This window comes from Citrus sinensis, chromosome 8 (assembly GCF_022201045.2).
Source record: "Citrus sinensis cultivar Valencia sweet orange chromosome 8, DVS_A1.0, whole genome shotgun sequence".
Classification (NCBI taxonomy): domain Eukaryota; kingdom Viridiplantae; phylum Streptophyta; class Magnoliopsida; order Sapindales; family Rutaceae; genus Citrus; species Citrus sinensis.
Window position 1 is genome coordinate 3,677,076 of NC_068563.1, and position 55,981 is coordinate 3,733,056.

The 55,981-nt window shown below is 31.8% G+C and overlaps 5 protein-coding genes and 2 non-coding genes across 11 annotated transcripts; 3 read left to right on the forward strand and 4 right to left on the reverse strand.

Annotated features, from left to right (window-relative positions):
- Window positions 1–3,655: 3,655 nt before the first annotated feature.
- Window positions 3,656–8,832, reverse strand: LOC102611580 (protein TRI1). 5 transcript variants are annotated; one of them, XM_025098613.2, is made up of 9 exons: window positions 8,370–8,832; window positions 7,983–8,100; window positions 7,727–7,901; window positions 6,888–7,023; window positions 5,811–5,925; window positions 5,487–5,661; window positions 5,109–5,153; window positions 4,644–4,698; window positions 3,656–4,292 (listed from the first exon to the last, which is right to left on the reverse strand). In XM_025098613.2, exons 1-8 carry the CDS (start codon window positions 8,657–8,659, stop codon window positions 4,655–4,657), a joined length of 1,098 nt encoding a protein of 365 aa, XP_024954381.2. In that variant the 5' UTR covers window positions 8,660–8,832; the 3' UTR covers window positions 3,656–4,292; window positions 4,644–4,654. The 5 variants fall into 5 exon arrangements, with proteins under 5 accessions (XP_024954381.2, XP_006480142.2, XP_052288859.1 ...); XM_006480079.4 differs by having other exon boundaries at window positions 4,644–4,704; XM_052432899.1 differs by having other exon boundaries at window positions 3,656–4,349; window positions 4,644–4,704.
- Window positions 8,833–13,111: 4,279 nt separating this feature from the next.
- LOC102612069 (pentatricopeptide repeat-containing protein At2g15820, chloroplastic) lies at window positions 13,112–16,522 on the reverse strand. Its single transcript, XM_006480080.3, has 2 exons — window positions 15,883–16,522; window positions 13,112–15,136 (listed from the first exon to the last, which is right to left on the reverse strand). Exons 1-2 carry the CDS (start codon window positions 16,375–16,377, stop codon window positions 13,268–13,270), a joined length of 2,364 nt encoding a protein of 787 aa, XP_006480143.2. The 5' UTR covers window positions 16,378–16,522; the 3' UTR covers window positions 13,112–13,267.
- Window positions 16,523–19,156: 2,634 nt separating this feature from the next.
- On the reverse strand, window positions 19,157–20,831 carry LOC102612369 (probable carboxylesterase 13). The gene is made up of 2 exons (XM_052431744.1): window positions 19,526–20,831; window positions 19,157–19,195 (listed from the first exon to the last, which is right to left on the reverse strand). Exon 1 carries the CDS (start codon window positions 20,602–20,604, stop codon window positions 19,609–19,611), a length of 996 nt encoding a protein of 331 aa, XP_052287704.1. The 5' UTR covers window positions 20,605–20,831; the 3' UTR covers window positions 19,157–19,195; window positions 19,526–19,608.
- An 11,262-nt stretch (window positions 20,832–32,093) lies between these two features.
- Window positions 32,094–35,928, forward strand: LOC102612674 (serine/threonine-protein kinase SRK2E). The gene is made up of 9 exons (XM_006480082.4): window positions 32,094–32,481; window positions 32,568–32,750; window positions 33,253–33,429; window positions 33,506–33,559; window positions 33,669–33,761; window positions 33,990–34,082; window positions 34,561–34,665; window positions 34,769–34,867; window positions 35,408–35,928. Exons 2-9 carry the CDS (start codon window positions 32,574–32,576, stop codon window positions 35,699–35,701), a joined length of 1,092 nt encoding a protein of 363 aa, XP_006480145.2. The 5' UTR covers window positions 32,094–32,481; window positions 32,568–32,573; the 3' UTR covers window positions 35,702–35,928.
- Window positions 35,929–36,092: 164 nt separating this feature from the next.
- Window positions 36,093–36,166, forward strand: TRNAV-CAC (transfer RNA valine (anticodon CAC)). Its single transcript has one exon. It is a non-coding gene; the product is annotated as a tRNA-Val (tRNA).
- A 65-nt stretch (window positions 36,167–36,231) lies between these two features.
- On the reverse strand, window positions 36,232–36,303 carry TRNAW-CCA (transfer RNA tryptophan (anticodon CCA)). Its single transcript has one exon. It is a non-coding gene; the product is annotated as a tRNA-Trp (tRNA).
- Window positions 36,304–36,485: 182 nt separating this feature from the next.
- LOC102613283 (methyl jasmonate esterase 1-like) lies at window positions 36,486–38,510 on the forward strand. Its single transcript, XM_006480084.4, has 3 exons — window positions 36,486–37,044; window positions 37,430–37,561; window positions 38,126–38,510. Exons 1-3 carry the CDS (start codon window positions 36,592–36,594, stop codon window positions 38,408–38,410), a joined length of 870 nt encoding a protein of 289 aa, XP_006480147.2. The 5' UTR covers window positions 36,486–36,591; the 3' UTR covers window positions 38,411–38,510.
- The last annotated feature ends 17,471 nt before the right edge of the window (window positions 38,511–55,981 follow it).

Sequence of the window (55,981 nt, forward strand, 5' to 3'; positions counted from 1 at the left end):
TATTTTATGTGGATTGTGAAGGATCCGTATGTGGATTTGAAATCATAGGAATTTTACACTTAATGGGATCTCAATCTTTTGATCATTTCATCTCAATTTAGGTTCTTAATAAATATGAAGCTAATAAAAATATGTATTTTGATTGTTTTTCTCCTTGTCATTGGAAGATACAAGAGTAATTAAAGCTAACCCTTTTAACAATTTTTTTTTTAAAAAAAGTGAGAAGGAATTATAAAAAAATGAGGGAAGTAAATCAGTAATGGATGTTTACTCAATTTTACTAAACCTTCTTGAAAATGGAAAGAACCCATAAAAGAATCTTAGCTGCTTCTATTTGGTCCTCTTTTCTACTGCAACTATAAGATGCAACCGAAAATAGACATTTTTGTTCGCCCTTTTTAGCATAAGACACCGAAGGTTAGTTTAAAAAAATGAAAGAAAGAAAAAAAAAAAAAGCAGCAGCCAAAAAAATCTTTGGCAATAGTGGACATATACTTATGCCCACCAGTAATAAAGAAAGCAACTTTTTCTCAATTGCAGCACATGACAGTCTGCTTCAAATTTCCACAAGATTCATTGATTCATTCATCCGCCCATACGCATTGCGCCACGCCCTTTCACTTTCAAGAAAGGTACAAACCAACTACACATTGAATCCAAAGAGAAAAGAAAACGAACACACATAAATTAAAAGATACCTTATATTCAAGGTCTTTGAAGAGGACAAGAAGAAGAAGAAGAAGAAGACGTGTAAATTAAACAAATAAAAATTGTACAAAATTCCAACACAATTCTTATTCTTATCTCCTCAAAAGAGCATCTTTCACGTGATGACAAGCTCATGTTCATGGCATTTATGTGAGCCCCTAGTCTTTTCATGAAGGTATCTTTTTGTCCCATTAATAATTTTGTATTTCCGTTTTCTGATTTCTTCTTGGGGCAAAAATTGCTTGTGACCATGGAATCTTGTTAAATGATGGGCTTGATAAGTTTTTGATCTCTTGTGAGGATGTTTTTGTCATTTAGGGTTTTGGGGGTGTCTTTGTCTGCTTTTTATGAGTTGTTGTGTGGCATTATTGTTAGTGCTAAGCTTGTGCCCTTAACAAGAATCCCACTTACCCTTCCCTCTTTTCCTATCCCAAACATCATCATTTTTTTTTTTCCCCAAATCTTCTTTTTCACATTTTACTCCTTTTTCTTTTCATTTTTATTTTTTAAATTTCTGTTTTGAATTTCAATTTAGAGAAGAAAGATGTAACAGAAGGTACCTTAGTTGATTAGGGTCTTTTGTAAGTTTATATAATATGTTTTCAAATTGAATCTTATTCAAGCATCAAGATTGAAAACGATTTACTTTACACCTAACCTATGTTAGGATTTTTTTTTTTTTTAAAAAAAAAAAGAGAGACGAGAGAAAACATAAAAATTAATTAAATGAAAAAAAGTATAAATTTTAATACCTCCGATAAAATAATAATAACCAATAATAAACATAATGATCAATAAGATGAAAATATATGTGCAATGGGTCTACCATGCATCTTCAATTCGGGCTGTTGGGTGTACATTTACTTACGTATTTTACACGTACGTAGTATTCTGTGAGCGTATAATGACCTGGCATGCTTATCTTTCTCGGTAGAGACTTTTTCATCGGTAAACGAAAATGAGACTGAATTATAAATGTTGACTTCAATGCAAGATTCGTGCATCATTTATGATTATCTGTATTTATTAAAACAAATTAAAAAAAAAACGAATTGACAACTTGATATGGCTTATTTAATGTGTATAATAATCCCTTATTTTATTTATTTATTTATTTATTTATTATATTCTATCCAAAGAGTGTTCAAACTCGTTATTGAAATTCGAATCTTGAGGGAGGAAAAAGAAATTAATTTTAAATTATTAGTAATTTAATCCCAAAATGGTGGGCTACAGCGTGAAGCGGTAAAACGTCAAAATGGATTAAAAAAAAAAAAGTAAATAAAATAAAGCTATTATTTTATTAATTAAAGGGGAGAGAGAGCAAAAAAAAAAAAAAAAAAGAAGACAAAAGGTGTACGTGCGGTGTGGGCAGTCCCGAGAGCAACCACGTGGCAGTTGGCAAATGATGGTTCAGAGGAATACGGTTCGCCGCATATGAAGGGGAACGGCGGTGCTTTTACACAATTCCATTTTTTTCGGGTTTTATATTTTTGGGCGCGTGGGTCCCACATTATTCTCTTAATATTTTCTTGTCTTGGACAATTTTTCACGGGTACGATTTTTTCATTTTTATTTTTTATTATTTTTTTAATTGGGGGTAGCTTCGTATTTTTCATTCAACCCACACCACTTTTATTCCAATCACATTTCCACACTTGCCCACCAAATACTCCAATAAAATAAGAAAAGAGGTAAAGCTTTCTCCTTTGACAACTATTGTTCTCACCCTTCCACTCATCCCCCATTAATATTATGCTCTCTTTCACACCATTTCCACCCCTTCCAACTTCTCAAAATTTTATAATTCTCATTTCCCATATCTTCAAATTTACAATTTTATTTATTATTATTATTTTTTTGCATTTACCTTCACAAATCTACTTATAATATGGGTCGAATCTACTTTCAAATGTTTTACCATATAACTATTGAATAATTTGATAGCGGAATAATAGTTTCTCTCCCTCGAATAGAATTAGATCTCATCCAAATTAATTTTAGATATACGAGCTCTGTCATATGAAAGCCGAGGCTCTAATAAATATATGAATGAAACGTCATTTAAATAGAATATGCAAATTTTAGAGGAGATGATATTCTTGAACCAAAAAGAGAAGGCTTTCCTTGTATGCAAGATAATTGAATTAGATTCCAAGTTAGAGCACGTTTGATGAAACTTTATACGGACAGGAATTGGGGGTGTGTGTGCGCGCCCTCACAGAGTCACAGTCCCATGAAGTTGTGCACAAGCATTGCAAAGTTTCTTAAAGCCATAAAAATGGTGGATGGTCCACTCTTTTTCCGACCCTCCATTATGACGATAAGGCCTAGACAATATTGCCCACGAGCTTGCTTACTGGTGTGCTTGACATACCTAGCTACTGCTATTGCCAGCACCACCATTGCTACTCGCACTTGTCTCTCTTCTATTTTCGATATGTCCACATTCTCTCTCTCACACGAAACTCAAATTAATGTCAAATAAATAACACAACTTCGAAGATCGCATATAATGTGTAAAAGGATGCTTTGTATTTTCGTGGGTTCAAACCATGAGTTGAATGGATACACCATACATGCTTGGATTTCCATATTGCAGCAGGTCAAAGGGGATTAGAACATCCAATAAGGGTTCCCTATTTCAAACATATCATCTTAAGGTCTACGGAGTTGAAAACGGAAATGGAAGAAAAAGAAAAGCTCAACTCAGATACAAAGTCATTCGACTCAGTCCAAAGAGCTCCACCCCCAATGGCAGTTGTTTCAGAGAAATTGATTGGTTCTCACATGTCAAGCATTAGAATCTCCAGCTTAGAAAATTTCATATTCTTTCGATTTCCAATAGTAAGACATAGTAGTTCATGACTTCATGCATTGATTACTAAAGTAGATTTCACGCATTGATTAGCAATAAAGTTAAATAAAGTAAATGGCACAAGAAGGATAATGAATTACACAAATCTTTATATCATGGAAACATTTTGTCAATTATACACAAGCATTTTCGGCATAGTAGGGAGAATATTGTTGGACCACTTTGATGTTGCGGGTTATCCCAAGTTCAGTCGAATAGTTAAAGCCCACCAATTGGAGTGCACAAATTGCATCATAAATTCCCCACAATTGTTGTTGCATGTCATACAAAGGATGAAAGATGAAAGCATTATCAACCTTGTGATCTCTGCAAAACCGCATGGGATGGCAATTGGCAGAACAAGCTTCCCAGATTGGCACAGCTTATCATTCCACTTTTAAATGCCTCGTGTCTCCATATACAAATCATGCAAACAAGGACAAGAAAGAAATATGTGGCAGTGGCCAAGTTCGTGGCTAGAACTAAACTAACTCTACGATTGTTTGTTTCCAATTGTTCTGTTCCAAGCATACAAAAAGAGGAACTAAAAAGAGATAACTAACTTTAGCAAAACTGCCCATTTCTAATGGGCTCACGATATACGCTTATAAACAACTTACTCTTCCATCTCGATGCAATGAGCAGAAGCTTTGAGACTGAGAAGCCATTGAAGGAGTCAACCTTGAAAATCCTTTTAGCTTATCATCACTCTCGGATCAGACAGATACTTCAATATCAAGAAGAAAACACCAAGAAAGATGAAAAGGATATTGAAGTGCCAGAACTGAAAAAGAATCTAAAATGATGATCAACTGAAGAAACCATAAAGCTTAACAGAGAAATTATGTCACAAAACTTGAAAAATTGCAAATTTATGCAGTGAACCCAAAGTAAAATGCAATAGATAAATTGGACATTCTTGAGGCAAAGTTGAATGATTAGCAGTAGCACAGCAATATAAATATTTGATATTCAGTTTAATGAAGCAATTAAGGAAAGACCAAATCTTTTGCAGCTTAAGGTTTTCTTGCTGAACTAAAATAAAAATCAACTCAATTGAGCATGTTTATAGCCTAACCTGTCATCAAATCAAACTTCTTTCTTCTGTCGTTTAGCTTTATGTTTCGGCTCATCTGTACCTGAACAATGAGGAGTTTATTGCATATCCTAAACTGAGATAGAACCTCTCATAAAATTGCATTGGTACTAGAAATACTTGATAAAAATGAAATCTGGTCTTTAAATTAGCTACAAGTCAAGTATGAAAGCATGCTCATGAAATTAACCTCTTTTGGCTAACTAGAGAAACCTTCCTGAAGCATTTCCCATACAATCAGCTTTTCCCCAATTTTTAATCTAAGTAACTCCTATGTTTGAAGCAAGATGTTGCATCATCAGACTACAAATCACAAAGGTCTGTAAACAAAATCATCATCATAGAAGCACCCTACTTTATTCTCCACTGTCTCGGGTAGGTAGATTGCTAAAGTACCAGTCATGAAAAACAATGTGCAGCTGGCAGGATATAAGTAACCAATCTCACCTTCTTCCACCTGCTCGCACTGCTTTTCCTTTTCTTTAGATTTGGCTGGAAGTGAAAAATATGGATTAGGCCTTAATTTGAAACAGAAGACAACTTAAATGGTAAGTTTATGATCTATTTTTATGAAAACTTTCTAGCACAAGAAAAATTCCACACACTACCTTGGTGCAACTAAACAAAGCCATATTTATTAAAAATTACACAAGCACAATAAGACCAATGTAAGCAAATTTGTGCATGTGCAGACACTTGATTAAAAAGCCAAAGATGAATGAAAAATATGAATATTAAGATATTTGGATGGAGATGACCAAGTTAAATATCTAGAATTAATACTCATAACCTTTAAAGAGAGAAGAAGGTTGATTAAGAAAATACCATCTGCCTCATCCAATGGCCATATGTGTCTGGTCAGGGCTTTATTCATTTGAAACATGTTGATAGAATTAACACGGAAAAGAACCTGTAAGGCCTCATCACATATTATATTTTGCCTATTCTTTGGATCTTGCAAATTCTTCTCTCGGATATAGGCCCAGAGTTTCTTGACAACCTACCACCAAAAGAACAAAAAGACAACAGAGAATAAAAGAATACGCTTTGAAATTATGGTTCAAAGATATTCATCATCAAAAAGTAGACCCAAAAAAAGGGGAGATTTTATTTATTTATTTATTTTTTGGTTGAAATCCTATTACAGACCTCTGTTCTGGCCAATTCAGATACGCCGACAAATGTCTGAAGATCCGGAGAAAGACTACACAGTTTGGTAAAGCCACCTCTCCTTTTCTTGACATCTTTATCCGCCTTAGTTGATCTAGTCGAAAAGTTGGTTTAGTTTAGTTTATAGACAAATGAGTCATGGACTGTAGTAACATCCGATACGGGAGATTCTCCATTATATATATAAATTTGATTTCCAATGCTAATATACGAATGCATTCCAATATCCTCTGATATAACTAACAGACTGTGATAAATCAAAAAGAATTGCAAAAATCAGCAACTCCAACAATAAAAAGCAAGGAAACTGAGATGTGATTCTGCAGAACTTAACCCATATCCATATGAGAAACAAAATAACCAACAAAAAGGAGTAACCAAATAAGTACTTCAAACAGAAATCTTTGTTATTCTAAAAGTTGAATAGGTGAAAAATAGGTGCATTTGTACGCGATATCCCAAAATGCTATCAATTTCAGATTGGAAGCCAAAAAATACATATAAATGAAGTTTGCAACATATTCCTTCCCCTCGCAGGGCTTATGCTCAGATGTACTCAACCCCATTCCACCTTTTAACCTTTGAATTTTGTCATGGCATCAAAGAAAACTTAATTTCCACAGGTATCCTTGAGCATTATTTAATTTAAGAGCTGAAATCTAATTAGTGAAAACCAATCCAACAGAAAATGCCTCATAAACACCATTATCAACATAAGAGGATAAAAAAGCCAATATAATTTTTAGAGACAGCTAACAATGAGTAGTTATCATAAATTTATTGAAATCCTCTCAAATTCAGACGATAAATTGTCATTACAGTAGTGATTCCTGAAGGGAAAAAAAGAATGCAGATGTTAGACCAAAAATTTGAGTTAATATAAATTTGCAAGCATAATACTACTATAATTAAAAGTTCCGGATATAAGGCCTTGAATGTTCTTCAAGTATATGTTCTATCAGATGTGAAATTATTGGAGAAAAAAAGAAGAAAGACAGAACTAAGAAAAAAATATAAAAGAATCAACACAAACACAAGGCGGCAAGAAGAACTCACCTATTTTCCTTGCTTTGCTGTTCAATACTCGTTTCCTCTTCTTCCTCTTCCTCTTCATGTTCCTGTTCCTGTTCCTTTTCTTCTTCTTCCTCCGAATTCTTGAAATCTTCAACTCCTATCTTCTGCTTTACATTTTCTGATTTTTCATCCATAAGTCGGCACTATTATTTCAACCAAATAACTGAACCATACAAATTTACGATGATACTCTAAAGGTAAATACCGCTAATGAAATAAAGCCGAAGTACAACGTGATCCAGTTTGTTTTGAGGAAGTCGAAGTAGCCGTGATTGCAGAAAAATCTAAACATGCTACGGTAATCAAAATACTGGAAAATTTGATAAGATCATACCAAAAATGAGTATTATACTGCATCTCTAAAAATTTGAGAAACAACCCAACAAGGAAAATCATACTAAGAACCACATGCTAAATAATAACAAACTAATTCTTTGATTACTTGAGAAAAGCAATAGTGTAGTCTAGTCACTGACATGCAACCACTTTTCTTCTGCCAAGTGCAAATAGTTGCCAACAGAATCTCAACACCAATTGCATTTCATTTTGTAAAATAAAAATGTTTAACTAAACAAAGTTCTATCTTTTGGCAAGGCTAAATCATATTTAATCTTTATTACGCGATATTTTTATTCTTGCTAAAAGATGTTTTATATGAACAAATCTTTAATCTGTTACGCCAAATTAAAAAAAGAAAAATTAAAAAATACAAATGAATTTATTATGAAAAGAACATTGGTATCCATTTCTTTCCAATTATTCCCTCTACACTCCATATGTAACATTAACCACAAATGTCAAGTCAAGTTCAAAGAAAGTACCATCTTCTGCACCGAGAGGCCAAATGTGCTTTGACAGGGCCCTATTCATTTTGAACATATCAATAGAGTTGACACCAAAGAGAGCTTGCAATGACTCGTCACATAATATTTTTCGCTTATTAGTTGGATCCTGCAATTTATTTTCTTTGATATATACCCACAATTTCTTCACAACCTGGAGCCAAACAGAAGTTAAATTTTCCAATTCGAACTTTTATCTGTAATCAGCACAAAATAACAAATATATTGGATGTACCTCGGTTCTTGCCAATTCAGGGGCTCCAACAACTTTTTGAAGTTGTGTAGAAAGACTACATATTTTGTTAAAGCCACCACCTCCTCTCCTCTTGACTTCTCTACCAACTTTGATTGACCTAATGGACAAATTAAATAGAGTAACGCCCACATGTACAAATTGGCTCACCCATCTCTTTTATAACTAATTTTATTTATTTTTATTTTCGACTATCAGCTGCTTTATTTTTCATTTGTCAGTAATAAAGTAATAAAAGCTTCCATCATATCTAACAAAGACGCAGAAAAGATAAAAAGATCTTCTTCTTTTTTTTTTGTTTTTCATAAACAAAGTAAAAATAACAAACAGAAAGAAAAAAAAGAAAAAAAAAAGCTAAAAAAAACTTACTTTTCTCTTTTTCTTTCACTTTCTTCCTCTTCTTCTTCTTCTTCTTCCTCCTTATCATCTGCATTTGCTTCAACGGCGTCGTTTCCATCATCCTCAATTTCTTCTCGTTCTTTCTCTAGGGTTTGTAAAAATATGTCAATTTGTTCACTGACAAAAGCCTTTCGGTCCGATAAGTCCACCTTAAAATCTTCCTCTAGTAGCCTCCGTACACTGCCGGCGGTGGCCGTGTCCAGGTCCGAGTTCCGGAGGAGGTCTCGAAGCCGGGTCACAAGGTCCGAGTCCGACACCATTTTCGTGTTTCCGCTTTCTGGATATTTCCCGGGCTACAGGGAAAAGCCTCAGTTGAGGTGGCCGCGAAATTTGGGGGGGGATATTGTGTGAGGGTATTTATGGAATTAGGACAGTGGCAGGTGGTTACAATCGTTTTTAGCTCAAGGACTCTCAACTCTTTTCATGTGAATATTACATTATCAATAACAAACTATTTAATCTTATAATTAATTTTAAAAAAAAATCGGTAATATTCATCTCTTCTGTGGTGCCTCTTTATTTTTAATTAAAATCAACTAAATTTCAACGTCACATCAATAAATTTTATCAAATATTTTAGTACTGTTAATTTAATTGACCTTTTTTTTTTCAAAATCAAAATGCTGCTCGTCGATTTCTAATTATCCTCCCAATACTCGTCGATTAATTAATGTACGGAATTAGACTAGCCTCTTCATTTTAGCACCATAAAAGTCCTATAAACTATAGATTCAAGTACCAAAAATAATCACAATTTTTATATTCATATAATTATACTCTCTAATTACACTTTCAGCCAACTTAGAGAGATAGTAATGGTTAAAGAAGAGTGGTGGTAAAGCTCAAAAATTTCATAAGCAAGTTGAGTTAATATTATTGTGGTTTGTTTCTCAATTAATCATTCTTTTATTTCAAATAATGAAGTTTTGAAGAAATTTTAATGGCGTTTTTTCACAAGTTATTGTAACATAGGTTGAATTAATCCACTAAGTAGCGGATATATATATATATATATATATGGATCAGGCTACGGTGCAACTGTGGTACCATGTAACAGTTGCATCAAACCGTTGGATGCACTTGGATTGGTAGGGTCCACTGACATCCAACGGCTGGATGCAACTGTGGCACGGTACCACAGTTGTACCACAAGTTTCTCTATATATATATATATATATATTTGGCTTCATACTGAGTAATGATAATGTGGATGTGTGTAAAAGGGTATTTTTATATTATTATTATTATGGGATGGTAATTGTGTTTGTTGATATTGAAGTTTTCCTATAAAATTAAACTAATTGCAATGATCGGAAATGTATGATTTAGACAACAAACATTCACTTTTATATATATATATATATATTGAGTTGTGCTTATGTTTACTATGGCAGAAAGGATGCACGATGCAGCTGTTGTTGGATATGAGTTTTTGTGATGTGAAAATAAATTGCCGGTACGGATTATATAACAACAATCTACCCGTCGTAGATTACTTTTTTGTGTACTGACTAGTGTCCAAGTGTGCTAGCCATGTGGCATAGGAGGTGTATTCGGTACTCAAAATCTCAAATCTCATGAAAGGGTTTGAGTTGAGATGAAAATTAAGAAGATATTCAGCACAATTCAAGCACATAAAATTTGATTGTATTTTTGAGTTTTTTTTCTAATGATTTAAAGATATTGTGTTAATTATAGGTTATTACTTATGGCAATTATTCAGTAACTATTACAAACTATATCATCGTTGACTTCATTAAAAATAATTAATAGCATATATTGTAGTGCTATTTAATTGTGTAAAAAATTTATTTTAAAACAGTTTGTATCATTTTAATTGAAAATCTTATTTTGTCCTCAATAAATTATTAGCAAACAACATTAAACTAATGGTGAATTAATCGAAGGATGATTTGAGTTATTGTTTAAAAAGTAGGAATGAAATAGACTGATGCATGAAACCTTAGGGGTTTTGCCCTTATTTATATTATAGGAGACTGCCAATTTTCCTCTTACTGTAATCAATAAATATCATCTGCCCCCTACTGTTTTTATAATGGCCAATAATCTCCCTGACAACATAAGTTTACAGTATTATTCTTATTTTCAAATACCCTTTTATTTATATTTATTATAAATTAAATAAATCACATGAATGGAAATTAAAATAAAAAAATTAAGTATTAAAAATAAAAAACTATGTTTTGATGTGAAAAAATTAATAATAAAAGTATTTTCTTGTACTTTTTTATTTTATAAACATTTTCTTATAATAAATATATAAGAAAATTATTATAAAATGATTAAAAAAATATTATAAGAAAACTTGAATGATAAATAAATAACTATTATAAAATAAATAAAAAAATATTTTTCTTGTACTTTTTACATTTGATTTTAAAATCGTATAAAATATTTATTAAAAGAAAATGTTTGCAAAATAAAAAAGTATAAGAAAAAATTTTATCATTAATTTTATTTGTTCACATCAAAATCGTTCTAACAATAAAAATATACAATAAGTATCCATATTAATACCTAAATCGTTTTAAGTTTCAATAAAAGTTAATTTCTTCCGTAATAGTTTATTTTAATATAATATGATGAACTCATCAAATTCACGTAAACACAAGAGAGAAAGAGAGATTAAAATGTAATGGAAATTGTCATAGAAACTAGAGTTTCTTCAATTTGGGGGCAACCAAAATGCAGATGATTCGAATGAATTAATGGTGATTTCTAAGAGAATGTTTTTCTTATAGTCTCAGTTTGGATATGAATGATGCAGCCTTAGCGGTTTATAGATGTTGAGAAATGAACATTGATGTTGTGAATTTGCATCTCTTAACGAGTATTTAAAATTGAAAAATAAAATATATTTGAACTAATTAAAACGAAGGAGAAGACGAGGATACTTTTGGTACTTAGGGAGGTTTGAAGAGTAAAATCTTAATTTTTAAATTTTAGTGATGTGTTTATTAACAAAGTGGCTGTGAGAAAGAATTTTTTTGGTTTAAAGCCCCGGCCCTTACACTCCATTCCACCCAACCCTTGAAAACATAATATTTTGTAAACAGACCACACTGGATGACATTATTACCCTTGCAGGCAATTGGATTTCCCATTTTCCACACTTCCTTCCCCAGGATACATGCCAAACTTTTTTAATTTTTCTTGAGGTAGCAATAAAACCTTATATCTGATCATCTGCATTGTATAGGTTACAGTTGAAGGGTGAGTCAGAAGCACAATGAACTTACACAATGCCTACGACTACAATGGTGCATCTCTTGCTTGGTAGCTCAAGGAATTTTCAAGGGCATCAAAATGGACATATATAGACTAGTGTACCAGTATTGCTATGAATCATTTGGTGCAAAAGAGAAACATCTCCAGGTTTAATGACATTGCAGCATCTTATTGCACATACAGTAGTTTTTGACTCAAAAATGCATTTTAGTTTTTCCCAATTTAGCGAGAACACACGGCGTGGGAGAACCTATGTATGCATAATCGACAACACAGATAATAATAAATTAATAGATAAATAAATTTTAAATGACAAAATCTTAAACATTTTCTTGCCTAATAAAACAATATTATTTGTCATTCACCAAAACCTGCCCGGCACCACTATATAAAAGAGACTGACGTTGCATAGTCATCCTAAATTTTCTATTTACTCTCTCTCTCTCCCCCTCAAACTGTTGTTTCCATACAAGTACAATATAATGAAATGAAGTGAATGTGTTTGTGTTTGTTTTTCTTGATGGGTGTCTTGAAAAAGATTTGTCTAACATTTTGGTCCTACATGCATACAGCATATATGCCCCCCTTTTAAGCATCTCTTTTACATAACAAATGTGCCATTAATCCCAAAGCAATAACAGGTCATGCATACAGCTTTAACGTCAAAATCAACGTAAGGCTACTAAATATACCAAAGTCAACCCACATTAAAAGTTTCAGCTATCAATAAAATAATAAAATAATGGGATCTTTCCTACTATAACCCCAAAATATAATTAAAAAAATTGCCCTAAATTGAGATTAAAGCATGTGGTCATACATGCAAATGTCTCCTGCATTTCACAATAAGTATTTATAGTCTGAAAAGTACAATTATAACTTCACGCACTGGGGAATGGTGGAGAAAGAAATGTATTTGATTTCTAAAGAAGAACCCCGGATGATTTGCAGAGAAAAAAGAGACAGAAGAGAATAGCATAACAGGTGCAAATTTCCCTCCAGATATATTATATAATATCATCTAACCATGGTTTATATGCCATAGTTCCGAGATAACTATGGCTTATCTAAATTAATTCGATAAGGAGTGTGTGGCCTCTAATAACAATTTAATGGACAACGTCAGTCAATGACCTATGCATGAAAACTTGAACAAGAAGGACTGCAGTGCCAAAATTTCCAAACCTCAGGTTTTTTCTTTTTTTAATTTCAAATAAAACAGCAAGGACTGCAGAGTGTGTATTACAGCAATCTTGGCTAGACATCCACCAATAAAAATCCAACACAAGGGCTAAAGCACTCAACAACAATGCAAAGTGGAAACTGAAGCCCCATAATACAGCAATAAGCAAACGCAAATCAATGTAACTCTCATTGTTACTGTTAACACTACATGTAATAACTAAACAACAAAGATTAATGCTATTGTTAAGACAGAATCACAATACATAATTCAAAATATGTTGAGCCAATAGTATGGAGATTCTTCATTCACTAATTTGAATAAATAATAAATAAACTTTGGAAGCTGTTTCAAATGTACAACTAAGCTGGCCAGATATTGGATAAAAAAATACCTGAATCTCATGAAGATAGTTCAAAAGCACTACGAATTGTCATCAATCATCATCACTGTAATCAGAAGCTTTTTCATCAGAATCTGACCCACAATGAAAGTTGATATTTTGAGTATCTAATTTTCTATACTCAGAACCTTCATTAAGAAGATCTTCTTTCAACTCATCCAGAACATAAGGTTCTATCAGTTTCCAGAACAATGTAGAATTGCTTCCTAGAAAACCTATCCAAAACACTCTCCCCTTCTTCTTTACCCTACAATCAAGAGATCTTGCTTTTAATGTTTTGAAAACCAATGCAATACCCTCACTGCTCACCTTTAGCTTTAATAGGATATCCCCAACTGATGTTCTATGCCCCCCATACATGAACCAGTATGCCAGAGCTCGTGGTGTCAGCCATCGATGGATTAGCTTTGGAATCACAAGCCGTCCTTTTGGCCAAAACTTGTCAGCATAAAAGCAAAAATAAGGGTGCGAGATGGTAGAATACTTGTATGGTATATCATCACTACCGTCACTCACCTTAAAAGAAGGATGTAACCACTCATGATACTGGTCATATAAATATCTCCTCAAAACTGAATGCATTCTAGAATTCTCATTGAATTGAAACCGGATCATGTGCCTCTTCCTCTTTTCATCTGATTCAATACACAGACCACCTAACAGTAAACCTATTAAATTCTCTCGCTGTTCTGAGCTTAAATTCAGACTCACTGGTTTCTTGACCTCTTTTCTGTTCAAGCTCAAGACGTAATCAAGTTTTTCCATCCATGCAGACTCTATTTCATATTTCTTCAGACACATCAAATCATATATCTTTTCTGCCTTCACAAAATCTCCAGAAGAGAGGTATGCACTTAAAATGATGTTGCACGATCTAGTGTTAACACCAATTGTCTGGTCACTGTGCATATGGTTAAAGATCTCCTCAGCTTTCTCAATATTCCCAGCATTTTTCAAAGATTCCAAATAAATGCCATAAATAGTACGATTGGGTCGACATTTCTCAAGGCACTCAGAGAAAGCCAAGTGCAACCTATCGTGCATGCCCAAATTGAGGTACATGTTTGTCAGATTAATATAAGAAGGCATTAGTGGCTTCATACCAGTCTCTACAAACTCTTTCATTAGGGATTCTGTAAGCTCCGTCTCCTCAGCTTTACACAACAACTCTATGATCTTATGATATGCTGGTACACTAGCAGAACCCAAACGCTCTTGCATCTCCCTAAATATTTCCAAAGACTTCATAAATTCTCCAATCTTGGCATAAGCTTCCATTTTATAAACAAAAGCGGGAGTGGGGATGCCGTTGTCAGATTCAAGCAGTCTGAGCCAAGTTTTTTCTGCATCCTCCACGTCCCCCTCCTTCGCACAAACTCTCAAGACAGACAAAAGCACTTCTTTGCCCTCCTCAAATCCTGCTTGTTGCATCTCTTTCTTTAGCAATGATATCCTTTCTTTATCAATGTTGTCTTGATAGCTATGAAGCCAAATTAAACCACTGTAAATATCCTTTTGTATTTCAAGTCCAGATGTCAACAAATTGTGAAAAATAAACTCCGCCTGTTGGAGGTAATATTTTGACAAACCTCCAGGTTTGCTCACCAGAGCTCTGAAGAGAGAATTATGCAAGCTAGGACGGGGTTGGTAACCTCCTAGTTGTATCATACGATTGTAAATACTACATGCTTCATCCAAGCAACCTTGAACTGGTGCACTGAGATACGCAACAATCAAAATGTGAAATGTCATTTCACTAGGCACACGGCCCTGATTAATTATGTCATCAAATATGTCCCGACATTTGGCAAACTTTCGCTCCTTACCCATGTAATCTGCCAACTTGGTAGCAAGAGCAAAATCAAATCGATACCAATGTTGTTGCATCATCCATTCGTAAACCTGAAACATGTAACAAATGATTTTTCAATGACAATAGTTTGGCTAAAAGAAAAAAAAAAAAAAGACAACTTGTTAACAGAAAGACAAGAATCTTCAAATCATTGAGTTCAAGACAATAATATGCAAAACACATTAAGACACCACATTTCCTGGGACGGACATAAGTAACAAAGTGAACTGTTAGCAAACAAATTATTTCGATGTTTCAGTAATAAATATTCGTGCAAATAGCAATTATTTCAAAGCAGATTGTGGATATCTAGTGATATAAATAACATGAAACAGCAATCTGCGTTCAGAAATTATGCCCAGCATTCACGACCTGAACAGCCTTTCCAGTTTTAAACTCCCATGAACTGAAATCAACTTAAGAACTGTAAAGCAAAAGTCCAACCCTCAACAAAAGAACTCAATAAAGAACCCAGCATGCTATACCAGAAAAATCTAAAATTCTTATATGACACCTAATTTTATATAAACCATTTCACTATAAAACAAATAGCAAATCCAATTGCTACCAGAAATTGCTAATATTTATTCACTAATTCGCATTGATAGAGCACGAACATAACACCTGCTAGCTCATATTATCAAATAAACCATCCACATTAAATACCTTCCTGAACATTCAACACAATTCAACTTCAAGTAATCATTCAAAAAGCAAAGAAATTTTATAACAAACAGAGGACAAGTGTTAACTGCAAGTAGCAACAATAACATCATAAAGAATAATGAAATTATACCCTGAATCCAGTCTCATTCTCGCGAATCCGCATACAATGAACTGCCAAATACGTACCATCCTCCTGCCTCAACCACTTCTTCTGCGCATTCAAAATCCTCACAAGCGTCCCCCCTTTATGCGACGGCAATTCTTTACAAAGCCAGGCAAGCTTAGCCCTCCGCCACTGCTCGGGCAGCTCCTCAAGCTCTATAACCTCCACAACCGGCTCATCCAAGTGCCTCATTTCACTCCCCGCAGCCCCAACATCAAAATCAACAGACCCACTTTCGGCATCACTGTTTTTAAACATGTCCCATTTCTCTTCTTGGGAAGAATCTTTCTCGCCCGCCAACTGTTCGACGAAAGTACTCTGTGAAGCGGCGGACGAAAGCGGAGCGGATAAGAAGTGGTAGGACCTCGGTGTTCTTACGGTAGTGACGTGGGGGAAGAAGCTGACGTGGCGCTGGAGGAAGAGGGTGATTGAAGGAAGTGTTTGGGTTGAGATTGTGAGCATGTTTCAGTGTACTTTTGGGCATATACGATGGCCGTTACCCGTCGGCTGTTCTGGTTATTGCGATTCGCACAGACAACAACAGAGATTAATGTCTAAATTTTATTTTCGGGTCAACCCATTGGCCGGCAGTAACCGAACCCGAATATCCCAGTTTAACCCGTATTTTTCTCTTTCGGTTCTTCCTTAGATGTGGACGCTTTTATGCCATATCCAACCACTAATTTGTTGACACCTTGCACCCAAATTTCATAGAATTATTGGGATGACTTAAAATACTAAATTTTATAATTAAATAAATGTGAAACTGAAAGATATAAATATCGTTTTCAGTAGCTACGTAATGTGAATGCCGATAAACATTACTAAAATTTTATATTAAAATTTTAAGAGCGGTGATACAGTTATAAATTTGTATATAAATTTATTTTGTATAAACTGATTTAGTATTAATTTATAAATTGAATGAAAATACAAAATAATAAAAATGGATTATGTGGATCAAGAAATATTTAATTCAATTAATTTTATCATACTACATTAATTTATACAAGAGTTTGTAACTATATTATTACTAAATTTTTAATGGGTGAGTAAATATATCTTTTTATAGCTGTGATGTATAACCCCTCATTTTATTTTTCCAACCCCTACTATCACTTTCATGTTAATACTCATTCTTATTCTTATATACAATTACTTAAAATTAAAGATAATTAACTTTGAAATACACCCACATACTAATCTAATTTTATATGCCTAATTTCTTTTAAATGCTCAAACATTTATCTCATTATTATTATTATTATTATTATTAGTACTACTACTGCTACTGCTACTGCTGTTGCTGCCACTGCCACTGCCACTGCTATAAGAGTTCTGCTATTTGAACTCCACGACGACAAAGGGATGACAGAAAAACCGGCACGTCAATGTCTGTTGCTTCAACTGCACTCACCATCTTTTGTCTATTACTTTTTTCATTTAAAAAATAAAATAATCAAAAGAAAGAAACAAAAGTAACAAAAATATATTACTTTTTTACAGCCATCTTTAGTCTCTCTCCATCTCTCACCTCTCATTTACTCAACGTGAGCTATCTGCATTTAGGAAGGAAAAACCAGTTCCGTCTCTGCATCTCGCTTATCACAAGAAAGAAGTTAGATCTAGATCTATAAACAGAGGCCTTGATAAAATTGGTACTGATTAATTGGTAAGTTGGTGACTCTCACTACATTCAAATAAAATTTTTGTTGTGTTCTATATATTTAAATGGTTAGAGTATTTAATTTAAATTATAAAAATTCGTAGATTTTTGCTTTTTATATATTTAAATTGTTATGAATTGTTATGATTTTTTTAAATTTAAATGGCTGGAAATAATGGAATAAATTATAATAATTTCTGAATGTGTTTTTATATATGTTAGGATTTTTTAAATTTAAATGGCTGGAAATAATGGAATAAATTATAACAATTTCTGAATGTGTTTTATATATGTTAGGATTTTTCTTAATTTAAATGGCTGAAAATAATGGAATAAATTATAACAATTTCTGAATGTGTTTTATATATGTTAGGATTTTTTTTTTAATTTCTTGTGGGTCCACGCAAGACTAAAAGAAGCAGAACTCAACGCGTGAAACGACAATTGAACGCTGCGTTTCTGTCATCATTTTGTCTTCTTTGAGTTCGTTTATCATTTTCCCTGCTATAATCATGCAAGAAAATATTTTATAGAAGTTATTTAGCAGTGGGTGATCCAATTAATGGGCACATCATGGGTTATGGACCTTATGGTGGTGGGTGTGGATGGACAGTGAACAAACGATGCCATAAAGATGTACAATTTCATACTACCATAAAGATGCTAGACACTCTGATAGGATTTGTATTCAAGTTTTTTTATTTTTTTAATATTTCAGTCGAATAGAGTCATTAAAATTTAATATTCTATTCAAATATTAAGAACAATGTACAATTTCATACTACAATATTAACCAAATTGAACAACTTTGATGTTTCAAAGCAAACAATTTGACTCATTCAGTAAAAAGAACAAGCACTTGAAAGATTGTTAACAACTATGTCCCAAAATTCATAAATTGTAAGTTTTGTAAACACCACCCCATGCCACGAGAAAGAAGGTGATGGAGATCTAGCATGCTTTACAGGAAATTAAAACAATTGAAATAGACGGCAAGTGTTTATCAAGTGCTTGTAACATGGAACCCATGGCTACTATGGTGTGAAAAAAAAAAAATAATGGTTACACCTACACTGAAATTGATTTCAAAGGAAATTAGCACATCCTCATGATCAAATTCTTAGCGGGAGTCATCAAATTTATAATATTTTATAAACGAAATCTTTTTTTATAACTGCCAACAATGGACAAACCTTAATATTAAGGAAGATAAAGACTATAAGATATTTTTGGTAATATTTTTTTTAAGGGTACGGTGTATGAAAAAAAAAAAGATACGATGAGAGATAGAAATTATTTTAAAATTTTCAGTGGGATTAACTAATAAGTAGGGGATGATGAGTAAAAAAATACTGATAGTCAAATATCATCACTCTTTAATAAATTTTCATAAAAAAAGAATTAATTATGTCATATCACCATTCACAATACGAAAACATGATACTTGATGTAAGATAAAATTTTGAGATGGCCATGGACTCTTATATATATCAAGTGTTAAACATTGAAAATAATTTTCCAAAATTCAAAACAAAAATGCCGGCAAAACCTAAATGAATTGACAATGCATAGTTGTCGTCCATTGGACTAATTATTATTACAAGCAAGCAAAGCCTTGGGTTCAAGCAAAACAAGAACCTGAAAACAACCCCATAGTATTATACTATTTTAGTCTAATTCAAAGAAAATTACACCTACACTGATATTGATTTTAAAGAAAATTAGCACGTCCTCACGATCAAATTCTTAGTGGGAGTCATCAATTTTATAATATTTTATCAACCAGATTTTTTTTTTTTTTTTTTTTTTTTAGTTGCCAACATTGGATAATTCATTGGATGCATATATATATATATATATGCATACATATATATATAATGCCGGTAAATCCTAAATGAATCTCGTCCATTGACTAATTATTATTACAAGCAAGCAAAGCCTGGCCTTGGATTCTAGCAAAACAAGAATCTGAAAACAACCCCATACTATTATACTCATATTAGTCTTTTTCAAGAATCTGATATTATTCAAGGCTTATCCTGGAGATTGAAGAAAGAAGCAATTTGCTGGAGCATAACCCTAGCATTTTCGGAATTCGGATTGAACAAATGGAACACATGCGATTCTCCTTTAGTCTCAACAATCTCCGCGCGGCCTTTCCACCCACTCTCCTTTAACTTCTCGTAGTAAAGCCATCCCCTGGCAGCCAGCTTATCCTTCTCCGCAACGAACACCAGCACCCTGGCGCACCCCATGCTCGCCAGGCTCGAACCCTCCACGCACGGGTTAATCCACGGATCATCGCACCCGTTGGTTTCACTACGATAACCCATCCGCCAAATCCCATCGAAAAACGCTCTGTGCTTCGCATCAGTGGTCTCATTGCCAACAGGCGTGCTCCCCCAGAAGTACGGATGCACCAAAACAATCCCAGCGACGTTAAACCCGTCGAGAATTTCACGACCGTTTCTGATCCCCATGTGGTGGGCTATGTTAGCGCCGGCACTGTCCCCTGCGAAGAACACCCGCTGAAAGTCAGCGTAGCGGTTAAGCCAATCTTCGGGGCCGCTTCCGTTAACATGGGAGGCAACCCATTTGATTGCAGCCCACGAGTCATCGTGAGCGCAAGGGACGGGATTCTCCGGGGCTCTCCGGTAGTCAACCGAGACGGCGACGACGTTACATGCGGAGACTAAGGCGTTGAGGTAGCTGTGGTAAAAAAGGGAGAAGGCTGTCTCGATGCAGAAGCCTCCGCCGTGGATGTAAACAAGAAGGGGGAGTTTGTTATTGTTATTATTGTTATTCGTGCCTTTCGGGAGGTAAAGCCGAGCGGATAGAGCATTGCTGTTGTTGCTATTTTGAGGAGAATACACAACGTCTTTGGAATCAACGTTCGTTTTGGGATCAAATGATGGGGGAACGGTATCATTCCCCACGAACCTCTCTACTCTGCCGTCTTTGTATACTCTTATCAAAGGAGAGAACTCATAGGCGATTTCTGATGATGGCTTGGTAGAATCCATCGAAGCAGACGGAAACAGAGAACAGAAAGGGCTCTTTAAATAGAGGGGACGACCAATATGCCCACACGGGTTTTGCGAGCTAAGTCAATATTTTTACTATTTTTTAGGAGGGTAAAATTAGTAGTTCTTAAATAGGAACATAAAATTAATTAAATTTTCACACTATTGTATATATAAGATTATGAAGAATTAAGTGTAAGCGAATTCAACGCAGGATCCAAAATCAAATGGAGAAAGACATGCATACGTTGGGACAGGTCTGATGGTTCCCATGATCCACGACTTTTTTTCGTTTTAAAATAAATGTGCGAACGTTAAAATGGTGGTATACCGTATACTGCCGTCTGCAGACTTTTTCTGCCGGCCTTGCAAGTTCAGCAAGTCTTGGACTCTTTTGTAATAGGCAAAAAAACGAATTTTAATAACAGTCGTAAGTGTTTAATAAATTATATTAACATTCAGATGACTGAAATGAAAATAATGTTAAATAAAAATTATTTAAATGTTTATAAATATATTTATAAAATATTTTATTATGTATGTATGTATAATAATTAAAAATTATAATAAATAATTTTATATTTTTATCTTATCATTTCAATATGATTTGCAATAATAATAATCTCTTTAAATTTAATGATTTTATTTTATAACTAAATAAGGATAATTTTAAATTTTTATACTATATGTGAGAATAAATACGAAATTGTATTAAGTAAACATTGATTCTTAAAATCATATTTTGAAAAACTATTATTTTTCTATTTTTTAAAATCTGTTGTGGGACTGAAGTATTTTTGTCATAATAATTTTTTTTAAAAAAATTCAAACACAAAAAATAACTTTTAGTTTTTTAAAATCATCTTTGAACTTTTTAAAAGTAATCGCAAATGGGTCGTTAATTTTGTGATGCTCACTATTTTATATCCTAATTTTGTTGGTATGTATATTATAAGAATATTATTATGGACTAGAGGATTACTTTGTAAATTCATATTATTTTAATGATAATGAAAGAAATTTATATTGTGCAAGTAAAATAAAATTAAAGAGAAAAAGAAAATATAAATGAGGTTAATCATATTTATATTTATTCTTAAATGTATTATAATATAATAGAGATTTTATAAGATTAATGAAGGGTGCCGATGGTCGAACTCAAAAAAAAAAAGAAAAGCTTCAATTACTTATTTTCTTTGGACGTGCATGAGCTTTGACCGCGAATCTTCAAATCACAAATTTGACTAAAGAAAAAAGAGAAAAATTTCGGCAGCTCTTGCTTATACTTTTCGTTACATCAAATCAAGCTACTGACCGAAAAAAAAAAAAAGAGAAAGAAAAAAAAAATCAAATACTCTTTTCCTTTAATTAATTGTTTAATAAATATACACGTCTTTTGACAATAACCGTGGAGACTGGAGAACCAATCTCTCCATTTATAACTTTTAATCAATCGACGTTGACATCCGTTGAAGAGTGGGATGACGTCATATGACCGCCTTTAACAAAACGCCGCTATTTTTTTCCTATCGTTTAAAAATACTATTTTAAATTAAAAATCGTTTTTTTTTAAAAAAAATATTGCAACTAACAATTGGGCCATTAACACCATCAAAATCTATTAGAAGCACAATGGTTGATTGATACAAAACAGAAATTTTAGGTGTTGCAGAGCCACCGTAAAAATTTGCATTAATTTTTTCCTCAATCCTCGGTTAAATAATGTACGTGACAATTCTTTTGTGGGATATGAATGGCCATCGCATCCAAGTTTGTTTTTATTTTTATTTTTTAAGACCACAAAGCTGGGTCTTATTTTGCTTTCTTTTTCTCTTTCAGCGTACGAGGCATCCATCGCATTTATGGGCTAACAAGTAAACAAGCGAGGCTTCTTCCTCTGACAGCCCATTTGGCAAAAATCAATAATTTCGGGCCCTACTTCTTAAAGAATGTGGGCACAAAAGTGAAAAACCTAGCAGCCAACGACTTTTCGGATATAACAATGCAAATGAATACACCAAGGCTACGTTTGGAAGATAAGATTGGATTGAATTAGCTTTTACGATTAGATTAGATTAGATTATATTGGATTACATCGAATTAAATATAGTTCTATCTTTTATTTGGTACATGTCGGATAGGATTATAATAGTGTTATTCTATGTTTGGCATTTTACAGGACTGGATAATAAAAATAATAATAATTAATAGAAAAATTAAGTGAAATGCCATATGCTTAAATTTTGACAATAACTTTTGAATAAAATTTTCCTTCTATAAATGAAATCAATAATAATAAATAAAATACAGCACCTGATTCAATAATATTCCACATCTCAATATGTAACAACATATATAACCAGTACCTCCAATATATACCATTATCGAAAAATATAAATTTCACAAACTATAGAGCAACAATTCAATCTAAATAAGATACAATTTCTGATATAATATATTTAATTACATAAGACAACAACAAAACAACTATTTATAAAGTATTTGATACATCATACATGTTCATCATTAAGCCACTTTAACATGTGGTTAAATACTTACAAAAAAAATGGTGGGTATCATTTGTTAAAAACAATTTAGAATCACCCACAAACAAAATATAATTCATATCATCAATTACAAAAAATATGTCATCATCACGTTCATAGACCTACCATATACGGTTAATCTTTTGTACAAAAAGGATCCCAAAATACCTCCCTTAATCAATCATCGTACCCACCTAAGATAAGTTCTTCAAGAAACTCATTTCTTTCTTCATCATTTTGCATCGTCCTAAATATTTCTGCATGTTCTGGTTGTTTCAGCAACATCTTTTGCACCCTAACTCTTTGATGTAGTAAAAGGTTCATTTTTATCAACATGTCAGCACCAACTTGTGAATTGGTACTTTCATTCGATAGCTTACCAACAAGATTATTCACATTTTGATTTGACTTTTCCATCACGTCCTGAAATACCCATGCAAATTTTTCCAAGCTTCCAACCAATAGATCAATTGATGTAGCCCGCTTCCTTTTAGATGATTTTGTTTGACCTTGGTCCATTGACACGGGAGCAAAGGACAATCAATAACAAATGTTTGCATGTAATGATACACAGGAGTTGTGGAACATGTTATCCATGTGCATATATATATAATAAAAAGCCACCAACAGCCGTATAGGTGAATGAACTTTCAATCCTTACTTATATATAGTAAAAATAATTCAATTAATTTTCATAATCAAGCACAAATTGGACGGTGCACTTGACATACTGGAATAAAATTAGGCAAATGACATGTCTTCATAATTCAGTTAATTAAAATAAATTGAAGAGAATAAAGTAACGTACAATTGATAATAATAAGGTCCAAATGAAACAAAACTGTTATGAGGGAGAAAAATAATAAAAACCCACCAACATCTAAACAATATACATTGGCAATGCAAAAATTAAAGGAATATTACTGTAAGTTTGGAAAAAGTAAGCAAAATAATTAAGATTTAAGTAGGGAAAGCATATAGATTCACTTACTGATTGAAGGAGAAAGTTGAGTTTTCAATTCCTGCAACCAAGCCAACAACAAAAGAAAAAGGGAAAAAAAGTCAAGTTTAAGATCCGTACTTGAAGCCCCAATTTAATTGGAAGATAAGAATCAATTTAAATAATATTTTGAGTACATTTGATTGTTGCTCAGATCATCTAAAACAATTTTTGGAGAATCAAGATTTGTTGAGGAAGGAAGATGTGCGTGCTCTGCATTTGTTTGAGAGTAATTGTAATTGGTTTGCTTTCAGCTTGATGAAAGAGAAGAGATGATTATAGATTCACTAGATTTTTTTATCCAAGATAAACCCACCTAAAAAAGGGGATTGATAATCCCAAGAATATGGGATAAAAAATTGGGTTTATTTTTTAATCTTTACAGCCAAACATGGCTATGGATGGGATTAATATTTTTAGTCCTGAAAATTAGTCTTATCCTACCTTTATCCCAGCAGCCAAACGTAGCCCAATAGTCATGACTCATAAGTTCTTATGAGATTGTAGGTGTTGTAGTATAACGACGTGGCTAGCTGCGCTCGAACAAGGATTTCCTTATCGTGAGTGAGGAGCAGTATAGCGTCCATGAGCAGGAGTCTTCTGCTTGACACCGAGGAGATCCTCTGCTGGGGCCAAGGAATAAGCAGGAGTTTTCTGCTAGACACCGAGGATATCTTCTGTTGGGGTCAAGGCCGGAAGACCTGGTCAATGGCAGTTGTCAGAACGTGTGCTACTTTCCGAGAGTCCAAGCATGAGGCCCACTCAGCCACAATCACAACGCTCGAGCATCCACGACCGGGGACTAGGTAAAGTGGTGAACGTGGGTCATGGAGACCGAATTCTTAGGAGGGCTATAAAAGGGGCCTCCAAAAAAGGTAAAGGGGTTAGACACTAAGTGTTTTGGAAATTATTAGAGAGCCACGATATCAGTGGTAAAGTTTTTTCAAAGTTAGCCCAGATTACTAACTTGAGTGTCGGAGGGTTTGCACCGGGAAAATCTCTGGCGTTCTCTGACTGGTTTTTGTGTGTGTAAGAGTTCACAGAGGAGAAGCAACAAGCCTTGCAGTCTTGCTCGTCTAAAGAGAGTAGCATGAAGTTATCTCCAATCAACTACAAATTCAAGTGTTGAGGAGAGATTCTGGTTGCGAACGAGCAGACCCAAAATCTTATATCAACAGGTTATTTACTTGAGAGACAAAAAACTAAGTTGATGAACATCCACATAATTATAATTATTTCACAATACTCTCCTTTGGATATTCATCCTACTAATAATATATCTCGTTAAAATATTTGCTAATAAAATCCTATGGATAAAAGACTAGTGATGAAAAAATAGTACATCGTTGATTTATATCTTAAAGAGGTGCTAATTGGCTCATTAAAACCTTACTAAAAAAATCCAATGGACAAAAATCTAGCCAAGGAAAATTAATACGGTGCATGTAGTCCTTCGTATGATTAACTCCCCTTGATAAACATGCTCCCCTCGAAATGACACAAGTGCTTCAATGATCAATCATGTTTAGTAACTAATACTTTTTTGGTGAAGCAATCTGCATGGTCGATACTATCCTTTTGAATCTTGTATTCATAAAAAATTTTAGATAAGCTTTATGTTTCATATTATTTTCATGTCTTCAATTTTATATGGAACAATTACAAGAATGAAAAATTGCAAATATGCAATTTAGCATAAGGTGTTTTGCAATAGTGCGGTACTTCAAGACCAAAAATAATATTTTGCTATAGAGGAAGAAAATTTTGTGCCAAAAATTCTTTTTCATGTTAAAGATTTTCTTTATATATATGGGAAGGGATATTTGAAATATTGAAACAATATTCATATAATCTAATGGTGGATGACTTAGCCTCATTAAATACTATTTTTACCTTATGTATCTACCATTAGATTGTATATGATCAATGGCTCAAATTGTGTCAAAAATTTAAGTTAAAAAATTATATATATTGCAATCATTAATACTTAAAATGGCGATCTATTATAATGTTGATAACTTTAGTCGTGGCATGTCTAGCACTAATCCCACAATTATCAAGTAGACATTTGCTTCAAGGAATGTAAATCTGTTACTAGTAAGATAAGACCAATTATTTTTAAAAACTGAATATTTTATTCATATATGAAGAGAAACAATGACTTCAGTAAATTTATTGACAATCTCAATTTGCGACTACAAGAGCATAAACGAGCAATAAAATATTTACACATGTTCACTTGTTCTCTTTATATATAAATTCTTGATGATTCGATTTTCTTGCTTCACTTGTTGACCAAATGAAATTTCTTATTGGCATATCCAACTCTTTGAGGATACTTTGGGCTGGAAGAGTTCAGAAGGAATTAGCGAGGATGCTTGCTTTTCTTTCATATATGTATGAACTAGAAAATCATATGAACTTTTGTTCAATCTTTTGGTAGTTGCTTATTTTCTTTAAATTGCGTCAAGGAAACAAATTATCCAGTTGGATATTCAATTTTTATTCCTTCAAAGAGATAAAATAAATTATTATTTTAATTCAATCCTTGAACTTTTCATATATGAAGTTAATGTTCCTTCAAATTATTTCAAAGAATAAGATCCATTTTTCATGAAATATCTAAATTTTTCCTCCTTCAGGGACATAATATATGATGAAGAAAAATTATAATTTTATAAAATTTTCTAGTTCTTTATGGACAAGATGCTGAATAGAATATCACAATTTTTGTATATTTCTTCAAGAACATATATTTAAAGAAAAATTTCATTACATCTAGTGATGGCAATTGAATATTATAATAAGAAGTATCAAATAATAATAATATCAATGAACTGAGCATTAGATAAATATTGCAATAATAAATGAAGTAACGAACAAATTCATAGATCCATAAATATGATTTTAGACAAAATCTAAATAGCACAATTCATACGTTTATGATTAAGGTTAAAAGAGAGAAGTTTATCATACCACCTTTTTAGTTAGAAACTCGTACTGATATCATGCTAAATTATTTATTAATTAGAAATATAATATAGTAAAAAAGATAGAGAAAACAAATAAAAGACACAATAGTTTATAGAAGAATTTTATTCAATCTCAAATATATAAAAACAGGAAATAACCCGTCCTTTTATAGTCACACAACCATACAAATGAAGTAAATAATTAATAAAGAGATACATAATTAGTTATAAGTTCTCATGAGATAGTGAGAGTTGTAGAATATGAAGAGTTGTTTGGTTGAAGGATAAAAGGTTATTTTGATGAATATTTACATAATTCTAATTATTTCATAATAAATCTTAATTTGTATCTAATTATATATTTCGCTCGTTTATTGGATGATGAATTTTATAACCAATAAAATTACTAAATACCAACTAATTGATAAATACCACATCGATTACGATACAAATTAGAATTTGAATATTAAGATTTCTAACATTATTCATCACTCTATATTAATTGTCTTGAAACATTGACACATTCACTCAATGTAGAGAGAGAAAACTTACATGACTTTTTGGCAATAATATTGACATTATTGCATACGAGGTTTCTTCCTCTAACAGCCCATTTGACAAAAATCAACAATTTCGGGCCCTACTTCTTGAAGAATGCCGGCACAAAAGCAGCCAACTTTTTCGGTTGAACAATATAAATAAAGTAAATGATTATTAAATGAATACATCATTAATCATCAATTTTTATGAGATAAAAAGTGTTATAAAAGATGAAGAGTTATTTGATTAGAAGATAAAAAATTATTTTGATGAACATCCACATAATTATAATTATTTTCTTTGTTAGATATTCATCCAAATATCTACTAATAAAATCCTATGGATAAAAGATTGGTAAAGAAAAATAGTACGTAATTCATTTATATTTTAAAGAGGTGCTAACTGCCTCATTAAAATCTTACAAAAAAAATCCGATGGGACAAAAATCTAGTAAAGGGAAATTAATACAGTGCATGTAGTCCTTCATATGATTAACTCCCCGCCTCCCCCGTGATAAATATGCTCCATTTTGAAATGACATAGGTGCTTTAATAATCAAATCATATTTTGTAACTAATACTACTTTGGTGAAGCAATCTACATGATCGATACTATCCTTTTGAATCTTGTATTCATAAAAAAAAATTAGATAAGCTTTATGTTTCATGTTTTTTTTTTTCATGCCTTCAATTTTATATGGAGCAGTTACAAGAATGAAAAATTGCAAATATGCAATTTGCGTAAGATATTTTGCAATATAGTGCGGTACTTCAAGACCAAAAATAATATTTTGCAATAGAGGAAGAAAATTTTGTGCCAAAAATTCTTTTTCATGTTAAAGATTTTCTTTATATATATGGGAAGGGATATTTGAAATATTGAAACAATATTCATATAATCTAATGGTGGATGACTTAGCCTCATTAAATATTATATTTACTTTTTGTGTCTACCATTAGATTGTGTGTGATCAATGGCTCAAATTGCGTCAAAAATTTAAGTTAAAATATTATATATATTACAATAATTAATACTTAAAATGGTGATCCATTATAATGTTGATAACTTTAGTCATGGCATGTCTAGCACTAATCCCACAGTTATCAAGTAGACATTTGCTTCAAGAAATGTAAATCTGTTACTAGTAAGATAAGACCAATTATTTATTTTAAAAACTGAATGTTTTATTCATACATAAAGAGAAACAATGAATTCAAATAAATATATTGACAATCTCAGTTTGCTACTACATGAATAAATTCTTGATGATTGTGAATTTCTTGCTTCACTTGTTGGCCAATGGAAATGTGTTATTAGCATATCCAGCTCTTTGCGGATACTTTGAGGGGCTCGAAGAGTTCAGAAAGAATTAACTTGGATGCTTGCTATGTTTCATATACGCAGAAACTAGATAATCGTACGAGCTTTTGTTCAATCTTTTGGTGGTGGCATATTTTCTTTAAATTATTTCAAAGAAACAAATTATCCAGTTGAATATTTAATTTTTATTCCTTCAAGGAGATAAAATAAATTACCATTTTAATTCAATCCTTGAAATTTTTCATGTATGAAGTTAATGTTCCTTCAAATTATTTCAAAGTATAAATTCCATTTCTCATGAAATATTTAAAATTTTCCTCCTTTAGGGAGATGATACATGATGAAGAAAAATTATAGTTTTCTAAAATTTTCCAGTCGTTTATGGACAAGATGTTGAATATAATATTATGGCAATAATATTGTTTTGAAACATCGACACATTCACTCAATCTAGAGAAAGAAAACCTACATGATTTGATGGCAATAATATTGATTCATTCGTGGGATTAATTAAGGAAGCACAAAGAATAGTCTTTGCCATGCGGCCATGCCCATGGTGGTTCAGTTTCCTATCTGTGAGGGCATCACTTTCCAGCAAATCCAATAATTTGGTGCACCCTTTTGCCTATAATATTTGGACATTTTAATTTCATCATCGAAGTTAGCATGAAAATGACATATTTTAAATTAATTGTTTGGCACAATAAACCAATTACAAGTTTCCCATTTTGATGACCTTTCGTTCTCCGTTAGTCCTCTCTTCCACCGAATGAGGAAAATAATTGATGTTCGATTATTTTTATTTGTGTCTAAATCTCTAGACCTTTCTTGTAATGTCCATTGCCAATCAACTTTCACAAATGACGTTAGAGAAGAAGAAGAAAAAAACACTTTCATATTTTGAATCCTGAAAATTAATGTAAAGATGATAGAGTGGGCGCATGGTAAATAATATAATCGAAAGTCTTCATACAAAACTATGATATTATATTTGCTAGTTAACAATTTTATTATTATATTTAACACCAACTTGAGCAGCATTAATAAAACTAACAAATTCAGCTTTGAGTTTCTATGGCTACAAATGCATGGTCATAAAAGCTGCCCCCAAAAATTGTGATGCTCAAATTATTACCACATAAAAAATTCATATGAAGATGATTTCATACAGTTGACCCAGTTGTTTTGGATAACTTGCACTTATACCAACTACCAAGATATTAAAGAAACCCCAAAAAAAAAAAAAAATGGAACCAAAAGTAATTATTTTCTTTCAATAATTCAGTGACCGTTCTTCCTTTGTTTTGAACTTTGAAGGATCTGATTTGCAGTCTCAGTTTGCTTGGTGTTATCCCAACAAATTTCAAATCATGCAAACATTGGCTTACGTATATTTTTGGGTGATGGAGTTTGACAATTTTAGCAAATTTTTAATAATTGAAATGTCTTTGTTCACATTAGTGAAAAAAACTTTCTTTGGAGAAGTTATGAAAATAGACAAAAATTTGGGGGCTAGTTCTAAATTTAGCCAACTTTCTATTTTCCTTTCTTTTATCCCCCAGGAAAAAAAAATGTAGCGGGCAAAAATTCTCTCCAAAGAGAGAATTCTTTTATTTTTCATTTTTTTCTTTTTCTCTAAAAAAAAAGATAATTCATTTCTTTCATTATCTTTTTATTTCCCTCTTAGTAAAATTTCAATGTCATTAAAGTAGTTTATCTAATAAATATCAATAGGAAGAACAAGAATGAAAAAAAAAGGAAAAAAAAACTTTGATGCTTCATCTTTGTAGTGAGCACTTAATGTGTGTTTAAATAATAACACGTAAATTTTAAGTTTGTGCTAAATGATATTATCGCGTTCACTAAGAACATATTAACACTTTCAATATCATACGTTGGAGGGAGTAATTTAGGATATTGTAGTAAAAATTTTAAAACAAGACTATTCAATAATATTTCTATCTACGATGGGAATTTTTTTTTTTTTTTATGTTGTATAAGTATGAGAAATAATAAACGGGCTAAAATTATACAGATTGCTTTCAAAGGTTATTTCCTTAAATTTTCTTAATTTGTATAAGATTTCAATTCTCATTCATTTGAATTTTGGAGCCAAAAGCCCAAAATAGAGAGTTCTGGAAAGTATGATAGAAGTTATGGGGGGTCTCACAAACGTCCACAGCTTTTAATGTGTCTCTTTATTCATAAACATAATTAACCAATCATCATTAGTCAAACATTATTAATTTACATCGCATTTATTTGTTTTCCATTTGTCAAAAATAGGAACACCCTGTTCACATTGTCAAATTATTGTCGACGCATTGGTCTAAATTTCTTCTATTTTCGTAAAAAAAATAATAATTTAGTGATAATTTTGTTCAGGTTATGGTTCGGGATAGAATTCGGTGCCGAATTTTGATTAATTCGCATCTTAATACCAATCATCAGACATTAATCACGTTACATATGTTATTAATTATTGCTTAGTATATCATATTGATATTTACACAACTCGTATCTATTTTATTTTTTTATGATAACTAAAATGAATTATAATATTTTTCAATAAGAAATTTTATTTAATGATTTTTTTTTATAAAAAAAAGAAAAGAAAAATTGTGATAGAATGAATGTGAACGAACGGTGATTTAGAAATTTCTGATATTATTAATGTCTATATATAAAAATTTGAAAGCAATAACTGCTCACACCAAACCAAATCACACTACTCTCCAATCAAACCCCATTACATCAAAAGCTTCCTCGTGACTTGTGATTGTGAACCTTATCCGCAGCTAAACCGCATGTCCGTCATTTCACGCAAAACTCAGGCCCATTTACGTAATTTCACTCCGATTAGCAAGATAAAATGGTAAAAAAGTGGGAAATGGGTTGATAAGTGATAAATTTTGGATACCGTAGCTTGCATTTTTTGAACGCATACAATTATTGAATTAAGATTAATTAATAATAGAATTAGGGAAAGGAGTTGTGTTGAAAATGTTAACTGTGTCCTTAATTGTAATTTTGGTAAACATTAGGGGACCTAAAAGTCATTACGGGAAACACAAAAATATCTTTACCAGTTACTTCACTTCAACTCATCACCACTTTCCTTTTCTTCCTCCCAAAGGTTTTCGGATAAAACGCAGAGGAAAAAATAAAAAAGAAAGCTATAAAGAGAAGGAACAAAAACAAACCGTGTCTCGGTGTCCGTACAGTTCTAGAGGGTGACAGAGTGAGACTTGAACGTCTCAGTTTCGTAATCACGACTTCACGAGCTTCTTTCTTCGTTCTAACAGTCCCTCAACCAGAAAAAAAAAAATATTCAAAGAGAAAACTCAGTTGGACAGGTGAACTTTTCACGGGCTAAGTCCCATCATCAGTCTCCTTTATCAACCCACCACAATCCAACCGTCCATACTTCGCCACGTTATCACCGCCACCGTCGCCCTGATCGCGATCGTGCTCTTCTTTGTTCCCATCATATGATAATGTGACTGTTTGGAGTATTTTAATTTCTTTTATCTTTTTTTGGTTGCTTGTTTTGATTTACATATATATATATACGCACGCATATAGAGTGCAATGGATCGATCCGCGATGACGGTGGGTCCCGGCATGGACATGCCGATCATGCACGATAGCGATCGGTATGAGCTCGTTCGGGATATTGGGTCGGGGAATTTTGGGGTGGCCAGGTTGATGAGAGATAAAAAAACTGAGGAGCTTGTTGCTGTTAAGTATATCGAGCGAGGTGATAAGGTTAGTGTTTTTATTTATTTATTTATCATCTTTTATAGATTTATTTTGATGGGTATTTGAGATTTATAGTGGGTTTTATTTTGGTTTTGTTGGTGTGTGTGTATGTGAATATTGAGTTTATTTTGCTTGGTTTTGGACTAATTTACTTGGTTTTCGATGGTTTAGTTGGTGCTGATTTGCCGGCCAATGTGATTTGAATTGGTGATGCTGTTTTTGCATAGTTGAGTGGTTTATCTATTCACTTAGTTCTGAATTTCAGTACTGTTTGTTGAGTTTTTGATATCAGATTAATAAGCTCAGTAAAGTTCAGAACTTGCCATCTGATTGATGGATCCCACTACTTAAGTGTGTTTGTGCTGTTATGTTGTGTAACATGATCCTTAGTGGCAAATGGATACTTTAGTTCTTGAATATGCTGGGTTTTCATAATTTCTATGATCGATGTAGTTATTCATCTGATCTATTTGTTAATATTATCATTATTGTTTTTCGTTTGTGGCAGATTGATGAAAATGTGCAAAGAGAAATTATCAACCACAGGTCATTAAGGCATCCCAACATAGTCAGATTCAAGGAGGTCATCTTAACTCCAACCCATCTGGCTATTGTGATGGAATATGCTTCCGGAGGAGAGCTCTTTGAGCGGATATGCAATGCAGGGCGGTTCAGCGAGGACGAGGTTCATATCCAAATTAATGTTCTTTTTGGTACTGCTGCAAGAGTTCATATTTAATATATCTTTGGTCATGGTGCAGGCACGCTTTTTCTTCCAACAACTTATTTCTGGAGTGAGCTACTGCCATTCAATGGTATGCAATTTTCCTCATGTTTAACACCATTTTGCCACTTTTCTTGCTTACTTGGATGACATAACTAGGCGACTTAATTGAGTTGGCTATATTGTATTCTTTTATGCAGCAAGTATGCCACCGCGACTTGAAATTGGAGAATACATTACTGGATGGGAGTCCAGCTCCTCGTCTGAAGATTTGTGATTTTGGATACTCTAAGGTACCAAATGCCCATCTTGATTTGCTTGTCATCAGTTTTTGGTTCTGTTCCTTCTCTCTTCTGCTGATTTAGTGGAGTATTTTAATTATCTGCTCCTCATGTATGGTGATGTTAGTATAATGGAGAAACTGTTTCACCAATCATCGTGCTTCTTCTAGTATCCCATTTCTATTAATTGGCTGATTATTGACATTTATTATTAAAATCATTTTAATCTGGTTCTTGCAGTCTTCAGTACTACATTCACAGCCAAAATCAACTGTTGGTACTCCTGCATATATTGCCCCTGAAGTGTTGCTTAAGAAAGAATATGATGGCAAGGTAATGTGTGTATATGTTATTTGATTGAATCTGCATATGTAAACTTCTGTTGAGTTTTAATATCGTCTAAATAATAATTAATTCATTTGTTGATTTTTTGCTTAGTGTTTGTGATAACTATATTTTTTTTTTGAATTTACACTATGTTTTTTTTTTTCATATTTTTGTTCGGTCGTGTATAAATAAATGCTTTCTTTATTGTCAACTTATAAACATGGAGCAAATTGAGAATAAGTATTGACGAAGAAAGACTAAAGAGAATTGCTTAATGAAAGCTTTTTTTTTTTTTTTTACTATGTGATATCATGATGCAACCGATAATTTTGCCCTGGCAAGTTTGATTAATAACTATACAACATATATTAATGCTTATCAGCAAAACAAGATTTTTACTCACAACCTGCATACATATACAATACATACATACGTATGTAATATTGGATTATGCTGATACTCTGCCTATTAAATGTTTATCCAGATTGCAGATGTATGGTCTTGTGGTGTGACTTTATATGTTATGTTGGTGGGAGCATATCCTTTTGAGGATCCTGAAGAGCCAAAGAACTTCCGCAAGACAATACATGTAATGTATTGCACATTTTCATGAATGAATGATAGTTACATTCGAATACTTGGGTAACAGTTGCATTAAAATACTTGGATAACATAATCCGTTTGATTTTCAGCGAATTCTAAGTGTTCAGTACTCAATTCCGGATTATGTTCATATATCTCCTGAGTGCCGCCATCTGATCTCTAGGATTTTCGTAGCTGACCCTGCAATGGTTAGTATGCATTTTCATGCTACCGGAGTCTATATGCATACAAAATTGCAACTATTAGTTGCTTCTTAATGGTAAATTTTGGATTATCCCCTCGTAAATTGACTATGTTTAGTTTAAATCAACCCCTTACTTTTGAAAACCTCAAGCTATTCTCATTTTTGTTCAAAAGATCAGGGAAAAATGGGGATGGGTTGATGAAATTTTTTTTGTTTTCTTTAAAAAAATGGAGGGTAAATTGAGGTTTTTAGAAGTAAGGGTGTGAGAAGATGGCCAATTCACGAGGGAGCTTAATTCAAAATTAACCTGGCTACTTATGTCCACCTAGATTTCATCTTTCGTTTTGTTCTCTATTTACCCATCTACTTCTTTCATCCGCCTTCTCTCATTGTTCCATAGAGTGAAATGCATGACTGGAGACGGGGCTGCTCAGTGTCTTGTTAACAATGTATCAATTTGTTTTGTCATATATAATACTTGTTGATCTCCTCGTAAGATATACACGTCAAAGTTCTGATTTGAGCTTTCATTTTAATCGTGCAGAGGATATCCATACCCGAGATCAGAAACCACGAATGGTTTTTGAAGAACCTTCCGGCAGATCTTGTGGTGGATAACACAACAAACAATCAGTTTGAAGAACCAGATCAGCCTATGCAAAGCATTGACGAAATCATGCAGATAATTGCTGAAGCCACCATACCTGCTGCTGGTACCCAGAGCCTCAACCAGTGTTTGAATGGTAGTCTTGACATTGATGATGAAATGGACGAAGACATAGACACTGATCCTGATCTTGACATTGATAGCAGCGGGGAGATTGTATATGCTATGTGATTGTCTTAAAGCTTGTTGAACCGGGGGAGTTCAACGGTCCATTTGTTTACGGGATTTGGCTATTTAGGTGTGAAGAATTAAAGAAACCTTTAACTCTCTGTTTGCAGTGGAGGATTATACATGTGTTCTGTGTCGAGCCACTTTTAAGTGGCATATATAATATACGTACTGTAATTTACTCTTCTGTTATACGGTGATGTAATAAAACTTGGTAGTGTTAAGTGTTTGATCCTTTTCTGTGACTATTCTCTTTAATAACTTTCTTCTGTTAGATTAGATGGCCTTTTGTGGAGAATATGTGTTACCGAAGAGGAACATGAGATTAGCTGAAAAATCAGCATTATGTTAATTTTATTTATTTATAAATATTGTGGCCAGCAACTAGTAAACCGTCTGGGTGGTGTAGTTGGTTATCACGCTAGTCTCACACACTAGAGGTCCCCGGTTCGAACCCGGGCTCAGACAAATTTGGTTATCATTTTTAAAAATCAGTTTAATTGATAACCGAAAAAAATAAAAAGCATGGGATTTGAACCCAACGTGAATCGAACACGCAACCTTCTGATCTGGAGTCAGACGCGCTACCATTGCGCCACGGATCCACTTGGTTATAGGTATGTCACGTACAATTAATAATCTATACTTTAATAAGTGAATCTGATTTGTCATTGATTAACTTAAAAAGTTGTCCTAAATGAAAGAATATTTCATATTATAACCATTAAATAATGTTATCAAAGTCACTGGAGTACAAAATTATTGTCAAAGAATTTCATATTAATACCATTAAATAATTGTCAAAGCCTACTACCTTGATTAAAGCTTAAAGCAACATTTGGTCTCTGGACCACATATTATCCAAAGTCTGTGCAGAAAGGAAACCAGCACAGATGCATTTGGTACCACTCTGGATTTCCCTTTTGATCTTCTTCTTTAGTGTTTCTGCAAATGAATATGAATCTATATTGCAGCAGCGGCAGCCTCTTCCCACTAAGCATTTTGTCTTGGTTCATGGCTCTTGCCATGGAGCCTGGTCATGGTACAAGCTCGTGGCAATGATAAAATCATCGGGGCACAATGTTACTGCCTTTGATTTAGCTGCTTCTGGGGTTGAGCCCCAACAAGTTCACAATTTGAGGTCAATATCAGATTTCTTTAAGCCATTGATTGACTTCATGGCAGCTCTGCCTCTGGATAAAAAGGTGATTCTCGTGGGTCACAGCTACGGTGGCTTGGCTGTTGCTCAATCCATGGAAAGGTTTCCAAACAAGATTTCGGTGGCTGTTTTTGTGTCTGCCCTCAAGCCTGGTCCCGACCTCAACATCTCAACTCTCAATCAAGAGGTACCCACCACTCACCAGTCACTAGTCACTCAATACTTTCTATCAAATTAAGTATGCTTGCGGATGTCTGAAAATGGTGGGTTGTGGCTTTTAATCTATATTCACTTTTCCTCTCCTGTGTTTTTTTTGGGTATTTATTAAATACTTTAACTGCGGCATTTTTAAAATTAAGCGGAAGCATGTTATTAGATTGTGTTGTTTTGTGTTTAGTCATTAATTAACGCGATCATAAAACTTTGAACGACACAGTTTAACAAACACAAGAGCTGATTTTCTGCAAATGTTTATTTCTTTTCTTCAGCAGCTTTAATAAAAAAAAAAAAAAGATTACTTCATAGGCTGCAAGAACATTAAACTGATATGAGTTTATTTTCTTTAACTAAAGTCATTCAGCAGACAAGGCCCTTTGCTGGATTGCAAATATGCATATGATGATGGTCCTGACAGCCCTCCGACCACTTTCATTTTTGGACCTTTGTACTTGAAATCAACAGTATACCAGCTTAGTCCAGTGGAGGTAAGAAATTCATCACTCATTCTATATACAGTGTTTTGAGAAATTGTTTACACGAACATTCGTAGTTTATAAAATGCACATTCAAATTTTGGATTCTTAGCAATACTAACGTCTTTTTTTTTTGTGACCAATGAGCCTTTAGTCTAGTGAGAGAATCCTTACATTTACAATATTGAGTGTACGGGTTTGAGCCGAGCCTCCATAAAAGTATTGTGTGAGTTAATTTTAATTCTCCCTCAATTATCAAATAATTGAGTGAAGTCAGTCTATTTCTCACGAAATGTGAGTGGAGTAGACAATTCTCGAATATTTGAGAGGGTTTAAAGAATCTGGACAGCTCTTCAGAGGAGTACATGCCATGAAGAAGGTCTCAGTTGTATAATCTGTTTGTAAATATTAAATGTAATAACTGATGTAATATCAGTAACAATCATGTATAATAATATTCAAAAAAATAAAAACGTCATTCTTTTGTGAAGAGCCAATAAGTTCAAGTTTGTATATGAAACTGCTATTGGTACTTTAACCTTAGTCATTTTGATGATGTGGCGAAATTTTTCACAGGATTGGGCTCTGGCAACCATGTTGATGAGGCCATTGGGATTGTTTAGCGAAGAAGACATGTCCAAGGAGCTAAAGCTAACTTGGGAAAGATATGGGACTGTTAGAAGAGTTTATATAATCTCTGAAAAAGATTTGGTAACAGAGAAGGATCTTGCGATGTGGATGATCAAGAGAAATCCCCCTCATCAAGTGGAAGAAATCAAAGATTCTGATCATATGGTCATGATGTCTAAACCGTTAGAACTTTGGGCCCATCTCCTAAGTGTTGCTGGAAATTATTCTTGACTCATTAGCCTTTCGAGTTAACCAATGTCCAGTACTGTGCTCTCTATTATTTGGCCCAAATAAGTGTTACTATTACCACATAAATTTTCACTTACTCTTCTCCAAGTTAATTATGAGATGAACTAAAAATGTTTGTCAAAAAAAAAAAGGGCTAAAAATTATTTGCCGGAATGGGGGAATTTGGGACACATGAATTAGTTTTATTTTTCTAAAATTAAAATCCTTTATAAAAAAAAATAGCCAAAATATACTATACCGACTGAATTATGTTAAGCACTCAATTACAAAACCATTTTACTAGATTATTTGCTCACAAAATTTACCCTCATTTGAGGCGGACCAGGTGGGAATAGGGGCCGATAAGAGAATAATTGGGGGACAACTAAATCTAACTCAATTTCTTCATGTACTTTAATCGTTCCGTGCCCACCATTTCAACAAATATTTTAAGAATTTCTATCAAAGCTGTGCTTAGAGGGTCGTGACCACCATGATGGTTACGTTTCATATGGAATTCATTATGATTCTCAACTACATATGAAAGGTGAATTAATGATAAAAAAATCGTACCCAAAGAGTTAAAACTATAGGAGATAATCCGTTTTAATTATAAAACCAGTACATTTGATAAATAAATACAGCATTTAGTAATCGCGATTTTTTACATAATATTTCCTGAATCTTGTAAAGTGACATCTTATTTTATAGATTTAGATTCTCTCTTAATTTGAACTTCATTTGAAAAAAAAAATTACATGTTGATTGATGGTTAATAAATAAATAAATAATTGATATCCACATACTATTACAAAGGCCAATTTGGTAATATTGTAGTTTTTAAAATAATTAATGTTAAATGTGTTGTATAAATAATCCGCTGTGAAGAGAATTAATTAAATATTTGGTAAAATTTATTTTTCAAAATACTGTGAGTTTTAAAGGTAATCATATGTGTTTGGTAGATCTTACTGTTAAATTGCTGTGAGAATATAAATGATCAAATTGGATATTGTGTATATATAATAATTGATAACTAAAATAAATATATTATATTATTAATTTTATTTTCTTATTTTGTTGTCTCAATATAATTGGTAATAATAATAATATCTTTAAAAGTAATGCTTTTATTTCCTAATTAACAATGATGATTTAAGATTTTTATAATATATATAATGATATATATGGAATTGTATTAAATATAAAATTAATTCTGAAAATTAGATTTTGAAAAGATACTTCTTCCATACTTTCTAAAATTTACTGTAAGATAGAGTGATTTTACCAAAGTGATTGCTAAAATTTTTTTATTTATCAAATATTAAAATTAACTTTTAAATTTTCAAAATCACCTTTAAGTCTCTAAAAAATAATTCAACATGAGTCTTAAAAGACACATAGAATAAGATCTTTTAAAGATCGAGAGAGCTGAGATCATGAAAGAATTATATAATCAAGAGTTGAATAGGTACAACAGCTAGTTTAAAGACATGTATATGGCTAATGCCCTTAGTTATATATGCTCAAGTTAGATAAAACTCCGTTTGAGATTATAGTATTGAAGCAACAATTATTGTAAAAATAAAAGCACTAATTGTCAAGTGAAAAGTGGGTATACATGTTTGAAGATCATAATTTTTAAAGTTAGCTAATTAAGAGTACTAGCACCTAAAGACAAAGTCAAGTGATTTCTAAACAATTTTATTTAACTCTTGAACTTGAAATATCTTACCAAACAGTTACTAGATTTAAACTGCTGAAGTAGAATTGCCACAAAAATATCTGGCCAAACAGTTTGTTGATGAGACAACTTAACTTGCACCCCCTTTGTCAATCGCATGAAGCAAAGATCGCCTAAAGCCAGAATATTCGCATTACGAACGATGATGAAATTGATAGAGACATACACCAGATTCTTAAATCTGTGATTAATGCTAATCCCTAGGTGTAGATATTACCTTGGGAATTGAACAACACAATTAATATTTAATGCCCCTTATTGGACAAGAGTCACGCGCGTGTATGTGTACGTATGTGTGTGTATATATATATATATATATATATATATATAATAATATATATATATATAATAATGATAATAATTTTTTTTTTTAATTTAAGATTTCTAATCATATTAAAATCAAGAACAAAGTAAAAGATTAAAAAAAAAAATTAAATGCATTGTATCTTATCATGTAATATATTAAAATATGTAGTTTTTTTTTTAATCTTTTACCTTATTCTTGATTTTATTATGACAAGAGATCCATAATTTTTATACAAAATATTTTTTATGTGTATATATAATAATTGATAACTAAAATAATTATTTTCTATTATTAATTTTATTTTTTTACCTCAATATAATTAGAAATAATAATAATTTATTTAAGACTAATAATTTTTATTTCTTAATTAATAATGGTAGTTTTCGATTTTTATAATATATGCAATGATATATTTGGAATTATATTAAATATAAAATTTATTTTAAAAGGCCACTTCTTCCTTGCTTTTTAAAATCTACTTTAAGATAGGGTAATTTTGCCAAAAGTGTTTTTTTAAAAAAATTTTATCAAACAATAAAATTAATTTTTAACTTTTCAAAATCACTTTTAACATTTTAAAAGTACTTCCAAACGACACTAAAAGACACATGGAACAAAAACTTTAGGAGCTCAAGAGAGTTGAGATCATGGAAGATCATACTTCATTGTGTACTATTATACCATATGTGATAACAAAACTCATAGAGTTGATATCCCTAATTGAATATGACACAAAACTCATAGTGTATTAAATTTTTTTATTTTTTTATCTTTTATTTTATTTCTAACTTTAATATGACAAGATTATGTGTACTATTATACCATATGTGATAACAATTTTATTTAAATTTTAACAAAATTCAAAATCGTAAATTAGATGAGCATTTCAATCGGACATCAGGATTGTGACAAAAAAACAAACATTAACATGAAGGAATTATCATTATCATATTTGTGTAAATGTGAAAGCCTTACGTTTCTTGGATCGTGGCGTATACTTTTTTCAATTATTCCATTTTGGTCATTATCTTCAAGAAGGGGATCTGAAGAAGTAATTGATTAATTAATAAAAAAGGCCACATAGAAGCTAACCTCCAATTTCTCCATCTTATCCACTAAGTAATGGAGGATGGAACCACCAGCAATTGTTTCATGTTACTGTAAGTGAAATAATAATGCATAATTTGGGAGTACAGAGTCTACAGACTGTACAGGGGGCGGTGAGGGATGGCCTACGGACCATGCATACACTGACAGGCAAGCTTGAGCCAATTAGAATGAATGCTTTCAACTTCATGCCAAAAACTTTTGCTTTATTCACTAGAGTTGTGGGTATTGTTTGGTTCCATTTTTCAGTTTTTTTTTTTTTTTTGTTTTTGTTTTTCTTCTGCTGCAAAACTTTTGGATTCAATCAATGTGAAGTTGATTTGAAACCAGAAAGTCAAAAATACAGCAGTAGATTTGATTAGCAGGTCACCTATCGCGGTCTTTTTAATTTATAACGTCAATACTTACTTGCAATGAATCACAAAAGTTTACTATGCATTATTACTACGTGTCTAATTGTTCATCATATAATAACTACTGATACCTAACGAGCCATCCTCTTGGAAGAGACATCGACCAATTAAAAAACCTAGCCATTTGGTTGGCCATTCGTTTGTTCAAAGATTTTGGGGCGCCGAGGATATTTCAAGCCGAAGGCAAAATATCACTGCATATTTTTTGTCCTATCTGCAGCTAATGAATGATGCTCAGGCGGACATGAAAGCTTTTTTTACTTTTGTTCATTTGTTTATTATTATTTTTCTGGGACACAAGTTCATCTTTCCTGATAAGAAATCACCATCACCAGTATGGCCCAGGCAACCTACAGTTAGATAATAATACATTCACTTCCCTGCAGGACTGTACATTCTTCTTCTTCCCCATCTCACTTGCCTTAAATTTAGCAACAAGATTAGAAAATTTGATAACCAAAAGTCATTTGTAAGAAGTTTAATTAACTGAATCAACAAAATATTCACATTTGATTAATTAGCATAGAAAGCTGCTCTCTCTCTCTCTCTCCCCCCCCCCCCCCCCCCCTCTCTAAAGATTTGGCTCTATGTACAGAAGTGAGAACCCCATCTTCCCCTAAAGCAAACAAAACAAACGCAAATAAAATAAAACCATGCCACAAGAAAAGTAATTGACGAAGACAGTATTTATGACAAAAAATTCACGGAATAATGCCAACGAGAGGGGCTGGAGCGACAACAAAAGTAGTCGTTGAGATGTTTTCAGGTGACTCGCTTCGATGAATCACTGCGCCAACCGCTTCTGCTACAACCAACACGAACTCGATTGCCAATTTCACCAACTCTATGCACATCTCCAACCTCTGAATCATCATCATGGCCGCCTGCTACGAATGCAAAAAATCCAACTTATTATTATGTTTCTCACGATCTTCTTCTTCTTCTTCCTCTTCCTCTTCTTCTAATCTCAGCGTCACTAAGTTATAAAGACTGCAAGCGAGAACAAGTAAGCTTTATATTGCCCTTTCGAAGCACCCGAAAGCCAATAACCTGTGGCACAAGGAATTAAGGTAAGTGTAAGCTCATTATCAAGATGATTTATGAAGAAACACACAAGGCAGCAGAATATAAGTACATGTTTATCCATTGATCGAGTATAACACATCAGGCTTCAAGACATGGAATGAGTGGTGACAGCGACACATTTTTTTAACAATATGAATAAGAATTTTAATTAGAATAATATAATTAACTATTACTGGATCTTAGATTTGATCATTGTAATTCACGGAAAGTCTAATAGTGGAAAATGGGGTCAATGGTGTCTATAAAGAACGAAACATTCGAGGAAATGGTGGGGGTCTCACTTCTGGAAATAGTGAAACTGCATACATCTATGTATAAATAATGTAAGGATAGTGCTTAATGAAATTATTGCATCTCTGCAACTTACCATTATTCTATTCAATAATACAGAAGCTCACTTAAAATAAAATAACACTTGGGCTTAATTAGATTATTGTAACTTTGAAACTTACCATTATTATATTCAATACATACAGAAATTCACTTTTTACTTTTTTTTTAATGGAAAAATATCACTGCTTCACTTTTATTTTACTTTATATTCATCCAACTGCCATAAAAATTTAACATGTTATCTACACTACCTTTCTTTTTAAATTTGTGTCAATTAACTACTTTTGTACTAACACTGTTAAATAGTTTAAACGAAATGACAATTTTACTCTAAAATAAATTAAAAGACCATTTCATCTTATAAAAACTTTTACAAATAACAAAATTATAATTATAAAAATACCCATAATTTAATAAAAATAAATTCCAAGTAGAGGTGCTCAGGTGATTTTTATCAAATTTAGATTTCACAAATTTAATAATTATTTTTATTAAAAATTTAATATTTTTCCAAATTTTAATAAAAATAATGAATTTATTTATTAAAAAATTATATTTTGCAAAATTTTATTAAAATAACTGAATTATTTATTAAAAAATAAATCTCAAAATTTTAATAATTTAGGGGATTTTTATTAAATCCCAAAATTTTGCAATTATTTTTATAATTATAAATTTTTATTAAAAAACAAAAATTCTAATTTTGAGATTTATTTTTATTAAATTTAGGGATATTTTATAATTATAATTTTTTATTTTTTAAAATTTTTATAAAATAAAATATTATTTATTTAGGGTAAAACTATCATTTCATTTAAATTATTTAACGATATTAATGTAAAAGTGGTTAATTGATATAAATTTAAAAAGAAATATAGTATCTAAAATATATTAAAATTTTATAGTGATTAAATGAAAATAAGATAAAATAAAAGTGGTGCAATGACAATTTTTTTTTATAAAAAAATGACATCAATCTGACGTGCCATGAAGTATTAGGCGATACTTGAAACACTTGTGACAAGTGTAACGTATTAATTCCTAATGTGCCAATAGACTCCATTAATTCATTTAAAATACAAATCTATTTTGATGTCATTTGAACTTGCAATTAAAAGGATCACATATATTCATTACCTTTTGATAAATTCTACACGTCACGTCACGTCACCTCACAAGTTTAAACACATTAACTTTTTTTATTTTCTTTTTTTTGCCCTTTTTTCCATAAAACAAAATGCCTTTTTGAATTGTCCTTTTTTTTTTTCCTCATAAAACAAAATGCCTTTTTGAATTGTTGCCTAAATGAAAGTCCCATCGCTATTAAAGTTAATTGCGAGATTTGAAGCAACCAATAATCGAGTCCCAGTACAAATTACGACCTAAATGAAAATCATATCTTGAGATATTAATTATCATTTTATTATCTCTCAAAATGTTTATATTGAAATTATATTTTGAAAAAAATGAAGTCGAGATTCTCGTGAACCCCCTTTTTGAATATTTAAGTTAAACACAATTAGAACACTATAACGAAAGAAATTATCCTAAAATGTGTTTGATGTGATTATTTTTAAAAATAAAAGATTTTTGTGATTATTTCGCTAAATTATAGAGATGTCATTGTCTTTTCTTCTTATTGTTATTATAAAATTATCATATAGCTCATGGAACTCAACAAATATAAATAAACTAATCAACTTGCAAGGATGATGAGATCGAAGAGAGATTTAGTACCCATAAACTTCTTGCTTTCATCTAAAAGGCATAAATTAATTAGGCTATTCTCTTAAAGATTTCTTGAGAAATGGCAAAAAACATATATATAGATATAATAATAAAATAGGATGAACCAACAAAGTGTTGGCTCCACTGGCAATGGAGTCCCCTTAAGTGGCTTGACTGGGTTTGCTCCCCAGTTTGAGTAGCAGGGAAGTCGTTTTTGTTGGAAAAACCTGTGCCTCTCGGTTCGACCGGTGACTTCTAGTCTGGGTTGTGGTACGGACTTAAAGATGTCTCCCACAGTTGAGGCCCTCCCCAGAATACCTCGTGGTCAGAAACAAAAAAAAAAAAAAGGATGAAAATAAATTTAGGGGGATTAGGGCAACTATTGTTGAGAAAATGGTTAATATATAGAAATAAAATTGTTCAATCCCATTAATTGTTTGATAGAATGTCACTAAAATTTAATAAATCATTATAGTTGATCGCTTTTTAGTCAAAGTTGGCATGGTGAGAAGATAAGATCGTGGGGCCAAAGCTTCGCATATTCCGCTTCGCTGTCGAGCAAAAGTGACCTCAACATTCAGAACAAATTTAATGAAACTAATGATTTCTTATTAGACCAAAGCACTGAAAAGTTACCCTAAAAGAGTCTAGGGAAGTGTTTTGAGGTAATTTTTTTTTTCTTTATTGTTCATGATCAAGGGTTTTTTTTTTTTTTTTTGAAACTGATTAAGCATCAGGTTATTGCATTACACAGATATATATACAACTGCTATGACAGCAGGTCATTACACTGATATTTACAATCAGATATATATACATGGGACTTATATTATTACATTTTTATTCTATGAAGTACATGCCCATCCCAAATACCCCTCACGGAGGAGGGATGTCTCTACTCCACTCGCATTTCGCAAGGGAGAAAGACGTTTATAGAAATCTCCACACAATTATGTTTAATTGGAGGAGGTTGAGTCCGTGGGGACTCGAACCATTGCCCTCAAAGTCATGCTTAACTTTGAGGGCAATGGTCCACCACTGGGCTACAAGCCCAAGTGGCCATGATCAAGGGTTGAATTTTAAAAAAGTAGACGGTTAAAAAGATCGATTTGAGTTTATTAATTAGTGAAAATGAATTAAGAAGCAACATTAAGAGCAATGATATTAATTTGACTTTTCCATTTATCTATTCAATCTCCACTTTTTAATTACTCAAACTAAAACTCTATGTGCAGCTTGAAAGTTTTGTTTTATTTTAAGTTAAAATGATTATGGACCTACCATGTTACAAAACATAAAGAAAACAAAAATATTGTTTTAATTTTTAGTGTTGGAAAACTTATCCTGTTCATCGGTTCTATTTTTCACTTTAATTTCATATCAGCTAAAACGCAACGTGGGAACAAAACTTCTACCATATGAAGTTTGTTGACTGTAAATTGAACCAAAAACAAGAATTGGAAATTGAATTGATACTTCTTTATGTGAAATTCTTTTGGGGTTGTTTTTCCTTTCACAGTACCCAGCCTTTCCATTTCTTTCAAAATTGTTTTGTTGAAGAATTGTTTTGTTGAAGAATTGTTTTGTTGCTAATTTAGTGAAAGATTTGGCCTATCACAAACCCACAAAAAAAAAAAAAAAGATTGATTTGTAAGTGAAAGCCTGAAATAGACGTCATAAACAATGACGAGGAGTCTACGGCACTTTCAATTGTTGCAATTGATGTAGGGATGGCAATGGGGAGGGGAGGGGAGGGGACCAATCTCCCCGTACCCATTCCCGATATTTTGCGTATGTTCCCGTTCCCTTCCCGTCCCCGTCAGGATTACTTGAGAGAATCTTCATCTCCTTCTCGAATAATAACAGGGGATCTCCGAGGTCCCTGATCCCTGAATAACTAATACATTTTTTTTATTTTCGATTTTGAGTTAATCATATTAAAATAAAAAATTTAAATAAAAGTAAAGTTTGAAATATATCTTACATTAATATCCATTACAAAAGTCACATACATTAAATTAGTAAGCAACACAGCATGCAAGGGAGACAAACTTCTTTTACAAACTATCATGAACAAATTAATAGTCTAATACAAAATTGTTACAAATAAAATCGAATTTAGATTCAAAATTAACTTTTTCAATGGTGGCGTGGGCACTTTGTAAATGTGGACTATTCCCTTTACAACACAATAGTTATATCGGAGCAAATCAAGAGCAAATATTAGATTAGATTAGATTAGATATTAAAATTGAGATTCGTTGTTGGCAATTATAACATCTAAAAATAAATAAAAAATAGATTTAAGTTTAAAATATTTAAAGATTATTAAAATTAAAAAAATTTGGCTAATAGAATCTATTCGGTCTTTTTAATGTCCTAAATAAAAATTTAGGACTTTAATTAGTTAATTAGGCCCAAAAGTTTAATAATATAAATATTTTGATATTTTTTTGTTTTTACCAATATTTATAATTTTATAATTTAAATTTTATAATTTATTTACTAGTAATTTTAAAAAATTAAAATAAAATTAAAAATTAAAATGAGGAAATGGGTAGGGGATGGGGATTCCACTTCATCCCCGTCCCCTCCCTAAATAATAATTTGGGTAAAAAAACTTTCCCGTCCCTTCCCCGAATAAGAAATTGGGTATGAAATTATCCTCATACCCTTTCCGAATGGGGAAAATTCCCGAGGGTACTCGTCCCCGTGGGGATTTTTGTCATCCCTAAATTGATGGCAATGTCATGCTAACTGGAAAAAATGTGAAAAACAATTTTTTTTTTAATTTTTTAAGTTAAGAGTATTTTTGGAAGGTGCTTAAGGTTTTTAGAATTATTTTTATTTTTTGTTTCATTATATTTTATTTTTTTACTAAGGATATTTAAAAAAAAAAAAAGGATATGGTTAATTGAGAAAAGGGGTTATCAAAAGAAATTGAATGAGTCAAATATCACCGCTCTAATTTCTTTTCAGAATATTATGTATAGTATAAGGGTGGTAATATTGGCACCCCACAAGTTTGTCCCTATTTAAATTTACAATGATAGACCAAAATATATATATATATATATATAATATTCAAATAAATTATCTCCATACCTGTGATTCTGGGAAATCAAAACTCAACTTGACAATTTATTATTTATTTTGACGATATTTGGTTGACATTCCTCATTTACCAATTATTAAGCTACAACTTATTTCGTTAAATCTTGATAAAATTTTATTATTTTGTTATTATTATTTAAGATTAAACCTCAAAATATCAATAACCAATGTTAGGGTGTCGTTATAAGAAATTCTAAGGGTAATATCATGGCAACAACAGTGAAAAATACAAGTTTTAATGGAGACGTTAATTATTTGAAAGCCGGAGTCATCAGATTTAATGGTGGAATCAGATTCCAAAACTGTTGAGATGGTGAAGAAAACGTGAAAGTGGGGTTTGGGTTGTAAGCCGAGGGTGTTTTTGGAATCAAGCTATGTGGGTTTAGAAATAATAGTTTCTGGAATGATTTAGTGGAATAAATTGCGTAGAGGGGTTCGATGAGGACTTTTAAAGGGTGCCAATAGTTCTTCATGTAGTTAATTAAGCCCTATTGAAGTCCAAGATCGAAGCCTAACGAAATTACACATAGGTAAGCCCTAACTCAATATGATAAAAGTAGAACTTTTAACACCCGCATAAAATCCTTATAATGCCCGTTTTGAATTTTATTTTTTAAAATATCTCCATTTTTAATTTATAAAATATGGCCATATATATATAAAATAAAAAAAAAAAGTCTTTCCAGAAAATTGTACCTAAAATAATTATCTCTTTTAAGTTTTTATTAAATAGTTTCCGATAATGGATTCTATATTTTAGTTAAAGTGTATAATCTTAATTTAAGCTATTAGATTCAAATCCATTAGTCTATTGCATTTTCATTTTAAAATCTGCACATTGTAAGGTGTAGGGTAATCATGTGTAGATCTTAAGAGCCATTGGATTCAAATCTAATGGCTCCAATTTGAATCCCCACTTTAGATAAAGTGTTAGATCTCTTATTAGAATCTAAATATTTATAGAGGTTTAATCAACAACCTTTAAAAATACTCGTGATTTTACACTGATTAATATCTATTAGATTGAAAATAAATTATCAAATTAGATTTATCAAAAGTTAAATATTAAATAAAATGGTGTTCTTTCTCCACGTGGAACCCAACACAATCACTCTCTTCCACTTTTACTTTAGTTTTCACATGCTCTCCCTCCCTTTCTCCTCTCATTTTCAATCACTACTTTTTGTTTGTCAATTTCTGTCTCCAAATTCATCCAAGCAATTAACTCACAACCTGCAGAAATTCTATCCAAAGCCTGTCCATTAACAAGCAAGAAAGCTGAAACAAGAAGATTAAGCTAGTGGTTAAATCTTCCCCCAGAAATTTATAAGTTGGATTTCTCATAAGAAGCAAAATTTCTTCGTTCTGATAGATATGTCTGAAAAGCATAAAAGATTTTAGTATATTGTCATGCTTTTGTACCATTAATGCTTTTTTTTTTCATGGTTGTTTTGATTTGCTTCCCTGTTATCGGAGTATGTTGCCAAAGTGGTTGTTGGCCACCAAAGGTCATTGATGAGGAAGATTTGAAGAAACAAATATACTTGGTTAAGTATTCCAATTTGCATAGGACGATATCACAAAATAATTATAAAAGCGTGACAGCATACAAAATCTTTTATGCTTTCGGACATATTTACATTTCGTGAGACGAATTCGAAGAGAATAAAGAAATTTGTGTAAATTGGTATATGTTATAGGTTGTTGGAAATAAAAATCAAAGGAAAATGATGGAAATATATGAGAGAGAAATATTTGAGTATTTAATTTTAATAAATCTCAACCATATATCCATCTTTGATCTAGATATATTAATGAGTGTAAAATTAAGAGTATTTTTAGATGGACTGTAAATCTTCACTTATATATATAAAGTAGGAAATATAACCGCGCTTCGCGTGGTTTTAAAAAAAGAATTTATTATTATTTTTTTCTTACTTTGCACTCGATGAAACTGATAAAAATTATGAATTGATTTTTTTTAAAGATGACGCTGCCTTATAAAACTAATGTTATTTATGAAAGTTAATTATTTTTTTGTTTACTTTAAAAATATATATTAATGTGTATAGTTAAGTGTGCACAACCTTTTCATCAATAAAAAATATATTCACATTAATCAATTCTCCATTCTTCTTGGTATTAACAGACTCACATATCCTACAAAACCTAACCCTTATCATCCAACTATCTTTATCATTGTTCAACTCATGAAGAAAAGAGTACTCCATGAAGCACACAATACTAAAAATTCAAATAAGTCAAAAAATAAAAACACAAGAACATTTTTAAAGAGGATGTTGGTTAAATAATAAAAAAATCCAAACATAATAAATCTTAAATACCTAATGTTTATAGAGTTTAAAGAAGCTAAAAGACACTAAATAAAAGGTTGCATAATTAAATATGAGATTATGACATTAAAATTAGGCCATAGTGGCATTGGTGAGGGAAGATGAAGGAACATTCATTCCTATATTAATTAGTTGATATCTTTTAAACTACTAAAATTTAGTTGTTGGCTTAATAAAATAAATGAATGTTTCAAAACTTATAATTAATTATTATTAATGGTTACATATTATTGAATTTAAATAGAAAGAGAAAGAGACATGTAATCTTTTGTAATCTAATAATTATTTTTTATTTTTAATATTTTGTAATGTAATTATTTTTTAATCTCAACCAATATATTAGATAATAGAGAATATAAAAAGATGAGAAATAATGATACCACAAATCTTAACTACTTAATATTTAGGGAGATTACTAATTTCACCCCCACAGTAATTAACATATACCATTTTCCCTCCTGCTATTTTTTTAATGGCCAAAAACCCCCCTGATAGCATAAGTTTACAATATTACCCTTATTTTCAACTACTCTTTTATTTATATTTATTATAAATTAAATAAATCACATGAATAGAAACAAAAAAATAGCATTAAAAATAAGAAATATATGTTTTGATATGAGCAAAAAAATTAATAATAAATTTTTTTTGTTGTACTTATTTATTTTGTGAAAATTTTCTTATAATAAATATATAAGAAAATTATTATAAAATGATAAAAAATTATTATAAGAAAACTTTAATGACAAATAAAAATTTATTATAAGATAAATAATAAAATATTTTGCTGATACTTTTTACATTTAATTTTAAAATATTACACTAATATTACACTATGTTTATTATAAGAAATATTCACAAAATAAATAATTACAAAAAAATTATTATTAATTTTTTTGCTCACATCAAAACATATATTTCTTGTTTTTAATACTTAATTTTTTTTTATTTAGTTTCTATTCATGTAATTTATTTAATTTATAATAAATGTAAATAAAAGAGTAGTTGAAAATAAGGATAGTATTATAAACTTATACTGTCAGGGGGATTTTTGGCCATTATAAAAACAGTAGGGGGGTAAATGGTATATGTTGATTACTGTAGGGGGGGAAAGTGGCAATCCCCCTAATATTTATAGAGTTTGAAGAAGCCAAAAGGTACTAAACAAAATGTTGCATAATTAAATATGAGATTATGACATTAAAATTAGGCCCTAATAGCATTGTTGAGGGAAGATGAAGGAACATTCATTCATATATTAATTAATTGATATATTTAAGCCACTAAAGTTTAATTGTTGGCATAATAAAATAAATGAATGTTTCAAAACTTATAATTAATTATTATTAATGGTTACATATTATTGAATTTAAATAGAAAGAGGAAGAGACATGTAATCTTTTGTAATCTAATAATTATTTTCTATTTATTTTCTATTTTTAATATTTTGTAATGTAATTATTTTTTTAATCACAACTAATTTATTAGATAATAGAAAATACAAGAAGATGAAAAATAGTGATGCTACATTACCTCTTCTAGTCCCAGTTATATATATATATATATATAGATATGCATGGACATCTGTATTTTTTAAAATATAGATTTAGGATTTCACACTGTTCTAAAATTTTTTTACAACATTGTAAATTGTTGAAAAATTATTTTACAACGTTGTGATAATATTTGACAACAATGTGAAATTTCAAATTTATATTTTAAAAAATACGGATATCTGCAAAGAGATCCCTTAAGTTATTTGAAGTAAGTTATATACTTATACATATGTGTGTGTGTGTGTGTGTGTGTGTGTGTGTTTGTGTTTGTAGACATGCTATTAAACCATATATATAGTTTAATAAAGTTGGTGTTCAATTCACTATAAAGCAATATGGTTTAATAGGGTTAGTGTTCAATTTACTATTAAGCCATATGATTTAATAGAGTTTGTGTTTAATAGTAAGTTTACAGTGACTCTATTAAACCATATGGCTTAATAACACGTTTGCATGAAAAAAAATGAGGGCACTTGTATGAGAAAATGACTCTATAACAACAAAAAGAAAATCGGTTGAAGAGGGACATTCCCTCTCTTATTTAAACAATGTAGGATATTGATATTTTGAAATACCAACTCATCTCTAATAGTTTGGTTGTTTGTTACTATTGTAGTTGTTGTGGTGTTGACGCTTAAGGATTTTTTTTTCCATTATCCTCAAATGATATTGCTACAATGTCTGGATTGGGAGGGCATATCTATTTTGGAGTCAAAGGTTGGCTCTAAAAGTAGTGCATTGATATTTTGATGGTGTTAGAGCGGGTTCAGCGAGTAGGCTATTTGGGGAATTGCCTTATTTTAATAGCTCTACGTAGTTTTTTTTTCCTATTTTTATTTTTGTAGGTTCTTTTGTTTTGATATTTTTTCATGTTTATGTTGCGTCATTGGTGACTGTTTTATGTTGTTGGTGGTAGTGTTGTATTGGTGATGGTGTGTGTTGATGCAAACACTATAGTGAATCCTTTTTCTAACTGGAAGGTGGCTTTCACCTCCTATAATTTCGGTAGATAGGATAGTTCTGCAAAATTCCTATAGTTCTTCACGAGACTTTAAAATGTAGAGCCTTTTATTCTTTTTTTAATTTTATATCATAATCTTGTTTGTTATTGTATTTTGTGGTTAGACATTATCTTAACTTAAGCTTGAGTCTTAAGCATTATCCTAATTTATAATTTTATTTTTATACCTTATACTGATTATAATTTCTTCAACTAGTAATAGTTTGTGACAATTCTATTTATTACATAAAAAATTTTAGAAGTATTACAAGAGATAAAGACATGTGAATATTTAACTTTTGAAGTCCACTTGACCATGGAAAACAAATTGACGATTTAACTTATAGATTTTTGCTAAATATAACTGAAATAAAATTCCATTCAATTTAAAATTGAATAATAAAAAAGGAAAAATACATTTTATTTTTTTATTGCCTTTTCATAAAAATCTACCAACAAAATAGATTCTTTGTTTTAATATTAAATACTGAAAAGTTTAACGTGAAAATTATGTATGTCCAAAAAAATTTTTTTTCATTTCTTTCCATTTAAAATATCGAATCCTCTTCCTTTTCTAATTCTGTACCTTTCTTCTTCTATCCCATCCATCAGACGACAATTATTTAGCAGTGATGATGAAAGTGGATTGCCTGATAATATAAAAAGCCTATGGCTTTCTGAACAAACATAGTTGAAGTGAGCTGTGAATTTTTTGCTTGCCTCTCAAATCACTTCTATTTTTGGACCTTATCCCTTCTTTTTTCCCTATATGGTGGGCTAATTTCTAGTCTCGAAAAGGGAAAAAAATTTGTTGGTTTGTTTTGTGAAATAAAGATCATATTGAATGATTAAATAATTATATAAAGTGAATTTATGTAAAGACGGTGCTAAATTCTAATTATAATGTGGTGACATCATTCAAGATGATGTGCAAAACTCCTAAATGTAGAAAAATTTGTCAACAATGGCAGCACTTGCCAAAGTTGGGGATTGAAAATCAACATTCAAAGATTTGAATGTCAAGATTTGGATGTTGACATTCAAATCTTTGAACGAAGAAATTTAAGAAAACAAAATATTATTTTATAGCCATTTTTTGCTATAAAACGGGAAGTTCTCCACAAGTTTCAAGCATCCCCAAAATCCATTTTCTTGTGAGAGAAAGAGGGCTGAGGGATTTGTGAAGTTTTCTAAAGTTTAGTGAGAAATTGAGTGTATCTGGGGCTTGGGTAAGAGAAAATTATTTCTAAGAGTGTGGTTATAATAATTTTCCACAAAGTGAATGTTGTTTCTCTGGTTGTCTTTTGACAACAACTGTAGTTTTTCTCTGGATTTAGAGTTTTTCACGTAAATCCTGTATTGTGAGATTGATATTATTCTCAATTTAATTTTTCTATTGATTTGTTGCTTGACAAATTGCTTAGAGTGATCTTGGAAGGAAACTTAATTTCTTAACAGTAATATCAGAGCCATTGATTGAAGTTTTGATGTTAGGCCACTGTTCAAGTAAACGGTACTATTCACGTACACAATATTGTTCACGTATATGGTACTGTTCACGTGAAGCTGTGGGAGTCAATCCAAATAGTTTGTGGTGAAGAGTAAAGGCTGATCTGCAAAGCAAATATGTCAAGATTAAAATTTTCAAGTTCGGTGAAATTTGAAATAAAAAAATTTAATGGGAAAACTAACTTTGGCTTGTGGCAAATTCAAGTCAAGAATGTGTTGATTTAATTTGGGTTGCACAAGGCATTGAAGGGGAAGCCATCCTCTCCAATAGTGGCTATAGAAAAGCTATTATAAGCGATGAATATTGGGAAGAGTTTGATAATAGAGCTGCAAGTGCCATACGACTATGTCTAGCAAAGAATGTTTTTGCAAATGTAAGAAATATTCGTACAACGAAAAAGCTTTGGGAGAAGCTAGAAAAGTTGTATCAGACAAAGAGCATCTCAAATCGATTGTACCTGAAGGAGCGATTTCACACACTACGAATAGCTGAAGGTATAAAAATTTCCGATCACCTCAGTGTTCTCAATGGTATTGTGTCAGAACTAGAAACCATTGGAGTTAAAATTGAAGATGAGGACAACGCGCTTAGCCGCTTAGGTTGCTATGGTCACTTCCAACTTCCTACAAACACATGTTACCTACTTTGATGTACGGAAAGGAGACAATAGATCTTGAAGAAGTTACCAGTACTTTACTCTCAGAAGAAAGAAGATTGAGTGGTGAAAGTACTGAAACTACAGATGTCTCGGCTTTGGCAGTTATGGGGAATTGGAAGAAAAATAATTCTAAAGAAAAGGGAGTCTGCTAGGGATGTGGACAATCGGGGCACTTAAAAAGAAATTGTCATAGTAGAAATGGAGTAGGATCGACAAGTGGCTCCAGATTAGATACTAATAGTATTGTTAGTGGTAAGTCTATCATCATTGTGGGAGACGATGGTCCCTTGTAAAACGGAGATGATGACGACATCCTCATGGTATACCGCTAAAGACATGAAAGGGGATGTGTTACTGCTAGCGGGTCCATAAGATTTGCACACGAGGCATGGTTGACATTGATGGATGGTGTGTGGTAGAATTTATGTCGATGACTGACGAACTTCCAGAAAAGCCAACATAAAATTGCACCATAAATTTCATTATGATATTTCAACATGTGTCGATGTAAAATTCTTAGAATTAGTAATTAATTTCAAGTGGTATACTCTTTATGGTGGAGTATGATAATTCTCTATGTTGAGAATTATGACTAAGATGAAGACAATAAGGATGGTGTGGAGATTGATTGATTCTCAATCAAATCTCCAAGTGGGAGAAATGT

Excerpts from the sequence above, each read along its gene's own strand:
- LOC102611580 (XM_006480079.4), bottom strand. The coding sequence starts at position 8,659 with ATGGTGTCGGACTCGGACCTTGTGACCCGGCTTCGAGACCTCCTCCGG. Across the intron at positions 7,024-7,726 it reads GCCTCTCGGTGCAGAAGATG|AAAATGTAAAGCAGAAGATA; the intron begins GTACTTTCTTTG and ends ATGAAAAATCAG. Across the intron at positions 5,926-6,887 it reads CAGCAAAGCAAGGAAAATAG|ATCAACTAAGGCGGATAAAG; the intron begins GTGAGTTCTTCT and ends CTTTTCGACTAG.
- LOC102612069 (XM_006480080.3), bottom strand. The coding sequence starts at position 16,377 with ATGCTCACAATCTCAACCCAAACACTTCCTTCAATCACCCTCTTCCTC. Across the intron at positions 15,137-15,882 it reads AGAATGAGACTGGATTCAGG|GTTTACGAATGGATGATGCA; the intron begins GTATAATTTCAT and ends TACATGTTTCAG.
- LOC102612369 (XM_052431744.1), bottom strand. The coding sequence starts at position 20,604 with ATGGATTCTACCAAGCCATCATCAGAAATCGCCTATGAGTTCTCTCCT.
- LOC102612674 (XM_006480082.4), top strand. The coding sequence starts at position 32,574 with ATGGATCGATCCGCGATGACGGTGGGTCCCGGCATGGACATGCCGATC. Across the intron at positions 32,751-33,252 it reads ATATCGAGCGAGGTGATAAG|ATTGATGAAAATGTGCAAAG; the intron begins GTTAGTGTTTTT and ends CGTTTGTGGCAG. Across the intron at positions 34,868-35,407 it reads TCGTAGCTGACCCTGCAATG|AGGATATCCATACCCGAGAT; the intron begins GTTAGTATGCAT and ends TTAATCGTGCAG.
- LOC102613283 (XM_006480084.4), top strand. The coding sequence starts at position 36,592 with ATGCATTTGGTACCACTCTGGATTTCCCTTTTGATCTTCTTCTTTAGT. Across the intron at positions 37,045-37,429 it reads TCTCAACTCTCAATCAAGAG|TCATTCAGCAGACAAGGCCC; the intron begins GTACCCACCACT and ends CTTTAACTAAAG. Across the intron at positions 37,562-38,125 it reads ACCAGCTTAGTCCAGTGGAG|GATTGGGCTCTGGCAACCAT; the intron begins GTAAGAAATTCA and ends AATTTTTCACAG.